General features: G+C 32.8%; 1 protein-coding gene and 2 long non-coding RNA genes across 4 annotated transcripts; 2 read left to right on the plus strand and 1 right to left on the minus strand.

Annotated features, from left to right (window-relative positions):
• Window positions 1-10,495: 10,495 nt before the first annotated feature.
• LOC134694541 (uncharacterized) lies at window positions 10,496-12,937 on the plus strand. Its single transcript, XM_063555554.1, has 5 exons — window positions 10,496-11,163; window positions 11,436-11,704; window positions 11,965-12,082; window positions 12,280-12,403; window positions 12,637-12,937. Exons 1-5 carry the CDS (start codon window positions 11,043-11,045, stop codon window positions 12,935-12,937), a joined length of 933 nt encoding a protein of 310 aa, XP_063411624.1. The 5' UTR covers window positions 10,496-11,042.
• A 299-nt stretch (window positions 12,938-13,236) lies between these two features.
• On the plus strand, window positions 13,237-22,356 carry LOC134695100 (uncharacterized). Of its 2 annotated transcripts, XR_010102692.1 has the most exons (4): window positions 13,237-13,370; window positions 15,722-15,886; window positions 21,083-21,231; window positions 22,188-22,356. It is a non-coding gene; the product is annotated as an uncharacterized LOC134695100 (long non-coding RNA). The 2 variants fall into 2 exon arrangements; XR_010102693.1 differs by lacking the exon at window positions 13,237-13,370 and having other exon boundaries at window positions 15,301-15,886.
• Window positions 22,357-26,213: 3,857 nt separating this feature from the next.
• Window positions 26,214-30,381, minus strand: LOC134694698 (uncharacterized). The gene is made up of 4 exons (XR_010102587.1): window positions 30,340-30,381; window positions 28,520-28,626; window positions 28,039-28,063; window positions 26,214-26,683 (listed from the first exon to the last, which is right to left on the minus strand). It is a non-coding gene; the product is annotated as an uncharacterized LOC134694698 (long non-coding RNA).
• Window positions 30,382-72,089: the final 41,708 nt, after the last annotated feature.

The raw sequence follows: 72,089 nt of genomic DNA on the forward strand, positions 1-72,089 counted from the left end.
TGATACATTCCCCATTTCCATTCTCACTTTAACAATGAACACTACACCCTTTCCTGGATCATGATATCTTTAACGGGAAGCTCAGTCATACCAAAATTTATGATAAAAGAGATGATTTTTCATTTCCCATTGTTAATTGTCCATTGTTACCATTGTACCTTTGTCACCATCTTTGTTCGATTCGCTCGTGTAGCGTATTTAATTTCAACGAAAGAAATCTCTGTATTACTGAAAAGTTATTACACCAAGGATTTTCGATATCACAAACTAGTCTACATTAGTGTAGAGTAGTATGCTGATCGGAACTGGAACCGCATGGCCTCTGGCCTTCGATAGTCTTGTATATTTTTAATTTTACTACATTTACATATTTTGGAGTTTAGTGTGACGTCCATTTTCACTGAACTAGTACACAATTGTATTAAGGGCCAGTCGAGGACCACCTCCGGGTGCACCGGGAATTTTCTCGCTGACGGTTGAAGACCCATTGGTGGCCTTCGGCTGTTCTCTGCTTGTTGTCTCTTCGAAATATTCCCTAATTTCCATTCTCAATTTTATCATAATATTAGAAGAGTTATCTGTTTATTTATGATTAAATTAAAATTTAAAAAAAAATCTAGTTTATACCCTCAACATATTCCTGTGACAGTCCTTACCTCGTCAGTTTTTGTCTTAATAAGATATTTAATCCGGAGAATATGGTAATGATGATAGATATTTGATGTTAAATTATGTTTAATTATAACCTTCATATACTTAAGGTAATTTGCATGTGTATGATTGTTTAAAATCCTACATTGATAAAAGCTGACTGACGACCTATGTCGTGTATTCTTTTAAATAAAATTGAGAATGGAAATGGGGAATGTATCAAAGAGACAACGACCCGACCATAGAAAAAACAACAGCAGAAGGTCACCAACCTTCAATGTAACGAGAAATTATTAAAGTATTTTGTTGAAACACTATAAATCAAACACGGCTTATCATATTTTCCGAAATCAAACCATTATGTTATGCATTTATCTTTTTTAAATCGTGAACAACAGAAGTCTTTTTTTTTAAATCTCTGATAACCAATTTCTCTTACACCCCATTTACACTGGCAACGAAATTGGAGCGATCTTTATTTGAATTGATCTTAAAATGACCAGTTCGCGTTTACATTGCACAAGCAAGATCGTCTTAGGCCGTGTTCACACCAAAATCCATGTACAGTAAACATGTTTACATTTAGTTTACCGTAATGCACACTGGTTTCACATTACATTTGTTCACATCCATACACCTTGTTTAGCTACCTGTGCATGAGATTGTTCCTTGCTTAATATTTTGATCCTCAAATTTGATAGAAAAAATTATTTTGGTCATTTAGATGATTAAAAAAAAATCGGAATCTCGAACTTCACCATACATTATAGTGTTAAATATTGTAAAATAAATAAAATTTGATTGCTAGCATCGTAAAAACTAAATAAAAAACGTTAGCGCGAAAAAAAGATCTGACTCACACCCCTTTTTTAAGACAAGTGGTTGCTCCTTTATGAAAGCCATTATGATGATTTGCAGTAGTTTAAAGATTTCTCGATTACGCATAAGAAAACGTAGGCTGCATCAGCATGCTACAGACGACGAAAAAGGATTGGGATGTTAAGGAGCACTACATTTTCTTTCTCTTCTGGTAGTTGTTTTTTTTTCCTTTGTTGGTATTTATTCTTCAAGGAGTATTTTGCAAAAGTAGGGGGTAATGTTTTTTTTTATAATTTTAACGGATCTGAGATACTAAAAAAACAAATTAATTTACCTCACACTTTTTCATGATATAAAGATCAAGTTGGTCAGGTCAAGTTTTCTAACATTTAAAAAATTAACAAAATTTTGTTTTCATAAACTTTTATTATGAATATTATAATTTCCCTTGGTAAGGAACTTTAATTAAGTCAATTCTTTCAATAACAAAAAGTTATTAACATTTTCTACATTGATCAGGACATGCAGAGTCGACGTTGGTCAGGTCAAGTTTTCTAACACTTAAAATTAGTTTTTTTAATTCTTTAGAGAGGTAATACGACCTTTTAAGTACAGGTCCGTGTAACCCAGCCAACAGACTAACAGTGGGCCAACGTTGGCAAATGGTCGGCCCGTTGGTCGACCGTTGGTGTTGGCTTCACAACATTGGCCCAACGTTGGCAAATTGTCGGTCCGTTGGTCGCAAGTTTATGTTGGCTGCACAACAATGGCCCAACGTTGGCAAATTGTCGGTACATTGGTCGCACGTTGGTGTTGGCTGCACAACATTGGCCCAACGTTGGTCTGTTGTTGTAAATTCATATTATTATTTCATGTTGGTTATAAATAATCGGGCAACTGTCGGCATTATGTTAGTAGCAACATAGGGCCGATATGAAATTTTGTTAATAGAATTGATTATATAATATGTTACGCTTTATTTCTCTTGGGAGGCGGATAATTTAGATTGCAGCAGGCTTTATGAAAAGTTAATGTTATACCAAAAGTGTTTATCAACTGAAATTACATTTACAACTCTATGTTGGGCCAATGCTGGGCCAACGTTGATTATATATTATACTCTATATATAAGTCAGGTAAAATCTATACTGGAATATCATTACTGTAATAAAAAAATGTATATCGTAAAAAATAGCCTGGTTAAAAATTAAAATTTATTGCAATCATTATTTATAATAACTTTATTCATAAAAGTTTGTGAAACATAATAATAGCAATTATATGCAGAGTGATATTTGATACAGCCAATCTGTTAATCAAGCCCATTCTGATAAGGTTGAACATATGTTCGACAAATTTCAAAGATAGTTGCTATGGTAATTAAGTTTATAGGAAATCTGAATGTAATGTGATGGTCACTTTTGTGATTATTTCCTGTTGTGTATTTGTAAGAAAGCAGTGATACGAAGAAAACAAAAAGAGAAAATCATGTCATCTGAGATTCAAAGAGAAAGAAAGTAACATGTAAGTTGTACCTTTAAAAAATCTGATATATATATACGATTTAGAATGACAAATACAATATGATTTTTTAATCTGAGGGATGTTGTTAAAAATCAAAACATATATTAATTTCTATCATTTTATAATGCTGGTCTTGAAGTTTATACGTTTCGGGCGAAATATTTTCTAGATTTTAAATCATTTCAATCCTATTAATTATCATGAAATATTTGCCACTGAACATTAGTATCTTCAAACAAATTGTAAAATTACCAATATTTTAATATTTTTTTCTAAAATCTATAACGACAAAATGTATGAGCATTACTGAAGTTAATGGAATAAAATTGTCTTAAGATGTACCTTATTTCGTAATGTTTCAAAAATGTGGTATAATGATTTCTATTTCATTAAAATATAAATGAATTTGTTAGTTTTATTGTTCTATTGTGAAACCTGATCATATACACACTTGCATGTGTAACAGTGTTTAATATATCAAATATAATACTGTTCATTAATACACATCTAAATATTACTTATATATCATGTATATTACTAATATATAAAGTATGATACTGAATTCTGAAATAATAAAAATAAGAGTTTGTTATACCCACAAATCCTTCTAATACTAATGAATTTCTGACCATTAGACAAATAACCAATATTAAAAAAAAATTAAAAAAAAGTTTTTTTAAGATTTTATTTTGTATTAAATAGAATGTTTAAAATATTTAGAATATACATTAATTTATATTACATATATCTAGAAGGGAGATTACGCACGCATGCATTAGGCAAATACACAATTCAAGTTTACTTACATTGTATAACTTTATTACAGAGTCGGTCAGAAAAAAACATAACTGTAAAGAGTCATCGGATAAGGAGATAGATGATGCAGCTAAAGATTGGCTGCGCTTAAGCCTTGACAGAGAAGGTGGCAGGAAACAGAGAAGGGAAAACAGAATAACATATATAAATAATAATGACACTGTTGAAGTTCTAATTGAGGAGTACACTCCTCGTGGTGACGACCAATGATATCAAATTTAAAATAAATAAAGTTTCATCTTCTGAATTATTTAATTTTCATTCTTGATCTGGAACCAATACAACTAAAATTACATCTCCGAAAAAACTATTTGTATGATCGCCTAACCATAAGCCATACGTCATTTGTTCTGTTAAAGGAATAAATGAAATTGATATGAAAAAAAAGAAGATGTGGTATGATTGCTAATGAGACAACTCTTTACAAGACACCAAATGACACAGAGTTTATCTGGTCGATCCATCAAACATTGCCAAAAAAATATCTTAGCGTCACACAATAAATAAAATTAAAGAGGCAAAGTTCAAGAAAAAAACAAGGACAGTATCAACAATGGGTAATACAAAAATACAGAATTGTTACCTTAAACTTTGGCAGTTTCGAACACATAAAAAAATCAAATGTGCTCCGGAGTATTTATCATATCCAGCTCCTCATGCAGCATCCATTGTAATTGTGTTGATACAATAGACCAACGTATTGCCAACACAAAAATGAGAAATATCTACCTTGGACCAACATAGTGCCAACATAAGAAACGATATCTCTACGTTGGTCCAACGTTGTGCCAACATGGATTTCGTTTTTCATACAATGGGCCAACGTTGGCCCTATGTATTGCATATAACCGTACAATGTTGGGCCAACATGAAGCCATCATGTTGGGCCAACGTAGGCCCACTTTGCACTTATACGTTGGGCCAACGTTAAAATACAACGATGGGCCAATGCAATGATATACGTTGTTCCAATGTTGGGCCAACATACTCATGTTGTCTGGGAAGAGGCAAATCAAATAAAAACTGATAAGTCCATAAACACGGAATATGGTGAAATTTGGGGAACTTTGTAATCATTTATAAAAGTGACAAAACCATAGTATTACATCGATGTATGCCATATTTGTCTTGAAAAAAATAGGTTGAATGCATTCGCCGTCCGCATATATACAACAGTGTAATGGCATTGAAAGTACATGAAGTAGGTCAACATCGATATATTTGATTTTCTGTAAACAGCAGATGCCTAGCACACATTTTTTTTTATATTTGTAATCAGTTGATACATATCTTCTCTTTCAATGAATAAAAAGTTTGGAAATTTTTATTTGAAAAATGTTATTCACTAAAGTAAAGTCATCGAAACGCGTTATTCACCGTATTGTTTATCTCCCTTGCTTGGTTACCTCTTTTTAAAAAAAGGCGCGTAGTCTGCACAACAACAATAACAAATGGCAGACGAGATGGTCCCTCCAGACATGAAGGGCAGTATAAGTCTGTCTTAACCCATTCATGTGGGATTTAATCCTGTATGTAATCAGGATAAAAGTGTTCGAAAGCTCGCTGAATGTAATGAAGACATAACGCCGCGGCATTGACAGACCTCAGACTGCATGGAGGTTGCCAGACTATCCACGAACCAGCCGTGGACACTGCCAATGAAGGAGAGTTGATTATGATATCACTGAGATGTGTTTTTTTCAGGTAAATCAATATGCTGTCTCTGTCCCCACAATCTGTTTGCACAATAAGTAATACCAACTGGAGTCTTCAACAAAGAGCCTTGGCTCACAACGAATAACAAGCTATGAAGGGCCCCAAAATTACTAGTGTAAAATCATTCAAACGGGAAAACCAAAATATGCTTATTTGTAAATCATGTATAAGGTTGTTCTGAGTTTGAAACTGTTTAGCAATTTTTTTATATATATAAAACATGATCAATTGGAACTTTATATTATTTTTCATTGTGTTCTTAAATGTACATGTATCACACTAACTATAAAAAACAAAAAATTCCTTGATTTAAGATTCTAATGGAATAGATTCTTATGAAATGAATATAAATAAATGTACATGTAGTCTTTTATTTGGAATGAATTCAGTATCAATTTACATCTATAAAAATTGTCTTGTGCATTTCTTTTTCAGCATACAATTTTCACCCATGTTTTAGAATCTGTGAAACAGGATTGGTCGTGTGTGGCTTCACTTCTTGAGAATATTATAATGACTATAAATATCAACTTCTTTAAAGTAAGACGTTGTTCTTCTATCAGATAATGCAGCATGCTACATGTACCACTGTGGACATATCTGGTTATGCTTACAAGAAGTAAGAGAAGTAAAAGAACAGGTAACATACAATGTATATTACAGAAAAAATTGTGCTAAGTAAATATATGATTTAAAATTTTAGTTTCTTGTGTATAATTCGAACATCCATTATCACTGTACTAGTATGCATATTTTTAGGGGCCAGCTGAAGGACACCTACGGGTGCGGGAATTCTCGCTACATTGAATACACATTGGTTACCTTCAGCTGTTGTCTGCTCTATGGTCGGGTGGTCGTCGCTTTGATATATTCACCATTTCCTTTCTCAATTTTATATGGTAAAAGCAGAAGACAACAATTGAGAATTAGCATGATTAGGTCGAAATCAAAAGTTCAATGTAGGATAAACACTGACCCCCTTACTCTCCTCTTAACTTAATTTGGGAAAAATAGATTGACCACAGGAAAGTATAAAATCATTTCAATTAAAGAAAAATTGCAGCAATTTTTACCCCCACCCCAAACTATTTGAATTAAGTTTATTATCCTTCATTGATTTTTTTTATGTTTTCCCTAAGCATGCTTAGTGACAGTAGTTTAATGTTCATCTTACAGCTAATTTCTTGTAGAGTAGAATTTTGATTTTGAAACGTTTACCCAAGCTTTGTACAACGTAAGACTGACATCTTCATACAATAAATATAGGCAAACCTAAACCTGTAAATATAATGGTTAAAAGCAATTGGATGTTATCTAAATTACTATTGTACAATATACAAACAAAGTAAAAAAAGTCTTGCCCTTCATGCATTAGGAAATTAGCTATAATCTTTATTTTTATTAAAGCACATATGTTTCTTGAGACATTGCTTTGGAAAAAACAACCTAGAGATAGTGTTGGATAATCGGTTGAAATTACCAACCGATTATCTATTACAATCGGTTGACAGCAACCAACCGACTATCGGTTATAATCGGATCATAATACCTTGCCCTTTTTTTTTTTAAAGGAAATCATGTATTTAGTCTCATTGTACATGTCTTATGTGTACATTCAATATCATTGCAGAGTTTATATATTCATATTTGATCTTTTGTTTCCTTTTCATATTCTTGTGTACTTAATTATAATCCTGGTACCTTTGATAAGAATCAAGATTCATATTGAACATATTTTATCTCATAATTACAACATTTATTACCAACAGTGACACTAACATTTCTAAATTTCAATTGTGTAACTCACAAAACAATTTCAATAACATAGCTGTATGAACATTTGAATGCTTCTAATTAGGAAAAGATATATAAAGTTTTTAATTTTTAGAAATTTAAAATTAACACAAAAAAATAAAATAATGCATTTGCATTATAAGATATACAGTATACAAAGGGTATTAAGCCATTGTCTGTTAATTCGTGAAGAACGCTTTTTTTCACTCTTGTGATCATTAATTTCTGTCAATTGTGCCATTCGTACGTCTGAACTTATAATTGTAAGAATGCGGAATTATTACATAGTTGAACCGTATCCGATTTGTGATTCTTATATTTTTATAAATGGCGGACAAATTTCGGAAAATTTACAACAATAAACGATGTTTGGCAAACAATTTGGAAAGGAATATGACGTTTTTGATGCAACACATGGATAAACATTTCTAAAAGGCAATTTGCAACACGTTCTAATGAAGCAACGAAATTATTTTGTCTAAAATCAGAATGATTTGTACCGCTCTCAAGTAACAAGTACCGGTAATGAAAGAAAGTATTTCATACAAAGTTATTAATGTTAAATAACCTTCCATCAATCTGCAAATGCTTTTGTCACGTTTATAAAGAATGAAATTGGTTTATTCTTTAATTATTGGATGTTTGACATTGTTACTGTCATCGACTGGTTAATATTGTTTGACTGCGCATATAAAATGCAAACCGTAAAACAGACCGGAAATTGACAAGCTAAAGGTCAGGAAACTTAAAACGACAATCGATTGAACAAAATCCCAATCGATTATCGACATCCCAAGGCCCAACCAACTGATTTCCGACTTATTCCGATCATCGGAACAACACTACCTAGAGATATCATTTAAGTTATATCTATAAAATAATATAATTATAGTTTTGGGAAAACTAAAGTAGTAAAATTGTTCACCATGTCAAAAGCTTTCTAACAAGAAATTTAATCAGACAACATTTGAAGGGTTATTGCTCTTTCTCTAAAGAAAATTTGGGTGCATTTTGTTATAACCTTGATATAATTCTAGATGTACAAATGTACAAATGTTACGTACATGTATGTATACTCATAAACTTATTTTATGTCCCAGGCCATAGTGGAGGTGCTTTAAGTTTAACCCTTGTTTATAAAAAAAAGAAGATGTGGTATGATTGCCAATAAGACAACTCTCCACAAGGGACCAAATGACACATAAAGTAACAACTATAGGTCACAGTACAGCCTTCAAGAATGAGCAAAGTCCAAACCGCACAGTCAGCTATAAAAAGCCTGGAAATGGCAAGGTAAATCAATTCAAAAGAGAAAACTTACAGCCTGATAAATGAACCAATAATGAGAGAAAAACAAATATGTAACACATAAACACAGTCTGCGACGTTAAGCGGTAGCCCGAAGCCCGTGTCTACTTTAATTAAGCTCGGACTAGTAAAAAGTACACTGCCGATAGTCCGACCGGTCTAGTGCATATCTGTGTGCACTTTTTTAATCGTTACCGTAAGTTAACTGCCGAATGTGTCAATACAACGCCATCGAGATCAATAAACTGATACTCACTTCCTTGCAAAAGTAGCGTAAACCAGTTTTTACGGTCTCCCTAATAACCGATTGTTCAAAATAAATTAAAAAAAAGCGCAAAAACGGTCAGTACCACGTGTTTTCAAAATTTCAAATTTCGGTAGTTATTGATTAATTTGTGTTGCATAAACTAAATAAAATATAATCATAACAGAAAATAAAAAAAAAATGTTCATTTTTGCATTGGAAGACATTAATTCGTAACTGTCCGCTTGACATCTTGTGTATTTAGACGATTGGTTATTAGGACGACCTCGGTGACTGGTCACTGGTTACCGTTAATTTTATGAAGAAGTGGTGCCAGTTTTGTTTTCATATCGAAAGATAAAAGTACACACATAATTTTACATCGTTACATGGCTTCATTGTTGAGGTGGTCGGATAGTGCGAGACCTGGAAAGGCACCAAAAAGACTGTCTCGCACTTCCGACCAAGTTACAGAAGCAAAGAAAAAATAGGAGGACAAGCGCGTCAGAGAGTTCAAAACCCATTGGATGGACGGTCGTCCCTGGCTCAAGTATGATAATGAGAATTCCGTTATGTATTGTACATACTGTAAGGAGCAGGGAAAGGGATGGAAATTCTTATCTGGGTGTACGAATTTTAGGATTGACACCATCCAAAATCATGAAGTCAGTTCCCCTCACATCAGTGCAACATCTGTTGCCGAGAGGCCACTTCCTCAGAATTCACTGGCTGCAAAGGCCATTAACTCTATAAAACAAACTGAATATGACAGACTTAGCATTCTCTTTCGTAATGCCCATGCTGTTGCTAAACATCATCTTAGCTTTAAAACTTATAATGTTATACACTGTTATATGTAAACTGGATCAAGCTAAAGGTCTTGATGTTGGCAATAGCTACCTGAATGACAAAAAGGCCTGTGAATTTGTCAAAAATACAGCCAGTGTTTCCAGAAATGAGACCAGAGACCTTTTGAAAAAAACACCATTTCTGAGCCTCACCTGTGATGGGTCATCTGACTTCATGGGGGATGAATATGAGTCATTGTGGGTAAGAAGTGCCCAAAATGGAAAGATAATTGAAAAGTTTTTAGATTTGGGTACTGCTGAATCTGCAGGATCTCAGGACATATTTAATTACATGAAAGCTGTTTGCTTTGAAAATTCAGAGGACAATACCAACCAACTGTGGAGTAAACTTATTGGCTTTTGCTCAGACGGTGCATCAAACATGCAAGGTAAATTTATTTTTTAATTTATTTATTATGTAATATACAATGTGGATGGGGTTGGAATGGGCTTTGCTCATTGTTGAAGGCTGTACGGTGTCCTATAGTTGTTAATGACTGTCAGTGTCATTTTGGTCTTTTGTAGATAGTTGTCCTATTGGCTATCATACCGCATGTTCTTTTTTATATTTACAGTAGAAAAAATGGTATCCATGTTGTAGACTGTACTATGACTTATAATGGTTTACTTTTACAATTTGTGACTTGGATTGAGAGTTGTCTCATTGACACTCTGACTCATGCCACATTTTCTTATCCATATAGATAAAATAATGAGGTGTAGATACAGTTATTTATTTTCACATGTGCTTGGTGCGTAGCAAATGTGTATTTTACACTAGTAATTTTGGGGCCCTTTATAGCTTGTTGTTCGGTGTGAGCCAAGGCTCCGTGTTGAAGGCCGTACTTTAACCTATAATGGTTTAATTTTTAAATTGTTATTTGGATGGAGAGTTGTCTCATTGGCACTCACACCACATCTTCCTATATCTATATGTTCTCTGTAGCTATATGTGTGACAGTGTATGTACGTACTAGTTTATAAACATGAAATTCTTCATTCATCATGTTCATATAATATAAAGAATACAAAATAATGGGTATAAAGAAAAGACAAATGACCTAAAAAATTAAAAGAATATTATACTGAAACATGTGTAATGAAAGAACCTCAATCTAGACCTTCATATTGATTTAAAGTAAACATGGACCGTGGTAAACATATAGAATTTGAAAAAATTCTAAACATGATAAAGGAATTAAAACATTTTTACAGTATATGATTAAAATTAATTTAATGTACAGTGTCAATGTAATGTTACAAAAATAGTTTGTTTTAAAGACATATTTTTTTCAGGTATAAGAAATGGTGTGGCTGCTTTGATGAAAAGAGAAAACCCAGAAATAGTTGTTACTCATTGCTTGGCTCACAGAGTTGAGTTAAGCTTTAAGGATGCTATTAAGTCATCTAAATTGTATGATAAAACCATAACTCTTCTTCTTGGTAAGTTATTATGTTTGGCAATAAAACAATTAATAATTATCATGATTAAAAAGTCCTAGTTCATTCAATTCAAATGCATTTAGCTTATTATATTTTACATGTATGCATATGCAATGTATGTCATGCATTGATGTATAGCAATTTAATGTCAAAAATTTATACATATACACCATGGCATACATTGTACCCTTATTTATTAATCATGTAAATTTATTTACATAAAGTCTTACAGAAGATGTCTTAAGTCAAATTTTCAAATAACTATTTTACAGGTCTTTACTACTTGTACCGCAGAGGTCCCAAACAGAAGAAAGCCTTAAAACGAGCTTTCAGTGCACTTAACATGACGAAAATACTTCCAACCCGTGTAGGAGGAACTCGTTGGATGCCACACATGCTTAGAGCAATAAATGTTATTATCAAAGGTTACAGGGGATTTAAAGCTCACCTAGAAAGTGCTTCACATGAAAATCCAAAAGCTGAAGGACTTGCCAAAATTCGAACTGATGTAGCGGTTGTCACATTCATGTTAAATTTAAAGGTATACATGTAGAATACTAAATCATTATTAAAAACATACATTTAGAAGTCAAAATATTTTTAAGATTGCTTTATTGATTTTTGGTTTTCTTTATCTTGACATGTCTGTTTTGATTTTTGACAATTGTTACTACTCTTATATGTACAATGTAATTACTGCTTTACAAATAATGAATGTGAATATGAACTGCATATTTAAATTTCCATGTATATGACAAACTTATATATGTATTGAATTTTAATTAATTGCATTTCATTTAGGAAATCATATCACCTTTAAACAGACTATCCTTGATTCTGCAGAAACAGAACCTAACATTGTATAATGGACATGCACAGATCAAAGCAACTACAGAAGTTCTAAAAATATGCAAACCAAGTAAGTTATCTTGTAATTGCATATATGTCATAGCATAACTGTCTCTGATTGTACAGGTTATAATATTAAAGTAATTAAATAAATACCTGTAATCATCAATATCTCAGTCTATAAGCAAATTGTGTTTTATGGTGCAAGCAAAAATATGTTTCTCATTTTTTAACATGTTTAATGAATAAGTTTTTTTGTCATTTAAGAGTATGGGGACCATGAGATTCATCTTGTAAAGAAAAATCTCAAGTCCACCTTAATAAGGTCAGGCATGGATATAGAGGAAGTTAACACAGAGTGGGCCATTTTGAAATCTTTAATATATCAAAGGTAATTAATGTTTCTGCTCATTGTTTGGGTTGTTGTCTTTTTGGCACAATGTTTCCATTCTCTATTCTATAAAAACCTAATTTTAGCTTAATGTTACCTTTAGGGTAAACAACTCCTAACTCTGTATTCATTTACTCCAATTTTTTGCCTTGAACATCTTAATATTTTTAAAAATAAAATATCCATATATGTCTGATATTGAATATTTACAATTTTGTGTATTAATTTTTTAGGTACAGTAACAGACTTATAGATGGTGCCTTGACATGGGGATCTGTGTTTGAAACATTCAGGGATGGCCTTGACAATATAAAGCTTGTTATAGATGCTCTGCTCAGTCTACCACCAACAAGTGTCAATAAAGAAACTACATTCAGCAGAATCAAACTCAGCAAAGGCAAGAGGCGGGGTCATTTGAAGACGGACACATTGAAGGACTTGATCCAAGTTGAAATTGAGACTGATAATGTTGAGCAGTTTGACCCAAAGCTGGATGGTAATTGTTCATTCAAAATTATTTTTTTGTCTGCATGACAGAAAAAATTGGATAATATTCATGATATTAGCTCAAAGTTGAATTTATTCCTGTTTACTTATTTTCAATACTTACTGTCCTCAGTTCGCTGTATCATTGTATGCCTTTTAAAACACATACTTAATGTCTTATGTATTTTCTCCCATGCTGTTAAGCTCTTTCAAGACAAAGTTTTAATAAGTTTAAGCTCCACTTTGATTACATATTAGTCTGAATAATTGTAAACTTAATTAAAATTTCTGACAAACACTGTTTATTTTTTTTAAATAATTTGTACTGTTTCAGATTACCCCTTCAGACAGAAGAAGGAGAGTTGGCTATTCCAGACCATCACGATTAACCGAGACACTCCAAACAAACACAGTCGACCAAGAAACTGTTGTGGTTGGTCATGATGAGATTGATACACCAGCTGCTGGTCAAGACATCCAGGTATTTATTGTATTTAAAATACATCACATAGTTCATAAAAGCATTCAAATATTTGTAATTTAAAAAAAAAACATAAATACTTTTATGAATGAGAACCAGCAAAGATATAAATTTCTGCAATATCTTAATTCTAATACACAACACAGCATAAATTATTTTTCTTTGTAGAGAACTAATTACTATATATCATGCAAATTATTATAGTCCAAAGTTGTTGTAATTATTATACTCCCGCTTTAAATTATACCCCCGCTTTAAAAAAGGACCCCCGCTTTAAAAAAGGGGGGGGTATACTGTTTTACCGCTGTCTGTCCGTCCGTCAGTCCATCCATCAGTCCGTCCGTCCGTCCCACGAAACTTTCGTCACATTTTTCTCAGGAACTACAATACAAGGATTTCTGAAATTTGGTTTCAGGGTTTATCTAAGTCAGCTATACCGTGTGATGCATTTTCAGATTGATCACTTGACAACTTCCTGTTTACCGAACACTTGTATGATTTTACACATGATAGCCAAGTTGAAAATTTTCGTCACATTTTTCTCAGGAACTACAATACAAGGAATTCTGAAATTTGGCTTCAGGGTTTATCTAAGTCAGCTTTACCGTGTGATGCGTTTTCAGATTGATCACTTGACAACTTCCTGTTTACCAAACACTTGTATGATTTTACACATGATAGCCAAGTTGAAAATTTTCATCACATTTTTCTCAGGAACTACAATACAAGGATTTCTGTAATTTGGCTTCAGGGTTTATCTAAGTCAGCTATACTGTGTGATGCGTTTTCAGCTTGATCACTTGACAACTTCCTGTTTACCGAACACTTGTATGATTTTACACATGATAGCCAAGTTGAAAATTTTCGTCACTTTTTTCTCAGGAACTACAATACAAAGATTTCTGTAATTTGGCTTCAGGGTTTATCTAAGTCAGCTATACTGTGTGATGCGTTTTCAGATTGATCACTTGACAACTTCCTGTTAACCGAACACTTGTACGATTTTACACATGATAGCCAAGTTGAAAATTTTCGTCACATTTTTCTCAGGAAATACAATACAAGGATTTCTGAAATTTGGTTTCAGGATTAATATAAGTCAGCTATACCGTGTGATGCGTTTTCAGATTCATCACTCGACAACTTCCTGTTTACCGAACACTTGCATATTTTTACACTATTAATATTATCCACTTGCGGCGGGGTATCATCAGTGAGCAGTAGCTCGCAGTTTACTTGTATTCAACCATGATGTACATCCACATCAAATTGAAATGATTAATATTACAAGGTTTTAATATATATTTTTTTCTGATGATTGTTATCAACCAAGAAGAAGATTGCAGTACAGATGAGGATGAGGACAGTGGTGAAAAAAGTGAAGATGAAAATGAACTTGCTGAACAGGAGTTGTTCAGCAAATTGAAAAAAATCATGAAAAATCATGAAGAATAAATATATAATCAATTGATATAAGCTTTCTTCTATTTTTGGTCTGCATCAGAAAGGGTGATCTCTTTAACTTTCCAAAGTCAAATTTGAATAAACAATATGTGATGGCAAGGGGTTTATATCTACATGTATACATTTAATTTACATTTACATGTTTGTCTTCAATTCAAAGAATGGAGTCAGTTTTGTCAACAGTTTTGAGAAGGTTTTTATTGAAGGAAAGTAGAATTTTTCATATAATATGGAGAAAAAACTCTACATTTTTGACAAGATTTATACACAAAAATGTAACCTCAGAATGCAGGATTTTACATCTAATATTCCAAAATTTTCTTGGGGGGGGGGGGCATGCCCCCAAACCTCCCTAGCTGGTTCGGATCACTTCGTGATCCTCACCGGGGACACAGATTTTATCCGGTCCAGTACATATAAATTCAGGCTAGTATTTTTTTTGTTTACTACCCCATAGGGCTAGTTATTCAAATAGTTTTTGGCACAGACTGTAAACAAACAACAACCACTGTATGTCTGTACTCTAACTATTTATTCAGAAAAGAAGATGTGGTATGATTGCCAATGAGATAACTCGCCACAAGAGACCAAATTGACACAGAAATTAACAACTATAGTTAACTTTAGATTGCCTTAACCAAATGTTAGTAAACTGTTATACAATGCTTATTACCACTAAACACAATCAAGTTTGAATATTTGGGGGCGTCACTTTAGTCGTTCTAAAGTTATGCCCCTTTACAAATGGTAAAATTGCTATTTTTTTTAGTTTTCTTCCTATTTCTGTAGTTTGCCTTAATCTAATGTGATAAAACTTTTATACAATACTTTTTAGTTATTTTGTGTATATTTAAATTGCAGAGTAATGAATATCTTATATTTCATAGGGATCAATATACAGGGATATTGCTACTCTGAGGCCCATGCAGGAAAGTCATATTGTGATTCAAAGATGGCAAATAAGCGCAAAAAGATAAAAAGTTGGGTTGCAAGTTGAAAAAAAAACATTGTAACAGCAGCTGATATGAAAACTGTCCTTGACTCTAGAACAGGTAAATTAACAAAATGTACATTGTTCAATCAGAAAACATAATTACAACACAAACTCACCGTGATCTAAATGTGACCTGTTAAAATAAGCAAATCTGGTTCTATACACAATTTCAGAGACAGTCTGATTCTCTTTAGTACATTTCATTTCACAAATAAATCTGACATGATAATGACAAAATGTTAGACGAGTCACAGACTCAGGCTCACATACACATCAGGGGCGGATCCAGCCATTTTAAAAAGGGGGGTTTCAACTATATGTCCCCATTAAAATGCATTGATCGGCCAAAAAAAAAGGGGGGGTTGCAACCCCAAGACCCCCCCCCCCCCCCCCTGGATCCGCCAATGCACATGTTACATAACCCATATTTAACAGAAAAAATTAAAGCATTGGATAAAATGATCCATGGCATGTTGTTTGAAGCCCCATGTGTGATATTATATTAAGATAATTTTTCTGGTCTGTGTATCCATCTGCTTGACTGTTTGTCTGTCTGTTCCTTATTATACCTACCCCCACAACAGAATTTTATGATACTTGGTAGATAATAAGGACAAACTATGTAGATGTGCATATCAACAGGAAATTACGATTCAATTTTTTTCTAGGAGTTACTCCCCTTTGAACTTATTTGCTTTAACCCTTTCATGCCGAATGTATCCTTTTGGCACACCGGTGTAGATGCCGAATGTATCCTTTTGGCACACCGGTGTAGATGCCGAATATTTCTATTTTTAGACGGTCCCAGTGCAAACAGTAAAAATAATGTTTAAACATGTTTCTTGGCCCCGTTGCTTCATGGATGTTATGATAAACATCAAATGCATTCGATATTTTAGTATCGGGCGTAAAAACACTGTTGAAATATGTTTTTTTAAAGATTGTTGAGGGAAAAAAAAACTCGTGAAAAACAAAATGGCGGAATCATGGTCAAGAGTTTCATTTCGAGTTGAAACATTTAGAAAACTTGACCTGCGGTCATGAAAGTGGCTTAACTTGAACAAAAGTAGTTATTGTACGTATATTTTGGAGTTGTGAGAAGGATATTTGTAAAACAATCTGAAATCGAGACTTTGATTGTCGCCATCAGGTGCACGACTGTAAATTATTATTTCTCGTTGCCGTTTGACAGTCAACCTTTCATTACCGATTGAGTCAGAGTCATGAGTCTGTAGTGCTACGGGTTTTCTTTCTTTTTATTGAAAGGCTGTACTGCAGTATGTACTACGGTCGACAAAACGAAAGTCCAATTTCATTTAAAATAGAACCGGATATTGACAAAATTGACAGCTGAGTCTATAAATAGTGTGGTTCATAAAACACGTGTTGTTACATCTCAAAGCTTTATTATTTTACGTAAAAGTGGTTTCGAAAGATGAGACAATATTCTGCAATCTTATTCGTATTTTAATCGAATGTAAATTTATTTTCCATGATGTATCTCGTCTTGTGACAGAGGTTTTTAAAAGTCTTGTTCAGCATACAAAAATTTTAGATTTTGTTTTGTTTTGAAAAACAAATTATGTTGACCAGAGACATGTATACTATATATGTCTCTTTGTTGACAGAGAAAAAAAATACTGAAAAATGCCAAGATGATTATTTTATTTTAACAAATCGTTTTCTTTCTCATTTAAAAAAATATTGTAAAAGAAGGGAAGTGGAAATAGAAAAATTGTTTTGGAAGGGAAGGGAAAATTATTCTTTTAGAATTGGGAAGGGGGAAAAAAATTTGCTGAAGGGTAGTGATTTTTCCCCAAAGTGAAATAACATAATGTGTTGTCTGCTGCTTCTGATTAATCTTGAGATTGCATCATTTATTATTGTAAAATAATACTGTTCCTGTATGTTTCTGAAAACAATAGGGGTTCAATTTTTTGTTCTGGAAATTATGAGGAAGAACTCCCCCCTCATGTTGCACACACAAAAGATGAATGACCAGTGTAGCAGTGCCTAAAGTTTATTACAATTTGTAATGCCAATATAAGCAACCATTTTTAACACTAGGAAACATCTTTTTCGTGTTCAAAAAGTTACTTTAAATGGTATATAAATTGCTTCTTCTCTCAGATGCCAAGTCATATACATGTAGTAGTAAAAAGTAAGAGAAAAAAGTAATCAAATTTGAAATGGGATAATGTACCACATCAGGGTCTTGTAGCTGTCACCTTGTAAGTCAGCTTCTTTAAAAATTTACACTGTTAATGGGACTAGCACACATGATAAGCAGGGTATCTTCATACCACATTAATTTATAGGCTTATATTGTAAGTAACACTTGCTGCTGGATGCAATAGATTAATTAATAGACTGGTTTAATACAATGGTTATATTCTAATAACAACCTCACTCAAGTAATTTTTATTCACTTTTTGACAAATCATTCCATTAAATAACCCAACAATATTAACAGAAATAAAAAAAAAAACAGTTTCCATTGTCCTCACTCAATTTCAAAATCAAAATTTATGATATGAATCCTCCTTTTCAATGAGTACACAGCAATATAAACTAAAACAAATTTCATAGCTTCCAAATGTTATTACAAACTATATCCGCTCCCTGATGTAGCTTTCCATCAATGAATTTTAAAACTGAATTTTGCAGTAAAACATGTACATGATTTATTAATTTAATCTCTTTTGGCAATTGTTTTCAACGACTTGCATCTGTGTGTACATACCATGAGTTTAAATAAAACAGTACCCAGTAGTTGTCTGCATATTTTCTATCCTTTTCCTCTACTGCATGTGATTAATAAATTTAACTATGATGAAAATAAATTTATAAAATATTAGTTATCAGCTTTTGGTATTTATTTGTGCTGCTTTAACAAACATCAGTTGATGTATTTGTCAATTTCATGTTATCTTATACATCCTTAATTTTGACTACTTAGTTTCAACAATTTTCAAAAAAATAAATAATTCAGTAGGCTCTTTATCTTGAGATCTATACAGCTGAATATTTGCTTATTTCTTGTACATTTATTTATGCTTAAATATTTTTTATATATTATAAAACCACCATGACCCAAATCAATTTTTTTGGAAATTTCATGGATTTAGAACTTTGAAAAAAATCACTTAATGGGTTTATTTACTAACTTTTATTTATTGGAAAGCTTTATCTCATTCACATGTGGAAGAATTAAGGCATTACTGGGATTAAGTCATAAAGTAAAGAAGTCCCATCGATTATTATTGCAGTTAAACAATATTTTTAACTAGTTCAGTAATCGCACATCAACGCTGGGGGTATTATACAACTCGTCTGGAAGAGTTATTGTCCGTTATCGAACCCGAGTTATCTTTCTTCTTTCGAAACTGTAAACAAATGGCGGCCAAAAATCTACGTGAACGACAGTCTCGATTTACAAGTATTTTTGCCAAGAAAACGAAAACGGAAACAGGTTTTGAAAGAAAATAATTCAGTAGCTCATAGAATTAGAATTTCGAATCACACGTGTGCTTAAGAAATGTTGCTGAAGTGAAAGTGATATACGGTCATGACGGTAGGCAATGACAAAAATTATCTTCCGACTCAATCAATCTACGTTTTCAACACACGTTTTTAAGGTAAACTAATTTTCACTCTATGAAAAGGTTACGGACGATCAACCTATGATATTTATCTACATTTTATCAAAATTTGACCGCATAACTCGCTACGGTTGCCGAGTTTTCAATGACCCAAACTACCAGGTCGTTTTCGCTGAAGCACATGTCAAATTAATCCCGGTCAGGCAAATGGCTCGTGCAAATATATTTCCGCCAGGAAATCCCGCGAAAAAAATAAATTCAGTAGCGAAAGTGTTAATGTACTTCTGCAAAAGTGTCATTGCAACTCCTCTGTTACTACACAACAGAACTTCATGAAACTTTGTAGATAATAAGGACATACTATGCAGATGTGCATATCAACAGGAAATTATGATTCAATATTTTTTCTTGCACAATTTTTTTTTACTTACACTTACTATATTTCTTTAATGATAATTTGGGGATGTGGGGTATGTCCAGGATTTTGGCCAACCAACCAAGATGGCCGCCATGGCTAAAAATAGATGATAGGGGTAAAATGCAGTTTTTGGCTTGTAACTCAAAAACCAAAGCATTTAGAGCAAATCTGACATGGGGGTAAAATTGTTTATTAGGTCATGATTTATCTGCCCTGAAATTTTCAGATGAATCAGACAACCTGTTTTGAATTGGTACTTTTAAGGAAATTTTGCTGTTTTTTGGTTATTATCTTGAATATTATTATAGATAGAGATATTAATAACTGTAAACAGCAATCATGTTCGGCAAAGTAAGATTTACAAATAAGTCAACATGACTGTAATGGTCAATTGACCCCCTAAGGAGTTATTGTCCTTTATAGTCAATTTTTAACAATTTTCATAAAATTTGTAAATTTTTACTAACATTTTCCACTGAAACTACTGGTACAAGTTCATTATAGATAGAGATAATTGTAAGCAGCAAGAATTTTCGGTAAAGTTAGATGTACAAACACATCACCATCACCAAAACACAATTTTGTCATGAAACCATCTGCTTCCTTCACATAGACCAAGGTGAGCGACACTGGCTTTTTAGAGCCTCTAGTTTGAATAATGTTATAGATAGAGATAAACTGTAAACAGCAATAACGTTCAGCAAAGTGAGTTCTACAAATCAGTGAACAGGATCAAAATTGACAATTGACTTCATAAGGAGTTATTGCACTTTAAAGTCAAATTTTACAATTTTTCGTAAATTTTTGCAATCTTTTTCAAAAATCTTTCCTGAAACAACTGAGACAAATTTAAATGTACTTGGACCCAAATAAACATTATGGTATTTATTTTTTTTTTAAAATGTAAAATGTGTCCAGTGACCCTGTCTGCCTAAAACATGGCAGACATGGCTAAAAATAGAACATAGGTAAAAAATGCAGTTTTTGACTTTTCCATACATGTATCTCTGAAACTAGAGCAAAAGTATAAAGGTTGCATTATTCCATGCATCAATTGTAAATAAAAATATCATGTGAGCAACACAGGCTCCTTGGAGCCTCTAGTTTAAAATGTTTTTCTTTTCTTCAAAATATCATGTTGATCTATGCTGTAATGTACACACATTTTGTTGAAGTTGAAAACATGACCTTTGAAACGGTTTATAATTCCCCTCATTATTATTTCTGTTTACAGGTGTTGCTGGATGTCAAGTCTCTAAATGTGCTAACAACACCTCATAACACAAACTGATTACAAACAAGTTAGAAGGAATAAATGATTTTAATGAGTTGTGAGTTGAAAAAGATGGTATACTACTGAGGAAAGCCTACAACATCGGCAAGGTAAAATTTATTCCTAATAAATCCATTGACCAAATGGATTTTGGTAAACGACAGGAAAATAAACCAGAATAATGTGTGATAATATCAGGATTTGATTTACCTGTTAATGTAACTGGAAAAATCAAAATGCCTAAAACAGTTGGTGCAGTTAATCTCCATGAAGGACCAGAAATAAAAAACAGAAAATGGTGAAGACTCATCCAGTTAACCTCTCGTCACTCAGAAAGTTCTGATTATATGCTGTTCTTTTGCTCAAAAGTTGGCTGTGTCATTAGATTTGCTACCTTAAATTGACTTGAAAACCATCTATTGAGGCCTAAATTAAAATATTGTTTGTTTGCCCTTTTCAGACCCTAAGTTTTGAAACAGGGTAGGTAGGTAGGTAAAATATTTTAATAACCACTTGTTTGTATTTTACCAATAACCATGATAACCATGAGAAATTGTTCAGCATTTATTACTGTTTATGTCTGATCAGTCCATAGGTGGATTTTTGAAAGGTCAAATTTCTGATCATATGGGCTATCCAATTTACCAGCCAGTGATCATGGTGATAGTCCAAATTTCCTCCTCATCAAGTCCTAATACAGGACCTACCTGTTGTCTATTTATTTGTTCTTGTCTTGAAAGTGCATGAATTAGTTGCCACTGAACATTAAACAACCAACAATCAATTAAACTTAAGGTTAACGGGGTAATGCCATCTGTGGTGTTAAAATACATGTAACTACGCTAAAGTCTATTTTTCTTTGCAATATAATGTTTTTTCAAATGCTAAAATTTTATCTTTGTATACATGTTTGCTAAAATTTTATCAATTTTCTGCAAAGCTAAAATTTTATCTAAGTTGTGGATGCTAAAATTTTAGCTTTTGGTCTGAAAAAGAACCAGCTAAAATTTTAGCTCTCCTTTACATTACTTACTGATTTAAGCTAAAATTTTATTTTTTGCTTCAGGACTGATGAAGATTGCACAGCAGAATAAAAATGATTGCTCATTTGGGATTATCTCTTGTCCTTGATATATAGTTAAACAAGTGCAGAGATATTTTTGCCTGAGCTTTTGTTCTTTTTCATCAATGTTCAGAAAGAAGAAATATAGAAGAATAAAGAAAAAATTGGTAAGTTTTTGAATATTGATAAAGTTATAAAATTTTGAGGTAAAATTTTATTTTTTTGCAATTTTCTTTAAAAAATCTACTCTTGAGAAAATGAGACAGTCTCAAAATATAAAATCCTCCCTTTTTCGCAAATTCCAGCTGATCTTTAACTATACCATCTTCATGTCTTACATATCATGTACTGTATTACTACGCTAGAGTAAAACTGACGAGGAAAGGTAACACCCAGTCACCGAAAGCTTTATTTTTGTGAAGCCAAGGTGGTCCAGTGATCTAGCGCGCCGAATAAAGTACAGGCGGTTTGTTGTTACGATATCTCAGTGTCATGAGTACGAATCCCAGCGAGGGAAGAACATAACAGTTGCCAAAGCAAATTTACAGAACTTCAAAAAACAATGAACATCGAAAATAAGGTCAAAGTCAGATGAAAATTGTCTGACAGACATGTTAAATCTAGCAAGGATCCCATATATATATACAAAATGCAATCTTAATAAGTGAGCAAATTATATGGCATAGCTTGTTTTTCAAGACATATGACAGACAGAAATTCGTAAAATACGGTATCTGCATTAGTCCAGAGTTCAGGTATAAAGCATCCAGGGGTCTGTTGTTCAATTTGTCATTAGTGCTAACGCGTCGTTAATATCTTAATCATTCGATTAAAATTAATCATATGATTAGTGTGTTGTTCAACTTGTCGTTAATTTAAACGAGTTGTTAAAAAGGCTAAAACTGTCGTTAAACTTCATCCACCTCTTTGAGGCGTACTAAATTTTTTTTGAATGGTTTTAAGTTACAGTAATTTTTTAGAGCCTTTTATAACTTGATGTTTGCTGCGAGCCAAGGCTCCGTGTTGAAGGCCGTACTTTGATCTATAATTGATTACTTTTAAAAATGTTGACTGACTTGGATGGAGAGTTGTCTCATTGGCACTCTTACCACATCTTCCTATATCTATGTCGACCAAGGGATCATGTCTTTAAACATTTGTAAAATAAACATTCCATAATGGTCAACCAAAACATTTTGAAAATGATGGATTCATAGAATTTATTACAGACTTAAAGATTAAAATGCTGCGCCCAGTAAAAATAAACATTTGTTTAATATGTGCATGGTACCTGTTTAGCCTATTCATTACACCAACTAGTAAGTCCCTAATTAAACAAGAAGGCAGTTTTTTATATAAAATAAGACAAATAAAAATGAACAGTTTGAATGTTCACATAATTTTCTTTCATTGTTATTTCTGTTGTTTTACTTGATGACAATTTAAATCTAATTAGTGTCTGGTAATTTGATCCACTCATTATAAACCTAGCCAGCCGTAAAATATCTATTATAAATCATTTTCTAAAATATCCGGTACTGAAAACAGCGGTGTCCTCATTCTGTACATTTTGTCTTTCTTTTGGGAAGAAGGTCACATTTTCCTTTACAACATCCGCATATTGTTGTGCAGGGAAATACCTTCATTTGGAAAAAAATATATTGGTTCCCCCATCCTAATCGGCAACCACGATGTAACATGGCGGTATTTAATTGTGACGTTATGAAAAAAGATCTGCCATAGATTTGGAAAAAACAAAAACCTGCCATAGTTTTGATGTGTTTGACGTTTGTAACGTCACATTTGCCATATATTAGGAAGCTGCCAGAGATTTGAAACCCGCGATAGATTTGAATCCTACATATTTGCTAGGAGTTGAGTTGAAACATAAACTGGAAAGAGATTTGACAAGATAGGGCGAAGGATCGGACGAACTCATACAATGGTCATTTGATAACAGAAAGAAACTGCACATTTAGGCAGTTTTTCGTTTGTATTTTACCCCTCAGTGACAGAGTTGATCAGGTTGGGAACAAACTCTCTATATGGTGATTATACCTGAATAGAGGGATAATCCTTATAAAACATCTATTGAGGGGTATTTTTGTTTAGACTGGATTTTAATCAAAAGAGGGACGAAAAATACCAAAGGGACAGTCAAACTCATAAATCTAAAACAAACTGACAACGCCATGGCTACAAATGAAAAATGACAAACAGACAAACAATAGTACACATGACACAACATAGAAAACTAAAGAATAAACAACACGAACCCCACCAAAAACTAGGGGTGATCTCAGGTGCTCCGGAGGGATAAGCAGATCCTGCTTCACATGTGGCACCCGTCGTGTTGCTTATGTGATATCAAATCCGGTAAATATAGTCTAATTCGGTAGGTAACATTCATGAAAGGGAATGGGATTGTAGTTACGACGTAAGGAACAAATCCGATATCATTTGTGAAACGATTATTCCATAACGGTCAACCAACTCGTGATGGCGTCCGTAAAATTTACGAAGGGATGATTTAAACTTCACTATTTGGAACTCCTGGTTTAATAGCTTGTGAGCAGCAACCCTCTATCAAGGCAATCATGACAGGAAATGCAAGCACGGGAATATCCTATCAATTGGGAGATATATACCCCGTATGCAGGTGCTGCTGGAATTTTTTTACTTATAAATGGAATGTTCACAGTTGTAAAGCTGAAATCATTTTTTTTGTCGTAAAGTGTTGTTTTCAACCGACCCTCATTGTCAATTTCTAGATGTAGTCATGATATGAGGCCGACTTAACTGTATCTGTAGTATCCTTTATCTCTAGTTCAAATAGGGCGAAATAGCATTTTCTACTTATAATGGCAGTAGCCTGCAACGGTTGATGCACAAATTGAAGTACTTAATTTAATATACACAAGCCCAGTTTACTGCTTATCTGACTGAATATACAAACTTTTGTTCCACATAGTTGAAAGTTGTGATGATCAGGTAAATTACTCTTACTTATGCCTCACTGAACATAATTTCTATTGTTAGATTTAACATAAAATTTAAAGGTCATTTAATTTGCTTTGAATCCAGTCTTAACAAAAATACCCTTCTATAGGTTGCATTTCTATAAATATTGACAATGCAATTTCCCAAAAGAAATCCTTTTACGGCTAAAACTGTGTCCCTTTTACATGAGTTTTGAAAAGAATCTTATCCCAGAATTGAAATAAAATTGAGAATGGAAATGGGGAATGTGTCAAAGAGACAACAAGCCGACCAAATAAAAAAACAACAGCAGAAGGTCACCAACAGGTCTTCAATGCAGCGAGAAACTCCTGCACCCGTAGGCGTCCTTCAGCTGGCCCCTTAAAAAAATATGTATACTAGTACAGTGATAATGGACGTCATACTAAACTCCAAATTATACACAAGAAACTAAAATTAAAAATCATACAAGAATAGCAAAGGCAAGAGGCTCCTGACTTGGGACAGGCGTAAAAATGCGGCAGGGTTATGCTAGTTTATGAGATCTCAACCCTCTTCCTATACCTCTAGCCAATGTAGAAAAGCAATACGTACATTAAAATTCAGATAAAGAGAAGTCCGAAAATATATTGTGGTGTTTGAACACGAGTTTTGTTTGTTTTTTAAACAAATAAATAGATGTTGTTTGATTTTCAATAAGACACCTGATAACAACAGTTCAAATATTTGTTATGTTTATTTTTATTGAACTATTAGGTGTTCTAACTTAAGTGCATACAAACATGTACAGCGTTACTAGACATACGTTTATAAGTGATTAAGGAATAATAAGAATTTACAAGACTGTGAATGTCAATATACACTTTCGAAGCTATCTTACTGAATATATATACAATCGTTTTGAACATCAAGATTATTGAATGCATGAAAACAAAACAAGTTACGCAGCAAGTACACAGTGACATCGTGATTATTTAGATTTAAGCATTTTAAATGTCTGTGCAGCATATCTTATTATTCTGACGAATACTTATTGCTAGCTGTGCATAAATAAATTAAAAACTTTCTTCAGCAACTCTCTCAATTGTGAAAAGAGAAGAACGGTATTCTATTTTTATTTTGTGGCGATACATATTATAGTACAACGTGAAGATTCGTTTCTTGAATTTAACGCGGCAATCATTCAACATCAACGCGTTTTTAATAAATTTCCATATTTTATGATGTTGGTACAGGCAATTTTAGTTTGTTTGGCTTCCTCTTAGTTGTTCCTCTTTTTTTTCTCATGTATCGTAAGTATCTTTTGACAAAAGAGGGCCCGTTTAGAAATGTTATTGAATTTAATTTCCAGTTATACATGTACTATTTACATAAATCACATGTTATACAATTTAAACACTTTACAGTTAAGAATAATGTAAGGTAAATCTAAAATGCATAGGTATCTAACATCTCATCACAGCTACTATTTGTACAATAGTTTTACAGGAATGCCACATTAATCAGATATTTCAACAGCTCTGAAAGACAACATGGTGAGAAGAAAGCGTTTTATTACACAACCAAAGCACACATATTTGTTATATATATAAAAATTAGCGTATTTTATCGTTCAAGTTTTTTTTTAATCTGTTAATACGGCCATAATTTATTCGTTCATTGTGTAATCATACGTTTTTTGATTTAGTTAAGTTTGCCAATTGATATTTTATCGTATGTTTTTCTATGTTGTGATGTTATGCTATTGTTTCAGAAAAAGGGAGAAGGTTTGGATCCATTAAAACGTTTAATCCCGATGCAAATGTTTGCACCTGTCCTAAGTCAGGAATCTGATGTACAGTAGTTGTCGTTTGTTTATGTAATATTTACGTCTTTCTCGTTTCTTGTTTTGTTTATATAGATTAGACTGTTGGTTTTCCCGTTTGAATGGTTTTACATTAGTAATTTTGGGGCCCTTTATAGCTTGTTGTTCTGTGGGAGCCAAGGCTCCGTGTTGAAGGCCGTACTTTAACCTATAATGGTTTACTTTTTAAATTGTTATTTGGATGGAGAGTTGTCTCATTGGCACTCACACCACATCTTCCTATATATCTATTTATTGAATACTATCTGTTTTCTAATGTTTTTCTGCACAAAACGTGTTTCTTCGATAAACGTTAGTAGGTACCTCAGAATACTGCTATGTGTGGCCAGTTGTGCCATTGGCGGTATCTGCATACAGTATATAACTTTTAATGCGTTCACGTGATATTCTTCACTTTAAACGAGTTATGTTGACTTTTAACACGTTGATTGTAAAAACTTACATTTTTTCGTATTCCGAACGGTATGAAAATAAGTTAATTTTCACTTTCAATGGTCGAGTTTTTGTTTTACCTTATACAACAGTTTTGTATTTGTGTCAATCAATAACAATCATTATAACAAAGTTCTCTAAAACTTGTTTGTAAACCTAATGTGTTGATTTTTCAATACTTAAGAACAACGAACTCATATGAAAATGGCAAGATTGAACAAAGACTAGAAAACAACAATACATATCAAAACAGAAAGAATCGCATACGCGCCAATTCGTCTGTTAAGCTGTCGGACATGAATATTTTTACTCTGTTCTTTTTATTCAACTTAACATACATTTTAAATGTACTGTATCAAAAGAAAGGTTCAGGATAAAATACATGTCAAAAAGGCGAAGATTCTTTATATATTTAATCGACTTTCTATGATGGTCCAGTTCCGATAAAAAATATTCCGATAAAAGCATGCAGAACCAAAAAATAGTAAAATATAAAAAAAAAATATCGAACTGATGCAAAACGGTCGGCATTAAATCAAAAAACATTTATCATTATGTTGTAGCTGTAATATCACTTACATGTCTTTTGTATCAAGTGGTTCATCTATAAGTAAATATTCAAAATTTGTATTAACCATAAAAATGTGTTTATATACGTGTATGCCTGCATTATGGGTGTTTTTTTCACAATTGAAGCAGAAATGTGATAGTAAAATGTATAAAAAATATGCTTATAAAATGTTGATTTGATACGAAAATTGTATACAGTAACATGCTGAAATATTTGAATGTCTATGTGTGTAAGCATGCAACTACATGTAATATACAAATTGTGTATTTTTAAATCATTCCAGTACTTCACTTAAATATCTAAAACTAGTATGTCAACCAAATGAGAATGTTTCGAGTATGTTGCTAATTTGTCTACTTCAAATGTTTCGTATTGCCAAATATGTTTCTCTTTTGCTGTTGAAATATAGATACGTTTCAACGACAATGATTCAATGTAATATACACTCTGGTCTCTCCATAACATGCTTAATACACAATATTGTTATACCTGGTTTCGCAGCGTCTTCCTCACTAGTCTTTGTTTGACGTGATTTGCCTTTGGTGGCTTTCTTCGACTTATTTTTGTCTTCGATTTCGTCATCTTTGGGTTTTTTTCTTAAAAGAGAGCATTACACATAACTTCCTAAAATAAAGATATATTGTACCCACGTAAAAAATGGGTTGAATTTCAATTAAGAGAACGATATACCAACACGAATTATATGATAAGATATGCAAAAGGACGTAAATAGACAAACATATTAATTAAGAGAAAACTTTTGCTGATAAAATTCGCATTTTCTTTTTTAGTGCTGTGGCATAATATGAAAAAGGTCATATTAAAAGAGTTTAATTTCACGTCACAATGCAAGGCTTAAAATTCGAAAAGTTCTATCAATATAAAACAAATTATTTTACTTGAATTTAAGATAAGTCTTCAAAATCGTATGGTGAAGTTTTTTTTTACTTCAAATGCAGATCCTTTGGAGCTGTTTTACTTGTTAATCAAAGGCCGCCTTCAAATCTGTTCTGATTTTTTTTTTCATTCAAATATACAACATATATATACTGTTCGAACTCTCTCGGTTTTGTGTCTTAAAAATATGTCAATGTCGTACTGTATACATCATAACAAAAATACTTTTTAGATTATTTTGAATGTTGTACATTATCATAATAAGAATAACATCTTTACAAAGATTTAGATTACATTTCATTCACAAAACAGTTTAAACAGTATATTGACATCATTTTGTTTGAAGTAAAATGTATAGTACATAGAAATATTAATCATCATAAATCCTAGTTCGAACATTCCAACTAAAGAATGGTTTGAGTACTTCAAAAATTAAATGAATACTGCCCAATGGCATGACAAAAATTCTGATTTCAATTTCAAGTTGTACATCTATAAGTAAATATTCAAAATGTGTTCTAACCTTAAAAATATGTTTATATACGTGTGTGCCTGCATTATGGGTGGGTTTGTTCACAATTGAAGCAGACATGTGAAATACTAAGTTTACATCTGATAGTTATATGTATAAACTATATGCTTATAAACTGGTGATTTGATACGAAAATTGTATACAGTAACATGCTGAAATATTTGGATGTCTTGTTTAAAAACATGCAACTACATGTAATATACAAATTGTGTATTTTTAAATCATTCCAGTACTTAACTTAAATATCTAAAACTAGTATGTCAACCAAATGAGAATGTTTCGAGAATGTTGCTAGTTTGTCTACTTCAAATGTTTCTTATTGACAAATAAGTTTCTCTTTTGGTGTTGAAATATAGATACGTTTCAACGATATGATTTCAAATCATATTCTGATAATAATTTTTTTAATAATTGTAACAAAAATTTAAATGTTCGGATAACTGCAGAGGAAGTGCTTTTTGATATGAAAGCTTTGAAAAAAAAGAAATCATGTGGTTCTGATGAATTAACAAATTAAATGTACTATGAACGTCAACATGTATGTAAAATTATTTGACTTAATTCTTTTAACTGGTATATATATTCTAAATGGAGAGAAAATTACATTAAACCAGTATTCAAAGGAGGGTGTTTAAATAACACTTCAAACTACAGAGGTATAGCTGCTTTGGAACAAAATTTTCAAGAGTTTTATAGAACGTTTAGAAAAGTATTCAGAAACTTATAATATTATTTGTCAGATTGGATTAAAAAAGGATGCAGAACTCATGATCACATTCATACTTTAAAAGCTATTATTAATAAAGATGTATAATCAATAAATAATTTTTACTATTGTAGGCTTGAATTTAAGTGACTCATTATTTACAATTAAACTTACGTTTCTTTTTTGGCAGTTGTCTCTGATGAATCTGGCGTTGTATCTACTTTAAAAGAAACTTATGAAGAATGAATGAGTTTCAGTTACAATAACAATTGTATCTTCTTATTGTATTGTCGTCGTAATTGTAAACAGTCATACTTCTATTTGAATAAACAACCGTATTTCCAGTGCACTATAAGAACTTGCATGTATTTAGTAGAAACGTCTGTCCAATCGAACGCATATAAATTGTTCTGCATTTATCTTAGTTTTAATGCATCCCGACATTTGAAAGTGTTTTGCGATCTACCTTGTGATTAAAGAATGATCAACAGATAGGGCAACGTATTTTTTTTTTGTATAAACAACATAGCTTACATACAAGTACAATATTATATTTAACAAGTTGTAGATTCTAAGTTCTTTGGTGAAAATATCTATGTCAAGGAATTACCTACGAACTTTTCTTAACGTTTCACAGAAGGACTACGTGCTTTGCGTTTTGAATTCTCTTCGGAATTCATTATTTTTGTGATTTAACTTTATCTTAAAATCGACGTCAAACTCTGGCGTCAAATTATCAAATCAGTATCCAATATTCTACAAATGTCACAATGTTTAAAACGTAATCAATCATACGTCAAGACACGTGTACACAAAACCAGAGTATTAAACGCTATGAGGATGTATTCTTCTGACGTTTCAGCCTCGTTGAAATCTTGATCTGGAATTATTTTCAACACATGTGAAATAAGGGTGAAAAAGCAATAAATTAAGAATTAATATATTCGGTTTTAACCCAGTCAAAACAAATGTGTATTTACAAAAAGTATTTTTTTAGTATATTTTTCTTCAAATTTTCAAATTATCTAACCTATCCAGAGTCAGTCTCATTAGCCAAAATGTAGCAAAAATTGGTAAGGGTTAACTAATGTATCATTGTTATCTTATTAATTTTCTTTTGTAACCTTTTCTCACATCGGACTCGAACATCTTTTGAATTGAGTTTTAATGTGTGTGTTGTTGTGTGTGTGTTTTTTTTTACATTGACTAGAGGTATAGGAGAAGGTTGAGATCTGAAAAACCACGTTTAACCCAGGCGCATTTTTGCGCTTGTTCTAAGTCAGAAGCATCTTGCCTTTGTTAGTCATGTATGATTTTTAATTTTAGTTTCTTTTATATAATTCGGAGTTTAGTATGACGTCCATTATCACTGAACTAGTTTACAACTTTGTTGAGGGGCCATCTGAGGCACGCCTACAGGTGGTGGGATTTTCTCGCTACATTAAAGACCCAATGGTGGACTTCGGCTGTTATCTGCTCTTTTTCGGGTTGTTGTCTCTTTGACACATTCCCCATTTCCATTCTCATTTTTATTTGACCAATGATTGTCAACTTTTATAAATTGTGACTGTGCTTTCTCATTGGCGTTCATACAACATCTTCTTATATATATCTTCACCATGTACATCCCATCAGTGATGGCTTTCTTTTCTATTTAAATTTCGTAAATTTGTATATTTGCAATCATTTATAATTGCAATGAAGGTGACATAATATGCTTTTTGTTCAAAAGAGAAAATCACAAATTTACAAATTTACAATATAAACATCATGGTTAATATGACAAGAAAAAGCAACAAAACTTTATAAAATTTTCTTGTGTTTACACTAACCTATAGTTTCGTTTTAAATTACATTTATTCAGGTTGGTCTACTTCATCTTTTTTGAAAGAAGAACCACAGTGTAATGGTAAATCTGTCATTTTTTTTCATGATAACAGCCAATAAATAGGTAAACATTGATGTAAAGTGTAAAAAATATTCAGAATCGGGTACTTTAATAGCTGTTACAATAGCAAACTAGAGGCTCTAAAGAGCCTGTGTCGCTCACATTGGTCTATGTGAATATTAAACAAAGGATGCAGATGGATTCTTGACAAAATTGTGTTTTGGTGATGGTGATGTGTTTTTACATCTTACTGTACTGAACATTCTTACTGCTTACAATTATCTTTATCTATAATGATATTGGCCCAGTAGTTTCAGTGGAAAATGTTAGTAAAATTTTATGAAAATAGTTAAAAATTTACTCTAATGGATAATAATTCCATAGGGGATCATTGACAATTTTGGTCATAATCACTTATTTTTAGGTCTTAGTTTGCTGTACATTATTACTGTGTACAGTTTATCTCTATCTATAATAATATTCAAGATAATAACAAAAAACGGCAAAATTTCCTAAAATAAATACCAATTGGGCCAGTCGTTTCAGAGGAGATTTGCGTAAAAGATATCGACGCCAGACGCCAGACGACGAACGCAAAGTGATGGTATAAGCTCACTTGGCCATTCGGGCCAAGTGAGCTAAAAACGAACTGCACACCCGTATGATTTATTTTTCATCATGAAAATTAATGTTTAATCAGATACATGCATACATCGAGATTCAGAAATGTATTAGTGAAAGAGGAAGCTCCCAGGAAAATTCAAAACGGAAAGTCCCTTATCAATTGGCAAAATCAAAAGCTCAAACACATCAAACTGGTGGATAACAACTGTCATAGTCCTGAATTGATACACTCAGGTATTTTCTTATGTAGAAGATGGTGAATTGTACCTGGTTCTATAGCTAGATAAACATCTCACTTGTATGACAGTCGTATCAAATTCCATTATATTGACAACGATTGCGTGAACAGCACAAACAAAATAAAAAAGGTAAACATGTCACAAATAGGGGTACATCAATCAACATTGTCTTATAATCTTAATCACCACAAAAACAAACAAATATTTAACAAAGAAGCACAATAAATGTATGTATATCAAATTTAGCAATCCAATCAATTATTCTTATTTATGTATTTTATGCATGTATGTTTAGTCAACCTATAAAAAGGGAGTTGATTATTTCCTGTATTGCTTGATATTTCTAAAACCTTATTAAAAAATGGTGATCAAGAGATATGTATGTCCTACCTTCAAAACTCAATAATACTGTACCGCTTATGTTCTCTCGTCTTAAAATATTTCTTGCTTTACATGAGTACTTCCCTAGGTCTTCTTTCTTTACACAATCTATAGTTGCTTTAAATCCATTATCAATCTTTTCTTCGCGTATGGTCGTGTGATCGTCAACATGTTGATAACTTCCTTCCTTGCATTTTTTTAAGCATATACAGCTGTTTCCCTTTTTGTCATCGGTTTTGATTTTCTTAAGTTTAGCTTTGTATGAACACGATTTCTTTTCTACATACCAAGTACAATGATTGATTTTAAGCAGCCCCTTATTTGTACATGTTAATTCTATAGTATCATTCTCTCTTATATCAGAAGGGTGATCAGCATTATTCCGTGATGTTATTTGTAGAACCACATTTGGTTTAACTGCAACGAAATATATAGTTTATACTCTTGTGATATAGTCGTAATGACTAAACATATGAATATACATGAATTTACAGATTACACATACGTATATGTTCACCCCTTCTACTCAATTGAACACTAGTTAAAGTTTGTTGTTTTGACAGACTGATACATCGGCAATTGCGTTCAATAAAGATCATTCTCCTTTTACTACCGATCTTAAATCTATTCTGATTACCTTTATCACTATAACTGGCTGAAATGTATGTTTGACTGATACCAAAAATTATGTTTTCACTGTAACAGTTGTAACAACTAACACGTGTTATAACAGAATTTGTACTTACACAAAAGCAAAGGCTACCAATTCAGAAACAAGATCTCTCTACACTTAAGTAAATATTCCTTGTAGCATTCAACTTGAATTTTCTTATTCCCCTTATATATTCATTTTTTACCTAGCGTGTGTGTTCCATAGCAAGCTACCGATTTCATTTTACTCTCAAAACAAAAAGTCCTAAGAATTGACATTGGTGTTTTTTAAAACAACGAGGAAGTTTATCATTAAGGTTCTATGGTTTGCCTCAACTTCCGACAACCCATTTTCCTATTTAAGCGATCAATCAGCAGTCATCGATTAGTCAGCGATCAGTCAAGTTAGCATCACACTGTCGTCACCACTCCCTTAGACTTATAGTAAAGTTTGATTGATCTTAAGAGTCCGACAGATTGACCTTTCTGACGGATTGATCTCTTCTACGTCACATTTTGAACTCATACATAAAACACAATCTTGTTTTCATTTCATTTAAATATATGGCACTATAGAAATATAAAAATCACCAATAACATGGAAGTTTTAACGACCTTGACTGGCTATACAGCCCTTGCACGGTCGGCCCTGGCTTGTGCCTTTTTGGGCATTAAATAATTTATATTTTATCATGTGGTAATTGAAATAATTTAGAATGATAAAGAAAGTTTAATAAAAACAAAATTTTAAAAAGCAAATGTTTGAATAAATAAATGAATAAAAAAATTTAAGATTAAGTAAATAATATAATAATAAAAAATAAATAAAAATAAAAGAATATAAAAATAAATATAATTAAATAGTATAGAAATAATTTTGTATAAAAATAAAAATAAAATAAAATAAAATAAACATATACTTGTGCATGTAAAACAAATTTCGTTGTAGAAGGATCTAAAAACAGCACAAACAACATTTTCCAAAAGACCAAAAAAGTGAAAAAGTATATTTAAACAAAACGCATTTGATTAAAAGGTCGAACAACTGATGTTCTTTAACCCTTCTGACTGCCATTGGCGATTGCCAAATACAATTGATCACAAGATGTATTAAAATGGATCTTAATATAAATTTAATACTAAACAGAAAACAATTTTAACTTGTGGTCACGTTGTTATGCAACAAACCTACGGTGACAATATTTTTTTGTACACCAGGTCCGGATTTCGACAATAAATGTCTCTTCATTGATGTTAAGGATCGAAACGGTTATTGGGAGGCCATATAAAAAGTACCCTCATTTTTAGAAAAAGTACCATCATTTTTAGATAGACTCGACCCTTGAATTTTATGAGTAAATATAGGATGAATGGATCATATAAACCGGAGGTAAAACATGATAAAATCCCAAACGAAAAAATATAAACGAGTATAAATTGAAAACTACGTTCAAACCTATGATTGCGTTGGATAAAAACCGCAATTTTTATACGTGTGCATGTAAAACAAATTTCGTTGTAGAAGGGTAAAAAAACAGCACAAACAACATTTTCCAAAAGACCATAAAAGTGAAAAAGTATATTTAAACAAAACGCATTTGGCTAACAGGTCGAACATCTGATGTTCTTTAACCCTGCTGACTGCCATTGGCGATAAGCAAATAAAATTGATCACAAGATGTAACAAAATGGATCTTAATATAAATTTAATACTAAACAGAAAACATTTTTTACTTGTGGCCACGATGTTATGCCACAAACATACGGTGTCAATATTTTTTAGTACACCAGATCCGGATTTCGACAATAAATGTCTCTTCAGTGATGTTAAGGATCGAAACGGTTATTGGAAGGCCATATAAAAAGTACCCTCATTTTTAGAAAAATATATATACAACTCGTCTAAACATCAACCCATCAATGTTAGATCTGTAAGTTTGCTTTTGCAAATTTGTGTTTTTCCCTCGCCGGGATTCGAACCCATGCTACTGTGATATCGTGACACAAAACCACCTGCACTGCATTATTTTATATGCATTTATGAGACTCCAAAACAATGCAAACACATAATTATACAGTATTTTTTCTTTCACAATTCGTGGTATTTTTGCGGAAAAAAACAATAAAAAAACCCATACATAATGATCTGTTTGTTCAATATAATTTTAATGAAATGGAAAAAAAACTAACTTGACTCTTATTCAACACAAGAAACAGTTAAAATATCTTGAGATCTATGTTATTTATTACTTTTTAAATTAACGTATCCAAATAAAATCAAAATAACTGATTGCAAACAAGAGTGCTTTATATTTGATAAAAAGAAGAAATATTAGCGTTTTAAAACAAGGAAGCCATTGAAATAAAGAAATAATTGCACTCTTATTCACCAAAGCATTGTCTTATTTTTGAAAAAAATAATAAATATGTTAATTTTAAACAATGCTAACAACAGTTTTGTATCGTTTCTCTGGTATCTATTTTTTGTTGTTGTGAAAAACAATCCATCCTGATCAACAGAGAGTAAACAATTCAAATTGTTGTCCATGTTTATTATTAACATAAAAAAATGCAATGCATCGACATAAGAAAATGTCTGTTCCGAGGCAGGATTATGACAGTTGTTACCAATCGTTTGTTGTGAATGTGCGAAAGATTTTGCCATTGTTGTTATGTTATATAGCATACTACGACATAAGCATGCATAATTGCTTAATAGAGTACTTTTTGTGTCAAAATTTAAAATTTCATCTCTTTTTAGTGATACAAATAAATTCTGAGCATGACATTTTTCTGCACTTATGTAATTCGTTTGGCAGATTTAGAAGACCTACATATGAATCCATACTAATAATACTTGAAAAGTAATTTATATACTTTTTAGATTTCAAATAAACGAGTAAATGGAAATTCGTACAGATGTGGGATTTTCGCATGTAAAATATTAGGGCGTTTGTTTCACATAAGAATTTAAATTATCCGTCCGAGCCGTGAATATAATTAGTTTACTGACCGATTTCTGAGCGTTTCTCACGGTAACTCTCATATAGGTTATCTGACTTATCTGAAGAGTTTTATGGGTTGTAGATCACCGATTCTAACATGACGTCCTTCAAACGCTTTGAGTACACACCCGTGGTAAAATATGAATATATTCTATGGGCTGTTCCCATTGTACCCCCACGTCATATGTTTTTTAATGAATGAGCGACTCGACGTCGTAGAACAATGACGTCAGAATATAAGCAATTTACGGGGAAATACACGCTTGTGAAACGGAAAATCATCACAAGGAAACGTTAACAAATGATGCTAAAATGAGTTATATTAGCCGTTTTTGTATACATATGAGACATATAAGTACAATAATAATTAGATTAATCTAAAATTATCTAAATATGTTATTATAAATAGTTTAAGCATCATCATTTATTCAGTTTGCTCCATTATTTTACGTCAATTTAATAATGCCATCACCTAGAGCGCTTCGATCCAAAATAATTGCCGTATTTGTCCTATTAGAATCGAAATAATTCATGGGGGCTTGAATATATCTAGATTTTACCACGGGTTGTCCCTTTATGCCGATATTTTACCCCTCGCTATCGCTCAGGGTAAACTATTTGTCATAAAGGGCCAACCCGTGGTAAAATCACGATATATTCAAGCCCCCATGAATTATTTCTTAATCATTGATCGATCAGTCTAACATCCGTCACCGATCATTCATCGATCAGTCAAGTTCCCGTTAAATATTTGCGTCTTATGTAACATGTATTGTAATTGCATACTAATAATACGTACAAATACCCAAGCATTTGAATAACGCCGCTCCCAATGCACCGAAAATCGTTGTCAGAACAGGAGCTAATATCTTCACCAGCAAGTTGGTATCTGACACTGAAAAATAAACATGTCAGTAAGTTCTGTCATTTCTGTTTAAGATTTTCATAATCAGCAAGCACATACACATTTGATTTGTTATTTAATATCAAGAACAAATGTATCTAGAAATGTCAACAAGTAAATTAAATATTTGAATTGTGACAGTGAACGTATTTTATATTTGTCACCAAACAACAGTGATACATAAACTGATTATAAGAAGAAGTATTTTTTGTCAATATCGAATTAGATTTCTTCGTTATCAACTTGATTTAACCACTGCACCTTATAACAAAATTATCTCCAGATACATACAATATGGTGTTGTATTTAAAGAAGGACAACTTTCTAATAAGAAAACAATTCGTACCTAATTTGCTACTAGATGGAGCATCGTTATCTTCCGTCAATACTATAATATAAATGGAAAATCATAAAGTTACAAATTTTGCGATCATCACGAGAGTGCTATAAACAGTTAAATTGTAACCAGCATAATTTTAATGGAAAAATGTAGAAATTGAAATATTATAACTTACACGTTTTGCGCGTGATTATCACCATGATGACTTGTGCAAACGCATAACATATGTATATATCAATTACTGTATCAGTCTATGGAAGAAGCGAATCGATAAAACATCTTCTTATTCACATAGCGATATTGTCTAATTCAAATTGTAAATATGCAGACATTCCACGCGGAAAATGTTGTTTTCGGCAACAAAAAAGTAAGAAAATACTAACTTATAAACGTATTGATCAAATAAAAACAACAATCGAGTCTGAATAAACATTCAGAAGTTAGTTAGAAGCAAACGTTTATGTCCGTGTAAAATTTGAAGTGCTGTGTTTTTCTTATATACATAAAAATACAAATGCTATATTTTCTAATATCAATGCGCTACTTTTAAAATATCATAGCGGTGCTTTTTTTATATCAATATTAGTACTTAATAGTATTAATATTTGACTGTTGTACCTATATTTTGACAATTTTACCTAGTATGTCTGTTTCATTCACGCATCGTTGTAAATATGACAGAACTTGATGAGACTGTCATACACGTGAGAGGTTTAGCGCTATAAAACCAGGTTCAATCCACCATTTTCGAAATTTGAAAATGCTAGTACCGATTGGGTTTAATAAACAAGGTCGTAATCAAATAGATAAGTATCAAACGTATTGTTCACATACATAACATTTAGCAAATGGTATAATGAACGCACCAAAATATAATATATCTGATATTATCGCTATTTTGTGCATTTTTCCTTTGATCTTTTTTTGTGATAATTTTCATATCGTGCTTCTCGCTTGAGATGGAAAAATTATCGCTAGAAACTAAGGATGTCACGTAGCGTTGCTAACGAAATTGACATGAAATTTACAACGTCGTCATAGGTAAAATACCGATAAATAGATTATCATTGGTCATCTCAACTCGATTGCTTTTCTCACTTTCGCTGTACCAGCTCAAGCGAGAATATCAATCTCGTTGAGATGATCAACGATAATCTAAAATGATCGCAACGCACGCAGAGAAGAGTTTCTTTATTGATAACAATGAAACTAACTTGTGACAAAGATGAATCAGACTGTCCTCGTTCAGATTCATTTGGCAAAATCTGACCTGTACTTTTGAATCTCCTTTTTTTAGACAAATTAGACCGTTGGTTTCCCTGTTTGGATGGGTTAACACTAGTAATTTTATTGTACCTATATAGCGTGGTGTTGGCTGTGAGCCAAGGCTCCGTGTTTAAGGCCCTACTTTGATATATTATGGTTTACATGAAACACTTTATTACTTTGATGAAAAGTTGTATCATTCGAACTCATGCATCATCTTCTTATATCCATAAATCTTTAAAATTTTCCCTCTATAAATAACTGCTTTCCAGTCTTCCAAAAACGTCATTTGTTTTCAATTCATTCATCTAGAAGGGCTCCAACCATATGTCCCACTTCAAATTTATTGATCGGTGACAAAAGAGAGTTTCCAACCCCTGACCCCCCCCCCCCTTTTGAATTCACCACTATATTTGAATCTAACAGGTCGGTAGACTATTCACAACCGCATTTAAATTCCGACATTGCATCATCACTTTTAATAGAATTAGTCGGTAATACCATGTGATTGAAAACAGTAGACTGAACAGGTTGTCAACATTTTCAACTATCAATAGGGTCAAGCAAAAGAAAAATAGTATATAGTTATTTAAGACATTAAGTCCTTATGCCTGTCAATACATCAGATATGGCTACCACGAAGTTGTGACACGCTGAATATAAAAAAGAAGATGTGGTATGATTGCCAATGAGTCGACTCTTCACAATAGACCAAAATAAAATAAAAAAACTATAGGTCACAATACGGCCTTCAACAACGAGCAAAGCCCATACATCAAAGTTAGCTATAAACTGACCCGAACTAACGGCTTAATGTTTTGTCTTTGTAACATCTTACATTCTATGCAATTCAAATTAGTTCTGAGTCATGATATTTCTTCATGTTATTTTTACATTTCGTTTTGTGTAATATTTCTCATCTCTAGAAAAATTATTACTGCCGGCAAATCATTGGTCAAAATTCAATTATGACATCAGATTTTTACATATTATGTTTTTTTGAGCGATAAACCTCAAATAACCTGGGACAGTGGTGTAACAGTACAAACTATTCAAATCAATTTAAAGACGCTCACCAGATAGATACAAATAGAAAAACATCTAACAAAAAAACAAAGAGGACGTAGACGGGTATTTGTAAATAAATTTAAAATCAAACACATTTAGTGCAGATCTCACATTTTTTTACAGCTAGTTCAAAGCCAATAACGATTAATAAAACAAAAAAAGTTAAACTATATTTTCAATTATTACACATCCAACATCCAATAAGTTACGTGGAAAGTATCCAAGATTAAAATTAACTTGTGCAATTTATTTTCAACTTTTGAGTTTGAAAGTCCTTTTGGTAACTTTCCACTATCTTATACTACCTAATTCTGAAAAGGAAACACTAAAAGTTTTTCTATTTTTCTTTTTTTTTTATTATTTAACTGTTGCGTACGGCTACGTTTTTGAATATCGTACACGCACATATATTGCATTTGATATACTGAACCATCCATATTATCTTGATTAAGCGTTGTTTGAAGGAAGCTTTGTCAACGTTTTTAACACATACACACGAAAGGATTTATTGTTAACATGGATTCGTGCTCTCTGATCTGGAGGACAAACGACTCCTCAAATCTTTGAAGAAGTAAATGTATTGGAAATGTTAGTTTATGTAAACTGTACATCTTTACATCTTGTTTATAATATTCCAACAAGTTAACGATTGATAAATATAGATATCATTTTAAACAAGCATATGTAGTGTATTCGTTGGTTTTTCTTATTTTACAGTCAGTATATTTCATTTTTTAATCTGTAAAACGCAGCAAGATAAACAATGATTATGTCAAATGTGTTCATAGATATTAATTTAAGATACAGAAACCTTGTTATGCTTTTTGTCTTTCCTTAGTTTTTTAAATTGAACTGTCTCGATTTGCTTAAGGCTTGCAGTAACAAAGCTTATGTTTTCTGCTCCTTAAGTGCTTTAATGCTTATTTTTGGAACAGAAATTGATGAGAAAATGTTAACAACTCATGAATATGAATTAGTGCACCGGCAGTGAACTGTACATATTACAACACGTGCTTGGGAGATGAAAAAGCAAAGGTAAAGTCTTCTGATTCGGAGCATGACCTAACACTGATCACGCAGAAAAGAAATATTCTTGATTTAGAAAACGAATTAAATCAATTCCGCACTGTTCTACAGACTTTTAAAGATCACATTAAACACCAAAGTGACTCGGCTAAAAATAATACTTGACATGAACACTCAAACCAATATTTTAGGAATGATACTAATCCTTATTTCGACCCAAGGCATAAAAACGACACAAATTCTGATATTTTTCTGTGCGGTCTTTATTTCGAGTTAGTTTTTCAAGATAAAAGAAAAAAAATGGAGACAGAAAAATGGATAAACCGTCTTTAAGGGTAATAAATCGTGTTTCGGCAATGTTGATTTACTTTCATTCTTGTTTTTCGCTTATCATGTAAAGTGATATGTGGGTCACTATTATCATTATATACAGCACAATCTGCAACAATCGCATTATCCTCCTCAGCAACCGGTATATCTCTCACCTCAGTGGAACACACATACAGCGAACAGTCAAACTCATTTCTCAAACCATCCAAGCTTTACGCAACATGAACCTTAATTTCCATTTCAGAACCGCTCTCATCTCTTTTCGTTCCAGAGGGTATCACCAGCCCAGAAGTCGGTGTTGACATGGATATCAATAATGTGGTCATTTTTATAAATTTCCTGTTTACAAAAAAAAATGATTTTTCGAAAAACTAAGATCTTTCTTTCCCAGGCATAGAATACCTTAGCCGTATTTGGCACAATTTTTTGGAATTTTAGCTCCTCAATCATGTCAATGCGCTTCATATTTGTGCTTGTTTGGCTTAATAATTTTTTTGAAATGAACGTCACTGATGAGTCTAATGTAGACGAAACGCGCGTCTGACGTACTAAATTATTATCCTGGTACCTTTGATAAATATTTACACCACTACGTCAATGCCACTGCTGGTGGACGTTTCGTCCCCGAGGGTATCACCGTCCCAGTAGTCAACACTTCGGTGTTGACATGAATATCAAGAATGTGGTAAATTTTTATAAATGTCCTGCTTACAAAATTTGAATTTCTCGAAAAACAAAGAATTTTCTAATCCCAGGCATAGAAAACCTTAACCGTATTTGGTACAACTTTTTGGAATTCAGGAACCTCAATGCTCTCCAACTTTGCACTTGTTTGGCTTCATAAATATTTTGATATGAGCGTCACTGATGAGTCTTATGTAGACGAAACGCGCGTCTGGCGTACTAAATTATAATCCTGGTACCTTTGATAACTATCTTCTACCAACAGGATACCGATATTTCCTACTATAAACTTCGTTGCCACCATCGTATGCCTACTCATCCTAACAAGTATCGGACATTCATCGGAGCAGGGCACCTCACATGCCAACACCATTTATCCCTCCGCCACATATATACCACACGAACACATTTAGAACAGATACAGGCTCTTAACAACAGGTTCCTCATCTTCATCGAAGTTCAAGTCGACACAACATTAATGTTTTCAACCAGAATTCATCTAGACCTGCATCTAACTCAAACCTACAGACAAGAACGTCTAAAACATACCACAGGCGGTATCAATAGAAACTAGTCAAAGGAGGTTGACAAACAGGAGATACCATTAAAACAACTAGCAACGCTTTTAACCCTCTTAAATAAAAAAAAAATTGGAAAATGCCAAAGGCACAAAATGTGACTCTCACTACTATCTTTTCTTCAGCTCCAATCGATTCAGAAATAATCAACAAATTTAGATATAGAAATACACAAAGAATACGTTGACATCATTTCCGATCCCAATCAGAGCAACCAATTTGTAACCTCAGCAGAAACACATTCTACTCCAGTAAAACATACACAATTATCTCAAGTGTATTTTGCCATCAAACAACGTTAACTAAAAAAAAGTGCAACCACAGACAATATTCAATTTCCAAATAGAACAGGAACCATCAAATCAGATTCCCCTTTTCGGATCAACTGCCTCCAGGAGAAATATCCAGACTAAGAGGAAAGTCTGTAATTATTAGAAGAACCGAGAATATCAGACTTACTACACGTAATATTGAAGGGAAAAAATTCAATATATCCTTTCTATATTCGCTTCTCGACAACTCTCATATCATTTGCCTCAAAGAACACTTCCTCTGGGACTGTCAGTCAAACTACCTAAATAATCTCTTACCTGAATGGGAAAACCATACCAGATGTCATGACTCTAACGAACCACTAGATGGATTCAAACTTCCTAGAGGTCAAGCAAGAGTATCCGTTCTCTGGCCAAAAATTTGGATCAATCAGATGAACAAACTTGCAGACGGAAACAAAAGAATTGTCGCTACTTTATTAACTTTAAATTAGAATATCTGCTGTATAGACACTTACAAGCCAGCAAGGGCAACTAATTAACAGTATGAATATATAGAAATATCAATCCACACACCAAGTAATTTTATGTGGAGATATAAATGGTTCACTTGCTACTAGTAGAAATATCAAACATAATCAGCATTTGACACAATTTGCTATGAAAATGAAATTCTCTACTGTGAACCAACCACTTTCTTCCACCACTCAGGGCAATGTTCTTCTCAAATTTACTACATACTGACCAACAATAAGGATATTTATAGTAATGATAAGATCTAGGAAAATACACCATTTAATGTCTGCTCGCATGTCACTGCCTCAAAGGTCACCAATATTGGTGTCTCACTGCTTTTCTAATAAGAAAATAAATGAAACTGTTCAAATACTGAAATGGAACGAGATTTATGAATAATTGTACCGTGATACCATCTCAGAAAAATTAACTGAAATCAGGGGGAGACAAAGCAGCTTCATAGAACATTAAAACTCTGGTATTTCCAACAAAAATGACCAAGTAAAAAGGTCCAAAATGGAAAGTCTCACCGAATGTCCGGAAACATCTCTAAACCTGCAAAAAAGACAGAAAATAGTTGAAGAAACTTTCCTTCAGAATATGCCAACAATTGACCCATACACAGAAAGGAAGTAAAACAAGCGATTGAGTACTTAAACACAGAAAATCAGCAGACGAACTTGCAATATGTGCAGAATATCTAATATATGCTCAACACACTTTTGTACCAGCGCTGACAAAAAATTTCAATAAGATCATGCAGGAAAGAAAAGTTCCAGTTCACTTCAAAATTCTGAATCTTGACGACAGTCTTAAAGAAGGAAAAAAATCCCATTTCTGGGTTATAGTTACCGTGGCATTTCCGTGACTCCAGTACTTTCTAAACTATACACAAATTCTGCATTCTTAGCAAACTCTTTATTAACTCTGGTACTGACTTAAAATTTGGATTTACTGCAGGTATTTGGCCACTATTCGCAGGTCTCATAGTCTCAGCGTGTAAATGTGAAATAGTCAATGCATTATCTTTATATCGTGCTACTGTCGACGTTCAATCAGCTTTTGATGTTGTTAAACATACCAGTCTTCTTGACAAGCTTCTTGATCGTGCAACCCACCCAGATATATGGTTACTAATCAAAGACTTCTACAGCGGATTTACCTCCAAAGTTAAATGGCAGGGAGAATTAAATGCCAGCTTTAATATCCAACAAGGAGTTAGACAAATGGGTAGTATATCAACCCATCTATATAAAATATTTGTTGAAGATCTTCTCAAATAGCTGGAAGAAAACTCACTAGGCTTTATACCAGGTACAAATTACTGTGGTGAACTAACGTGTGCTGATGATGTAGCACTACTGAGCTTAAATCCAGAACTACAGGCGATGCTTAACAGTTTACAACTAAAGGCTCTGAAGAGCCTGTGTCGCTCAACTTGGTATATGTGCATATTAATCAAAGGACACAGATGTATTTATGACAAAGTTGTGTCTTGGTGATGGTGATGTGTTTGTAGATGTTACTTTACTGAACATTCTTGCTACTTACAATGTTCTCTATGACAAATGAACTTGGCCATTAAGTCACATACAAATATTTTGTAATAATTTACAAAATTAATGAAAATTTACTATAAAGGGCAATAACTCCTTCAGATATCAACTGACAACTTTGGCCATATTAACTTATTTGTAAATTTTACTTTGTTCAACATTATTCCTGTTCACAGTTTATCTCTATCTATAATAGTATTCAAGATAATAACTAAAAACGGCAACATGTTCTAAAAAATGACAATTTGGGGGCAGCAACCAAACAATCAGCTGTCCAATTCATATGAAATTCAGGGCAGATATATATTGACTTGATATACGACTTAACCCCTTGTCAGATTTGCTCTAAGTTCATTGGTTTTAAAGTTATAAGCCAAAATTTACATTTTACCCCTATGTTCTATTTTTAGCCATTGATGCTTTCTTTGTTAATTATGTGGGTCACCGCACACATTTTCAAAACAAGCTACCATAATAATGATTTTGGCTCATTTTGGTTAAATTTGGCTAAAGTGTTTCAGAAGAGAAGATTTTTGTAAAAGATTACAAAAATTATGAAAAAATGGTAAGAAATGACTATCAAGAGCAATAACTTCTTCAGGGGTCAATTGACCATTTTGGTCATGCTGACTTACTTAGATCTAACTTTGCTAAACATTATTAATTGCTGTTTACAGTTTATCTCTATCTATAACAATATTCAAGATAATTACCAACGAATCCAAAATTGTCTCAAAATTACTATTTCGGGGGCGGCTACCCAACAACGGGTTGTCTGATATTGACCTGATAAACAGTTTTATCCCTTTGTCAGATTTGCCTGAATGCTTCGGTTTCAGAGATATAAGCCAAAATCTACATTTTCGATTTACATTTAAAGCCATGACGGCCATCTTGGTGGGATTGTCGGGTCATTTGACACATTTTTTAAACTAGATACTCTAGTGATGATTGTGGCCAAGTTTGATAAATTTGGGCTAGTAGTTTCAGTGGAGAAGATTTTTCTAAAAGTTAACGACGACGGACGACGGACGACAAGTTATGAAAAATCTCTTGGGTCAGGTGAGCTAAAAGAATGCAAATCAACATCAGTATACTATTCATTAAACTTAATCCAAAATTATCCACTATAAAGCATAAAAAAAATCCCGAGCCATACTCCTGGAAAATGTCCGGAAAGGTTATCTTTGATAACTGTTATCTCTGCTTCGGCAGAAACTGTACATCTGGGTATAAAACTAACGGCTATAAAAGAATGTGATATCAACAAAAAGGAACGCATCAAATCTGCAAGTATGCTCTAATGAACTCAAGTCTACATGGAACCAACTGCTGTGATATCAAAATATCCGTTACAATATACAAAAGCTATATATTGCTTAGACTCTTATATGGCTTGGAAGTCCTCTTTCTTGCCAAAGCTCAAATGGAACTATTGGAAAAGTTTAATAAATAAAACTCTCAGATCCATACTCTTAAAGAACCGCTATTCCTACCATTTTGCTACTACCGGGCGTCCTACCTAGAAGAAGAAATCCACATAAAGAAACTGACTCTCTTACATGCAATTCTGTCATGTGACAACTCTTAATTAAATGAAATTCTTTAAAGACACATATCCGTCAATTTCAAAAACCCTTAAAGCTTGTTTCATCAATCAATTGTACTGCTACAACAATACAACCTGCCAAACATTCTTGATTCCAGTATAAAACTGCCTTCAAAAGTTGTATGGAAAAAAATCCTGAGATCCACCCTCAACAAATACTGGACCTATGAACTACAAGACACGGCAGATACAAAATCCTCATTGAGATTCCCAAACACAACAACTTTAGAGATAGGAATTGTTCATCCCGTCTGGGAATTTGCATCACAAAGCTTATTAGTCGTACGGAAAAGCATGAGCAAAGCTCATATGCTCACCGTTCATACTTGGTACAGGCCGACAAATACCAGTTTAGCCAATACAAGATAAATGCAACATGTCTGCTGTGTAATTGGGAGGACGAAGATTTAACGCACGTCTTAACATTTTGTCCAGCTTTAAGGGAAACTCGTATGAAGTATTTCCTTCCTCACAAACTCTTCAATTTCAACCAAAACATTATGACACTTTTGCTTAATTTTTCAGTTTTCTGCAATCTGCAAATCCTCAGGAAACCTCAGAAAATGAATATTGAGTCACGGATGAGAGACCTCTGTTATGAAATAAAACATCTGCCGTATACAGATTCTAAAGAATTTAGAAATCAGGTGAAAGTCAAATAGAATTATGTGAATTGTAGGAATGGACCTCATAGACAATAAACTTGTAATGACATACGTTTGATAAGATGGTTTTTAGATGTGTAGTCTCTAAACATGTGCATTTTCTAATCCCCTCTAAATATATTACCATGCCCAATTTTTTGGTTATTTTTAATTCTTATCCTTTTCACTATATGTACAGAGCACGTCTACTTGACAATTTTATTCTATCTTATTGTTTATTTTACTTCCGTTTTTTTTAATTAAAACCCATATCTTAATTAACTTTAAAAAATCTTGACATAAATCTACGATTTACCCACTTAGGTTAATATCCCCTATTACCCAGTAAGCGGTGTTCTTTAGATAGGACGCTTAAACATAAGAACAAAAAGAAAGATGGTCGTAAATTGCCTTTAGAAAACAGTACTAACATTATCTTAAGCATAAGGAATTTTTTTTTCATATTTTACCTGATTGTTATGCGGGTCACACATTTGCTTGGTACGCTTGACAAATTCTTGGCCGCAACGATTCTTCAAAAGTTGAAATGATATGGCTGACGAAATTCTTACGGAAGTGACGTTCACGGAAGAAAGGGAACAGAGTTACCGAACGGGAGAATGTACCGGACACGCTTTTATGAATCTACATTAGGAGAGTATCCTCAATCATAAAAGTTTGAAATATAGTATGAACATGATAAGGTTATACATACAACTATACTAAAGAAGTAGAATGATTGCTAACACTTTTAGTTTAAACTACCAGCAGTTCGCCGATAGTTATGATAATAAAAGCGAAGATCACAATTGGCATACGAAATAAGTAGTGTACTTATTGTATGCAAATAAAAAATGTATATGTAGCTTTCATTTAAGGAATAACAGTACTGTAGTTGAAGAGTTGCCACCGTCAATTGTAGATTTGACGGTCGCAAATGCAGTTTTACTGGCGACGCGTAGCGGAGACAGTAAAACGGAGATTTGCGACCGTCAAATCAAAATTGACGGTGGCAACTCTTCAACTACAGTACTGTTATTCCGATTCTAATGCATTACAAAAAGAAATAATACGATAAAACTTTGAAAAATGTCTAAATTTGACAAATTAAAAAAAATCCGCGTAACGTCATGAACGATTTTGGCGCAAAGCCGTCATTGGTAAACGTGACGTCATACAAATGAAAACTTACAAACTGGATGATATTACGTTACCTGTACGCTTCAAATTCGGATAAAATTACATTAAAACGGCGAATTCGAGGTAGGTGTTGTTTTATTTTCGTTTATATAGTAGTAGTCGAACATTTGTTGATTCAATCATTTCAAAATGGTTGTCCCTCCTTAGTAACGCCTGGTCAACTGTGGATTTGACGGCAACTTTTAGCCAATGAAAATAATTGTTACATACAAATTGCATTAGAATTGAAGATTTATACACAAAGATATTATAATATTTTTCTATACTCATCATACAATGATATACATGAGATTCTTTAATGTTAAATACGTAAGTGTGCGATAGTTGATGGTTATGTACGATTCGATTTACCTTTCGCGGTGATGTCGTTCAATGAGTCTTTAAAAATCGTAACGATGTTTTCCTAGACCTGAATTGTTTGTATAGTTTACTTCCAAAATGTGGTATGAAAACTTGAAAATCATTGTAGAAAGGCTTTGGGAAAACAAATAATTGTACATTTCTTAATTTCTGTGAACATAATTTAAGTTCTTCGATAATCCAGAAATGTCAAAGTTTTTATTTCACTGCTATTTACAAAAATGTTCAAGTTTACATACGACATTATGGAAGTATGCATTTTGCCAAAATTTTCAAAGCTTGTTTGTGAAATAATTTTTGTGATTTACAACATTTTAGAAGCCAAGCGAGATTATGTCTTTTGTTATTCATTATTTTGTTTGTAAATGTATAATTCAGACTGGTTTTTTCTCGTTTGAACTGCTTTTAATTTTGAAGTTTCGAGTACATTTGAGCTTAAGAGTATAGATGTTGCTTATTACTGAAGGGCGTATGGTGACCTATAATTGCTGACGCAATACAATACTTATAATTGGTTTCTAGTATAAGTGAACTAATTAGCTAGTTAACTACTTTTTTTTAAGAAACAAAAATAAACATATTTTCTATAAATAAAACAAGTTACCAATTAATGAAACAGGACGACTAAATCCAGTTCCGATTATATTTGTAGCTGCACAGATATACAATCCAGAATCGATGTGAGATGCATATTTAAAAGACAAAGACGGGTTTCTTACACTTATACCAATTAATCCTGTTGTACCATGATTTAAAATAACGTCTCCCCTTTCTGTTTCTTTAATCCAGTACACATTCGTGTGAAGAGGTATTGAATTAACAGTACACAATAAAGCTACGTCATTGCCATATTTGATGGTATATCTAGTTAATGGTACTTCCACATCCGGTTTGCCTGAAAAATTAAACAACCTGTATTTCATGTTTTTGTATAACAGCTTTAATACCAGACATTAACGTGAATTACTATTAATAGTGTTTGAGAAATGACAATGCCTTCGTTGCGCCAGCGACGCACAATTTCAACAAAATAAATACATTATTAAATAAATCTGATCTCATTGCAAAATCACCGCTCCTCGTGTGTTATTGCATTATCAGCACAGATTGAAGTAAGAACCAAGCTTAAAGTGGTTTTTTTCTTCATTTTAACATTTGTAACATTGGTGCACAAATCTTGGTTGTATAATAAATCCTCTGTGTAAAGCAATAATGCAATGAAATATGTACTTAAGTGGCTATTTGATTGTTTTGTTGAAACAGTAGAGTATAATTTTAACTTGCAGATGATTGGTGTTGTGAATGAAGCAAGTGTATAGAAAACACTGTCATTATTTAGTAAATAGATAAATAACAGGTAGTCGGTCGTATTTCTTGAACTTCTTTACAAATTGTATGAGTCCCTTTTGATATCTAAATATATCGAAAGGTGTAATGTTTACAGCTCTGTTATATATATTTGTGTTTAAATTCAACGTACATTTGTACTTTTAAAAAATCGATTTAAGATTTACATTTTTTTACATTTTACTACATTTATAAGAAAAACTCTTTTTGGTGGATATAGCAATTAAAACAAACGTTTAAGAACACACTTAACGTAATTAATAAATTACAGAGCACAAATTTCATCCGTCATCTGCTATGCGTATTTCTTACCTCAATCTGTTAAAACCATAGTTGTGCACACATGTGATTACGGTCTGCTAGGTCCACTTTACTAAAGAAAGACTAATGTGTATACGATACCAAACAATGAACTAACTGTAGCCGATATATTTTGATTTAAATTATTACCTGCATCTACGTAGAAACTCACACTTTTACTATTTGAACTTCCGACAATGTTTTCGGCGAAACACGTATACGATCCAGAATCCGATGTGGTAGCCCTATCAATGGTTAACGATGGATCCTCCAATGTCACTCCACTTACACCACGAGTAACATTTTTAATTCTTCGTTTGAGTCCAGAATAATCATGCTCCCAGTATACATCTTTGTGAAGAGGAACGGCATCAACATAGCAGTGTATTGTGTAACTCTCTCCATACATTGCTGAATGGTGTGCGTGTTCTATCGACACAACTGGTAGCCCTTAATGTAATAAGTTTCCTTTAAAGTCACAGTGCAATGTGTGATCCTTTTTTAGTAATGCAAATCGATAAAACAGTTTTCTTTTTTACAAAATATTATTCTGACACGTTCCCACGTGATATAATTTGTGCTAACTGTTTTGTTTGTATTTATTGAAGCCCATAACTTCACCAATGAGATAAGCCAATATTTTGGTTAATGATGTTTCAATATGACATGTACATAAAACAAAAATGCCGGACATATATTTACAATGCATTTATAGACTTTATTTTTGCTGAAATGTACAGGTCTGATATTTGAGTCAAATTGTGTCGACCTAGTGAAGATTAGGAGGAACATAATCTGACACTGCAATTCCTGATAAGAAGTTAATGACTTAATTACATGTAGCTTTTATGTTTGAATAACTTTTAGTAGTTGTAATCCGGTTTTTTTTATTAAATGGGGAAAAACAAAAGGAATTTAGTACATTGCATGAAGAGTTATCACTAATAATTGGTTCCTTAGGGCAGAATTATTTGAAGCGTGTTACATTTCCTTTTTAGATTTAGCATATTGTATACAGTTTGCAGTACTTAACAACAATACGTTCTTAAAGAACAAAAATGACAGAATAAAAAACGTGCATGATAAACAAAATGTAACCTTCTAAAATATGCATAATATTATTTTGAAAATTTTGTGATTGACCATGGACAAAACATGTTTTTTAACACCCTAAAAGCAAGTGTTTTCCCTAACTGCATATCATTTTAAATCACTAAGTCGAAATTAGTATCAGATCGTCATTAAATACAAATATCAATACTACATACCTCCGACAACATTTAAAACAGTAGGAGTACTTTCGGCCAGTCCTAAGTCGTTCATTGCACTACATGTATACTCCCCTGTGCTAGATTTTACTGGAGACATAATTGTCATGGAAGGATCTGTTGGTACTATTCCTAGAATTCCAACAGAACCATTGTATATGTGTGTCAAATGTCCATTGACATATTTGTTCCAACGCACATACATTGCAGGAGGGTCAGCAATTATATCACAATGCAGTGTAACTGGAATGCCGTATGTTGTATTGTAAAGAGTAGATCTGATGTTTACAATGGGTACACCTTTGAATGACGTAACAATTAAACGTTAATTTGTAATATTTAAGTACATAGTTATAATAATTTAATGAAGTACGGGTTAGAACTGCATATATTAGAAAAATTCGCAAAACTGTATTATCGTCTTTGGCATCTTCAGAATATGACGTCATATTTTTATTCCTGATGTCAAATAAAACACAAGAGGTATTTATACATATACTTTTGATACGCTTCTGAATGGTTTTCATGTATAAAAAAAAAAACGATTCAGGGGCGCAAAATGTTACTTTTTGGGGGTTTTGTTTTAGATTACCATACCAAACATTCAACACGGTGGAACTTGTAGAACGTTGTATTTATCCCATCAAAACATTTGTCAACGTGCACAGAAAATTATCGTTCGATGCACGTTGCATGAGAATATACTATCATTGCACCATATGCGCATTTCAACAATTGCTGTGTCGTGACATCGTATCGGCAGACCATCACCGGTGTCAACGTGATGATCGTAACTGCAGTTACGATCATCCCAATATGGCGGACACAAATATAGGAACATTTTATAAGGCTGATTTCTCCAATTTAGCAGCTTCTTTTCAGATTTGTATTATGTCAAGGAACATCTTTATAAGCATTACATTGAAATATTTTTTCGGACTGGAGGGAAAAGCAAAAAGAAAAATGAAATTCGACATACCAAAAATCACGATGATGATCGTAACTTTTATTATTTTTTATCAACGATGATCGTAACTTCTACTTAAGATGGTCGTAACTGTCTGTTCCAAAGAAGCATTTTCTGATAAATAAGAACAAATAAAGCTATCTAGTATGCGAAAACATGTAAGTTATCAGCTGATATTCTGAGGAACGATAACAGAGTTATCTAGTTCAATATTGTGGCAGTGTCATAATTGATTGATATATCAAATATGATATTGATGATATTAATTTTATTGGAGTGTTTGCTAGTTTGGTTACTCATTGTTTCTATTTCTAGCACTATTGTTCTAGTATCATTCTCTTTTCCCTTTGGTGAACCTATTTTCTTTCATATCATTTTGGAGGGAAAATTCTAACCTTTTGATTGGTCAATCTTTAGGCCAAAGGTCTTACTATATGTTTTCATTGTTTCTGGTAGATTTAGACTGCAGACATATTGGAATGTAGTTAAAATTTCCTGCTTGATATATTCAATTCTGACATTGATGATATTTGTATTATAGTTTATATTATATATTGTTTAGTTTTCTGTAATTAGTTAATACTTCAGTTTAATTATGTATATCTCTTTCATATTCATTTGTTAAAATTTACAGTTTGCTATAGCATTAAGTGTTATATATAATAAGAAGGTTCTTATCCCGTGCATAAAAAAACAATGCCGTATTTGTCAAAACCTGTTCAACTTTTGATCTTCAATGCTGTACAAATTTGTACCTTTTTCACGTTCGATCTTTTATATCTGGGCGTTATGTATTCGGGTTTAGTTTTCTGTAATTAGTTAATACTTCAGTTTCCTTGTGTATATCTCTTTCATATTCATTTGATAAAATTTACTGTTTGCAATAGCATGAATTGTTCTATATAATAAGAATGTTCTTATCCCGGGCATAAAAACAATGCCGTATTTGGCGAAACCTTTTCAACTTTTGATCTTCAGTGCTGTACAACTTTGTACTTTTTTCACTTTCGATCTTTTATATCTGGGCGTTATGTATTCGGGTTTAGTTTTCTGTAATTAGTTAATACTTCAGTTTCCTTGTGTATATCTCTTTCATATTCATTTGATAAAATTTACTGTTTGCAATAGCATGAATTGTTCTATATAATAAGAATGTTCTTATCCCGGGCATAAACACAATGCCGTATTTGGCGAAACCTTTTCAACTTTTGAACTTCAGTGCTGTACAACTTTGTACTTTTTTTCACTTTCGATCTTTTATATCTGGGCGTGACTGGTAAGTCTTGTGTGGACAAGGCACGTTTTTGGCGTATTGAATTTTAAACCTGATGCTTTTTGTTATCTATTAATCATGTTTTTCTTTGTCTAATATGTTCTCCTATTTATTTGTATTGTAGTCCTGTCATATTATGTTGTCATTTCAATGTTATATTTAACTTTGCAATTGAAGTGCGAGGTTTGGCATGCCATAACACAAGGTTCAACCCACCACTTTTATTCCCCTTTAAAAGTGTCCTGTACCAAGTCAGGAAGATGGCCATTGTTATATTATTGTTCGTTTCTGTGTGTGTTGCATTTTAACGTTGAGTCGTTTGTGTTTTCTCTTATTTTTGAGATTTTGAGATATTGAGATAAGACGTGGCACGGTACTTGTCTATCCCAAATTCATGTATTTGTTTTTCATGTTATATTTGTTATCCCCGTGGTGTTTTGTCTGATGCTTGGTCCGTTTCTGTGTGTGTTGCGTTTCGGTGTTGTGTCGTTGTTCTCCTCTGATATTTAGTGCGTTCTCATCGGCTTTGGTTTGTTACCCCGAATTTGTTTTTTGTCCATGGATTTATGAGTTTTGAACAGCGGTATACTACTGGTGCCTTTATTTATACTTCTTGGATTTCCAATATTCTTATATTCAGGTCAGTTGATTAAGTTTTTTTCTAATTAACAAACTAATAGTATGTCATTGTAATACCTTGTGAAAGGATTGATTGTATGTATTGAATGGAGGAATATTTGGAGTATGGAAGAGTAACAGATTAAATCATTTTATAAAACCAAAGAGTCATATTAAACATTTTGATATAAAACATTCTAGTACTTTAAATATTATAAAGTTACAATAAAAGTGAAAGACAGATAACTTTGGTATTTGAATAATACAGAACAACTCTGAAACTACATATTTATTTATTTGGTTACATATTCCTGCCACTGGACTAATGAATGTTATATTTGTATTTATTCCGGATATGGATTAATACCTTGTCAAGTTGTCAAATGAGTAGTGTTCAGATTTTAATATACACAGCACTGTGATATTCCAGCTAGTACACTGACCGTTGTACCATATACATGGTAAGCATTGTGTTCTATGTTGTCTATGTGTAATGTCTGTACTGTCTATGTTTTATTCAAGTAATTGTCTGTTTATGTGAAGTGTAGTGTATGTAATATATTGATGTTGTTCAGAATTTGTATACTTTGTATACAAATATATTTATTAAATGGACAACTCATTAATATATTTGAGATGTATATAATTATTGATTATTATGAGATACATATGAATATTGTGTTGGAAAGTTAACCAAAGAGTTAGATTTGAGTGCTTTTGGGACTTTTTTCAGTATATAGATATCTAAAGGAATAAATATGAATTGTAGTTATTCCCCTTTGCCCATATGTTATATGTACTGTCTTGTCATGTGAATATTTATTATGTGTTATTATATATTGTAGGGTTGTGTATTAAAAGAACAGAAACCCTAAATTAGTTTTCGTTGTATTTGACCAGAAAATACCCCGTTACATTTGGCGCCCAACGTGATTTACGATTTGGAGCCTCACAGAAGCTCTGACCTGGAATGAACCGTGAACCGGAAGTGATTGCTTCACACATGGAAAGATGACAAAAACAAGACAGTTTCATAATATTGTTGTGAACTTTTATGTTTTTGCATTGTGTATGTAGTATTTGTGATTGAAAGACATACTTAATTTGTTAGAATATATATCCCCCTACATATTTGTGTTTACATAGAACACATTGAGTGAAAGTACATGTAGTAAAAACTTGAATCATAATCAGCTGTTGAAATCCAAAATAGCATTTGCTTGTTTACTGTATTACACCAGTATAGTTGGTTGACTTGATATTCATTGAGTAATATATAGTAAGATAATTGGACTTATACAGTAAGCTCACAGAATTTCATGTGTTTGTTTGCATGTTTATTGTTATTTGACTTGTTGATATTCAACATAGTATCAGGCAGTGAAATAGAAAGCTGATACATACTTTGTTGTCGTTTACAGTCAAGCAACACATTTCATAGTATATTGTGTGTGTATCTTGTATTTGTATTGCATGTTTGTATTTGTGTTTAACATTGTGTTGTCCATGTGTTGTGTACATTAATTTAGTTTATCATATTATTCTACTTTTATATTATTGTGTGACCTTGACATTAGTGTACTTTGTGTCTCAGTACAAGTGTACTAGAATATAGGTTGACTGTTTACATAGATTTTTTTTTTCTTTTATTTAAACTTAAATTTTGTTTGATAAATAGGGATTTGATTAGGTTAGGCACTTAGTATAACTGTGTATATGTGTCTGCGATTGGTTGTTTGTACTTTGAGAATGTGATACCTACTTATTACGTTACTTACAGTTTAAATACTAATCCCTTTTCATACTTTACTAATATGTACTACCTGACACTTAGTTGATTTATTGTGATTGAACAGTTGTAATTTTCGTACTTGAGTTGACACTTTACTTGGAACTTTAGTCTTTACTGACTTGTGCTTTTGTAAGCTATTTGAGCAGTTACTTGGAGTTGCTAAAGTTCAGTGTGATTTATTTGAAGTTATAGTATTACATCATATGTGTTGAGTGTTTAATAAAAGTACCGAAGCCCTTTCCAGGTGCAGCAGTATAAGTATAGTATTTATTTTATGTGTATGAACAGGTAAGTGAGACATATTGTATTGTGAGTCACACATTATATTTGCGACACATAGGTTATATGTGAGATATAACATTGAGCGATACATACATGGTATATTGAGTGAGACATATAGGTTAGGTATATAGAACTTTAGTATACATGCTTTAGTTATATATTATTTACTACACTACATTATCTATACATTTGTAGATACTTACTAGGTATATATATATATATATATATTTATTTTTTTCTCTTATGTTTATTGGTAATTGTAAGGGGAGATAATTAATATATTACATTTATTTCTTTTGTAGATTGGTTTGATTTGATATCAAGGGAGATAATTCTAATACACTTTACATTTTTTTTGTAGATTGTTACAGTTAGTTTCATATTCACGGCAGGTAGTTCATTGTATACATTCATTTACTCAGGTATAAGTTTAGTATGTCAACTTAATAAAGGGAAATAACTCATCCTAATTTGCTATTTTACGTTACATCTACTGATTTGTAGTAAGTTTACTTGATAGTTGTTGACTTCATTTGAGTTTTTCATTTCTCATTTTCTTATTTATACATTTTCATTTTTTTTTATTTGATATTGATTACATATTAGATTTCATTTGATATTCTGTATTTATAAGCTTATTACTATTCTTTTTGTGTATTTTGTACTTACATTTTCTATTGATTAGCATTTATGATTGTAATTTATTTCAGATTATTTCTTTCATTTTTGAGATTTGATATATTACTTTCAGATATATTTTTTGTACATTACATTAATTTTCATTAGCATAATTTCTCATTTAGTTGAAACTGTATGTATATGTATTTGTCTATTCAGTACTTAGTACATTTTTTTTTCTTCTCTTCTCTCTATTTCTTTATTTACACCTGTTGGTGTTTTCATATTTATACTTAGTGGTTGTTTACTTGAATTATAGGTATTTGTAGTTTCAACTTACATTTTCTTGAACAACATTAGGAATTATTTATAGAACATGATATATATACATACACCTTCATCATGAGCGGATTTGAGGACCTTGCTAAAGCATTGCAATCCTTAGGAGAAAAACTTGAAGATATACCACAGAACATAAAGGATTTAATGTCATCATTAGTTAAGGAGGATAAATCTGACGTAAAAGCAGGAATAAAACCAACATCTACCTACGTCAACCCACCAAGATTACCATTCTTTTCAGGAAAAGATAAGTTAGGAGGTGAAGAAGTAACATATGATTTGTGGAGATACGAACTAGTATGTCTTATCAGCGACAACACCCACAGAAATAAGTTAATAACTCAGTCAGTACGGAGATCATTGAAGGATCCAGCAGGAAAAGTAGTGATGCGTATTGGTCCACATGCAGAATTATCAGCAATATTAAAGAAGTTGGACCGCGTATTTGGTGAAGTAGAGGAGAAGGAATCTGTCATGCGAGAATTCTACAATGCCACTCAACATGAAGATGAAGATATATCTGCATGAAGTTTTAGATTAGAAGATATATTGGAGAAAGCTATACAGACGGAGAAAGAAAAAAGATCCGAAGCAGTTGAAATGCTGCATGACATATTATGGAAAGGAATGCGCCAGAATTTGAAAGCTATCAGCCATTACGAGAAAGAGAAGTATACGACATTTGATTCTTTGCGTGTTGCGATGATGATGATGATGATGATGATGATGATGATGATGATGATGATGATGATGATGATGATGATGATGATGATGATGATGATGATGATATGATGATGATGATGATGATGATGATGATGATGATGATGATGATGATGATGATGATGATGATGATGATGATGATGATGATGATGATGATGATGATGATGATGATGATGATGATGATGATGATGATGATGATGATGATGATGATGATGATGATGATGATGATGATGATGATGATGATGATGATGATGATGATGATGATGATGATGATGATGATGATGATGATGATGATGATGATGATGATGATGATGATGATGATGATGATGATGATGATGATGATGATGATGATGATGATGATGATGATGATGATGATGATGATGATGATGATGATGATGATGATTACGATGATGATGATGATGATGATGATGAGGAGGAGGAGGATAACAATGAACAAGAGGAAGTTTTTACAGGATTATGGAATGTAATAACAACTAGATTAGACAGAATTAAACTGGTATGCAGCAACATCAAAATCAGAACTTGTACCAAGAACAAAGTAGAGGAAACTATAGAGGCAGTAATTATAGAGGAAACTATAGAGGCAATAGTTATAGAGGAAACTATAGAGGAAATAATTATAGAGGAAATCAAAGAGGTAATTACCAAGGTAATTATACAACAGGTAGAGAGTATGGTCCAGGATATGAGAAACAGCAACCCACATATGACAGGCAGAGACCTATATACTGTAGGAAATGTGGTCAAGAGGGACATGTTGCGAGAGGATGTGCCAATAAGTCAGCTCAGTTCCAGAATTTAAACTCCAGGGAGTCTACGCCATGGGGCGGGATGTAGACAGTTTTGATAGCAGCCCCATACAGCAGAATTGTAGAAGTACAGCAGCTAATAAGATACCACCTGGACTTTGTGGTTCACCGACTGAAACAAAAGTTACCTTGGAAGGAATAGAATCAACTTCCTTATTAGACACTGGATCAACCGTTTCTACAGTAAGTAAGTCATTCTACAACCAGCATCTACAACATATACCGATAAAGACCTTCAGTCAACTACTAAAGATTGAATGTGCATATGGTGAATCGTTACCTTATATTGGAAATATAGAAATGGATTTATATATTAAACAGCTAGATCAACACCACACTTGTATATTTTTGGCTGTTCCTGACAGTGAAAACAATTCAGCTGTACCACTCCTACTGGGTACCAACTTACTTACACACATCATGGATAGTTGCCGTCAACAACATGGAATTACATTGGTACAGTCTGCTAATTTAACCACAACATGGTATACGTCATTCCGCTTTATAAATTTGAGAGAGAAAGAGCTACAAAGGGACAAGAATTATTTGGCAGTCATTAAGAATGCAGAACAGAAACCGATAACCATACCACCTAATTCCAACATATGTATAGCTGGTTACATTGATAAAGCGTTACCATATTATTCAACATCAGCCATATTACATCAAACATTACAGTCAGTCATGCCACATGATTTAGATATTGAACCATCTTTAATTAGTTACAAATATGGAATCAGCCAACGAATATATGTGAACATCAGCAACATAACAACTAGAAATGTTACTGTTCAACCTAAGTCAGTGATTGCTGAATAACAACCAGGAGATATTCAAGACCAGCCTGATTTATCTAATACAGATTTCCCCACACCACTTTTGGAACAAGTAAAGATTGATGTAAAGAATTTGTCATCCGATGAACTTGAGAGAGGAAAGAAGTTCATAACATCATACAGCGACATCTTTTCGAAGTGCGATATTGATGTTGGACATAAACATCAGGTACAACATGAGATTGAACTTGACGATACCCATCCTTTTAAACAGAGATATAGAATTATACCACCAGCTATGTATGAGGAAGTAAAGGCTCACATTCACCAGTTGTTGAGAGCAGGGATTATAAGGAAGTCTCACAGTCCTTATTCATCAAATGTAGTACTCGTCAAGAAGAAAGATGGCTCTCCACGGATTTTCGTCAGCTGAACAACCATACGAAAAAAGATTAATTTGCTTTGCCACGTATAGAGGACATTCTAGAACGATTAGCAGGTAATAAATACATTACTATCATCGATATGAAAAATGGATACCATCAGGTCGAGATATTGGAAGCATATAAATAAAGAACAGCATTTACTGTAGGACCACTTGGATTGTATGAGTGCAACCGCATGCCATTTGCTTTGAAAAATTCACCAGTTACTTACCAACGTCTCATGCAGGAATGCCTCAGAGATTACCATATGAACATCTGTTGTATTTTTATTGATGACGTCATCATTTTTGCAGACTCCTATGAAGAACATCTTAAGCGATTGAAGTTAGTATTTGATAGAATCCGGGAAGCAAACCTGAAGTTATCACCTGGGAAATGCTCAATCTTCATGCCACGAGTTAAGTATGTTGACCACATAGTATCCAAAGATGGTGTAGAAACAAACCCAGAGAAAATAGATAAAGTGATGTATTGGCCTACACCAACTACACCAGAGGAAGTTCGACGGTTTATAGGATTCGCTGGTTATTACCGTAAATTCATTATGAACATCAGCCAGATAGCAAGACCATTGACTGATCTTATGCAAGCACCAAAGCCAAAATCAGGAAAGAAGAAAAAAAGAGAACAACACTCTTGGACTTGGGGAGACAAAGAAGAATCATCGTTTAATCAGCTTAAGCAGAGTTTAGCGACCGCACCTATATTGGCTTATCCAGATTATCACAGACCATTTGAGTTATACACGGAGGCCAGTGGTTTAGGTTTAGGAGCTGTGCTGTATCAAGATCAAGGAACCAAACTCAGAGTAGTTGCATATGCCAGTAGAGGATTGACCAAGCCTCAGAAAAACTATCCTGCTCATAAGATGGAATTTCTCGCTCTAAAATGGGCCATTACAGATAAGTTCCACGATCACTTGTATGGAAACCGATTTCATGCAGTAACAGATAACAACCCACAACTTACGTACTTACATCAGCGAAGATAGATGCAACAGGTCATAGATGGTTATCAGCACTTGCAGCATCTGCTTTTGACATAGCATACAGACCAGGAAAGATTAACAACGATGCTGATGCTCTTTCAAGATGACCACCAGCACAGGAAGCTATCTTATCTTCGGACAGTATCAATGCAATTTGTGGAACCATAGGAACACCATATGTTGACACTTTAGTTGTTGAACCTGATGTTATCAACACCATGAACATTGACCTAGATATGCAAGTGGAGCATAATATTGATTGGGTTGGAGTTCAACAGTCAGATACACATCTTAAGCCTTGGATTGACTTTGTGAAGTCAGGATCTAAACCCAAGATGGACAGTTACCATCCAGTTCTCTTAATCGACAATTTGATCAGTTGAAATTACATAACAACATACTATACAGGGAGATAACCATTGATGGAAGAAATGTTAGACATTTAGTTCTGCTATCTACACATGAACCTGTAGTATTGGAAGCATTGCACAATGAGATGGTTCATCCAGGAGGAGATAGGACAAACAGATAGTCAGAGATATATTTTACTGGCCAGCCATGCACAAGGATATTGATGAATGGATAAGTCACTGTGACAGATGTCTCAAAAGAATGAAAGACCCACACAGAGCTCCATTGATCAACATTCCATCATCACAGCCTATGGAGTTTGGACTTTTTAACATTGGAACCATCTTAAGGAGGCATATAGAATATCCTTGTAATTACTGACCATTATACACGATATGCTCAAACTGTACCAACAAAGAACCAGACCGCTCGAACAACAGCAGAAGCTCTGTTTAACAGGTTTATAGTGCATTATGAAATACCACAGAGAGTGCGCCTATACCAAGGACCCAATTTCGAAAGCAATGTGATAAAGGACAGAAATCAAGAACAACACCTTATCACCCCATGGGAAATGGCATGACTGAGAGGTTCACAAAACTTTACTTAGCATGATGGAAATCAAACAGCCACACCAGCAGATAACTCGGAAGACTCATGTTGCTCCACTTGTACATGCTTACAACTGTACCCGCCATCAAGCTACCAGCCATTTGCCTTGTTTTCTGATGTTTAGTCGAGAACCTAATTTGCCTATAGCTATAGCCTTTGGACTAAACACATATACAGTCAGATAGACACATTCCAAATACATTCAGGAACTAAGAGAGAGACTCGTTAAAGCTTATGAGTTGGCATCTAAGGCTGCAGATAGAGCTAGAGAGAAAAAGAAGACAGGTTTGAGTTAAAAGCCAGAGGAGCTACTTTAGAAATTGGAGATAAAGTATTGGTGAAAGTGGTAGCCTATGACGGACAACACAAGACAGTTGACCGTTGGGAAGATGATGTGTATGTTATCATTGGTCAACCTAATAGTGAAGTGCCAGTTTACACTGTACAGAAGGAGAACTGAGAGGGCCGTAGACGCACACTTCATAGAAATCTTCTTTTGCCTGTGGGTAACTTAACTCAGAGAAAGCCAAAAGCACCACCCAAACCAGTACCACCTCCAAGAACAAGATTAAGACAAATAATTGAACAGCCATGACCAGAGCCATCTGATTATGAAAGTAGCGATGAGGAGTTAGATGTTCTTGTTAGATTGGATTATGATATTCCACAGTATCATATGGACCCTATTCTACAAGATATGGACACTCCAGTACAGAATGACACAGAATTAGATGGGGACGCCCACTCTACTGCAACTTGTGCCAGTGGAGATTCTGATGTTCAAAGCACAGTAGGAAGCGATTTAGGAGATCAACAGGATGAGATACATGTAGTAACACATCCTGAACCAGTTGCGATACCATTACCTCCGATTCCTGTACCTAGACGTTCAACACATACCCGTCTAGAACCAGAATGGATGCGAATAGGTATGTTTGTTCACAAGGTTGCTGTTCCTGTACAGCAACAGTGGGAACAAAAGGCTAAGTTTATATCTGATTGTTTGAGACATGGTTTAAGCAGGTGAGGCACTACTCGCAGTGATTACTAATGATTAGTATTATATTAGTTTTCGTTGTATTGGACCAGAAAATACCACGTTACAATATGAACATGTTTTATATTGATTTCAAATGTTTTATATAAATAAGGTTTTGCACAGTTCATATTAATGACCAGATTGTTAAAATTGTATATTTTTTCCCATGTTTTTCCCTTACACTTTATAGGGACAATAGTACCTTTCGAGGATCTGGTATATTTTTGGAATTCAGCTTTTATAGTTTCTTTAATTAACATATTTACGATTTTAATAGGTAAGCAATGGTGTAAAAAATAAAGCATTAAGAAGTGTAATCATATATGTTCAATGACAACAAAAAAAACACAATGAAACCGTCAATAAAGGGAGCTTCTATTTGATTTTAATTTGGGGAGGGGCAAGGATGAATAATTTTTTCTTGCATATTTTATGTTGAGATCTCTATCCTGCTTTTTTCATCCTGGTTTTTTTTAACATAAATTGTCATACAGCCTTTTTGTTTGGTCAAGATGTTCATCCGGCCTTTTTTTACTGAAATCTCCTGTGCTGCTTTTTTCCAAATTGCATTCCCCTTATAAAAATCAAATGGTAGATCCCTGTTTGGCTCAAAACAACTTCTACGACTAACTTAATTAATACATGTTATATACCATATAAAAGTAAGAATTTGAAGCTTGAAAAATCTAATATGAACGTGTATACCATATATTTTAACTTTTCCTTCTTAACATAAATAGCCCACCGATGGCAAATATAGGCAACAGTAGTCCAGTGGCGTATACAGAGATTTTCATAAAGGGATGGGGGACTGGCTGCCTAAGAGTAGACCCGCTACAGTCATGCTTCATTTATTCCCTATACAATCAAATTTCCCCCACAAAAAGGTGACGCGACAACCTTGACCCTCCCTCTTGGTCCTCCTCTGTATTCTACCAATGTTTAATAGTCATAGTTTGATCTGGGAACAGTATTACTACATATGTTCCTGGTTTGATTAAGAAAAAAACAAGACCAGGCAACAATTTAAAACCGATAGAAAGTCATCAAAATAGTGTAACTTCATGCCTTCCTTTACTTTATTCCGTGCAAGTTTTAGCGTGTATTCTTTTTAGAATAGCGGTTTTCTTTTATTCTTTATTTAATTTTAAAATCATAATATTTATTTTATTGTGACCGCTAAATAGGGTGTTCATTTAGTAAAAAGAAAAACATTCGTAAATTTTGAGTTACAATCATCTTTTTTTATAAAAACAAGTCCAAGTTACGATCATCCATAGACGAAGTTACGATCATCATCGTGATTTTTTTAATCTCGATTTTCGTTCTTCTTGTTGTTTTTCTATAATTTATTAAAAACACATACAATAGCATGGCTTATAAAGATTTTTCTTGATATAAAAAAAATTGAAAATAAGCTGTTAAAGTGGAGAAATCTTCTAAAATATCTCTATATTTGTGTCCGCCATATTGGGATGATCATAATTGCAGTTACGATCATCACGTTGACGCCAGTGGACCATATCGGTATAGGGATATTTATATATTGCCGATCTGCATAGTTTTAAAATGAAGGAGCGTAAGATATATACTGATTGATATTCAGACAGCAATTACTTGGAAAATATTTCAAAATCAAATTTAACGATAATGTGTGTGTGTCGAATTTTACCTGCATTATTAATACAATATAGAAAGTCTTGATTTTCGTTAATCTTTCCGTTAATTTGTGTATTATATGTGTCCGTTTTCAAAACCTCAATAGTAAATCATTGTCTTGATATGATTATTATTAGACATGCTGGCAACCATATTGACTTACCAGCTTCCACTGTTAATTTTGCTGCCCTGCTCATGCCTAAACCAATAACATTTTCAGTATTACATGTATAGAAACCAGTATCTGTTGAAGTCACGAATAAAATAGTTAAAGCTGGCTTTTCAATAGTACTGCCACGTATTCCTTTGGTCTTGTTAGTCAGTGTTGTCACAATGTCACCTCTTCTTTTTTCCCAGTACACATTAGTGTAGTTCGGATAAGAAATTATTGTACAGTCTATGGTGATTGTATCTCCAAAGTGTGCTATGTGTTCTTCTTCCGTGACTTTAACCAGCGGTAAATCTAGAAAACGTAGTCATTGATATAGTATATCAATTTTACGAATACCAGACGACATTGATTAAAACAAAATGTATTACATGTCAGATGTAATCTTCAAATTGTTGTGATATTTTACAAAATATATTTGGTTAAAAACTCTTTTAAATCTTTGCAGCCTTTGATACTGTTTATGATGTTTTGTAATTCAAAAGCTCATATTTTTCTAATAGAGTGTGGCTAAATGAATTTTGAATGGAAATGGGGAATAGGTCAAAGAGAAAACAACCAAACCAAAGAGCAGATAACAGCCGAACTTTCGGACTTTTTTGCTCTTGGATCGCTGGTTGGTCTTGTGATTGCGAGTCGTGCGTATTGGATTGTAGACCTGGTACCTTTTGATACCTTTTATTTGTGTGTTTCTCTGTCCTGTATATTCTCACATTTATTTGTATTGTAGTCCTGACATGTAATGTTGTCATTTTAATGTTATATTTAACATTGTCATAAAGGCAGGAGGTTTGGCAAGTCATAAAAGCAGGTTTAACCCACCATTTTTTCTTGAAATGTCCTGTAACAAGTAAGGAAAAGGGCGATTGTTATATTATATATAGTTCGTTTCTGTGTTTGTTACATTTTGGTGTTGTGTTTATGTAGTGTCGTAGTTCTCCTCTTATATTTGATGTGTTTCCCTCAGTTTTAGTTTGTAACCCAGATCTGTTTTTTTCTCAATCGATTTTTGAATTTCGAATAGCGGTATACTACTATTGCCTTTATTTATACAAAACCTAAGCTGTATTTAACAAAACCCTGCGGAATTGTGTGGTACTCAATGCTCTTCCGCTATTGTATTTTGCTTCTTAATCTTGTTTGATTTGAGCGTGAAAAGTGAATCTTTTATATGTTTTTATGATTTGTTTATGACAAAAAAAAACGAAATGTGAGATCTCAATCTTTCTATACATTAAGCGAATGTAGAATAACGAAACACACATCAATACGCACAGTAATCATCAGTTTAAAAGAAGTCCAAGTCCAATGTCAGAATAAGCAACAAAAGAATCTAAGCGAAACAACAATGATACACTTATTAACAAAGGACAACTAGCAGTTACTGACATGCCAGCTACTGACAGCAATTAAACTGAAATATGATGTCTTCATCGTATGAAAATTAAGTACAGTCCCTCCCCTTAGAGGTTTAGTATCATACCATCATAAAATATATAAGAACAAAAACCGAATAATGCAAGTAACAGGTTTGAAAATAAATGTGTTTTTTTCGACGCAAACCCTAATGGTTAAATCAATAGTAATACCAAAATTTGCAATCCTTTATGACCTGACAACAGTATTTTAACTATATCTCTTTTAAATAAGTCATTTTAAAGATTTGGTCAGCTTTTGAGGTAAATTCCATTATTTTTGGTGCTTTGTAAAGAATATTACCATAAAAGATTGGATGTAAATGTCTAAGATGGCTGCATTAACCTTATATTATAATATGGCATAAGTAAAAGTCATTACATTTCATAAATTGATGAACAAACATTCCATTGTATGTAAAATTGAATTTATGACATATTTTCAGTAAAAAAAGTATTAACGAATACGATCCATTAATATCCCTTAGACCAATGTGGCTACATAAAAACAGCCATTAAGATATAGACAAATCTATCAAATTACTTAACTCATCAACATTTTAAGCAAGGTTTGTTATAAATAATGTCAGAACCAAAGTACTCACTTTGGAAGTGTTGATACTAGACTAGATACCACAAGGTCACACTTCCGATACTCATACACATAATTCTGACTCTCGGCCTACCTGTCTTTTGATTTTATTTTTTAAAGCCGCGTGCCTAGCAGAAAGTCTTAATCTGTTTGGCTTAACCCAGCAGTGTATTGGTTCTTAGATATCTTGCAGTCGAAGAGAGCATGTTACCACTAGACCACCGATGTGGTAACGAATTATTAAGATACTCCAACATGTGTATTCAAAATATTTAAAACCAATAATATGTGTTTAAAAGACATATAATAGTGTCACATTCTTTTATTCATTAAACCCCTTAAATCGGCTCAAACTCAAATATATTTGTTAACTTTTTGTTTATCATAAAATTGAGAATGGAAATGGAAAATCAGTTTACAATTACATATTAGACGGAAGAATATACGGATGAACAGACAAGCAGCTATAATAACATTCGTCTAGCTTAAATCAGTCATTCCACTAAAAGAAGCCTGCTTCACAAATCTGCAAAATTCTATGCAAAAAAAAAATTGGATATGCAAGTTCTCTTTTCGAAAAAAACAAAATGAGAATGTCACGTTAAAAAATCAAGTAATGATCACTGCATGTGAATAAATGAAAATTAGTTGTCTTAAACATGTTGTCAATAAAATCATCCAGTATTTAACAATCTTTTTCATCTTATATTTAATGTGTTTCCATCGGATTGAGTTTGTTACCGGATTTGTTTTTGTCTCAATTGATTAATGACTTTCCAACAGCGGTATACTACTTTTGCCTTTACTTGAAGATTTGTATTAACAGATTGAGTTAGTTTTCGATAAAATATTTTCCAACAATAAACTTTCGACCATTGCTTACTTTATTAACGAGGGATTCAGGAAAATAGTCTTGAATGATGCCCGTATCGAAGTTCTACTGAGATATAGTATGAGCATCCTTAAAATTAACATACGCAGATATTATTCAACTTAAGATCTTAATAAAGAATTAAGATTGTCAAAAATATCTACTAGGCATTGTTTGTCATCAAACCAAATGATTGCAAAACGCGAGGTGTATAAAGATTGCCAAGATCTTATATATTTTCCAAAAATGCTCTAAAAATCAAATATTGCCAATTTCGGTGCATACAGTGCATCAAATTTAAAAATTCAAAACGGAAAGTCCCTCACCAAATGGCAAAATCAAATGACAAATCACTTCAAATGAATTTACAACGACTGTCATATTCCTGACTTGGTACAGGCATTTTCAAATGTAGAAAATGGTGCATTAAATCTGGTTTTATAATGCTAGACCTCTACCTTGCACGACAGTCGCATCAAATGCATTATATTGACAACGATGCTCGACAAAAATGTCACAAATAGGGGAACAACAACAACCTCCGTATCAGGTGCATCTCGTGCACAAAACCCATAATAGTGCCTCTCGTGCAAGTTACTTCCGGTGTTTCCTGTATCGGTTGTTAACTTTTTCCGTTGTGACGTCATATATATTTTTTATGACGACGTCAAAATTAACGGGAACTTTTGTGGGGATAGTTTTGTACTTTCTTACAAATGCCATTATGAATCATTTAGTACAACAAACATGGAGTAATAATGTTCATAAAACTTCCAAATCGTTTCAATGTTTTAAAATGCCTCTATAGGAAATATTACCATACATACATGTATATATGGTGTTAGTGATGCTGTTGTTGGACAATTATTGTATATTTGATTCATAATTTAACTTCTTTATAAATTATTTAATGATTTAGTTATTTCATTTTTTTATTTGCCTTTAATAATACTGTGAAAGTACTTTAATTCGTGGGTATCAATTTTCGTGGTTTTAGCAAAATTTACATGTTCGTGGGTTTTTAAATTCGTGGATTTTAGTTTTCTTGAGAAAAAAAAATTGAAAAATTTAGAAAAGAAGGTTACAAATAGTCTGGATTGAAGGAAATTGCAAAGTGAACATTGACCGTGTAAATCGTAGTGATAACACTAATCAACCCATGATAAAGTGATCAACGGACTAAAGACCATCAAAGGTGTAAATGAGGCCATAAACATGTCACCTTAAGAAAACAGTAACATAAACAAATGCCATAAACGTAAATTGAATTGTCAAATAATTCTTATCAAAATCAAGCCATGCATGAAATTATTATTTCCCATATGTACGAGAACAGTGATGATATAAAATGAACACTTTATCATACTAGCATATCAATACCGGAAATCTGACTTTTATCGATCAAAATATTTTTTTTGAGAATTTAAAGATCAAAAGTTGTACATTTTAGGTTATTAAAGATGAAATGGGTATAATCTTGCATGCAGTTGTAGTTCTGTTACTGCCATTAAAGTATTCTTAGATTTTACGTCATTCAATATATTCTCTAGATCATATCAGTATTCAAACCTTCCGATGGGGATCTGTCCGTGTCTTGATTTGGAAAATGGTTGTTTTATTTCGTTGGACACTTAAATTCGTGGATAAGGTCATCCACGAAAACCACGAAAATTGGTACCCCACGAACAAAAGTACTTTCACAGTACATAAAACTATTGTCGGAAGTATATGATAAAGCGATTATTACATGGCCTTTTCCATATCAGCCTGGGTATCCTCCCGAGACCCCCACATCAGCCCGAGACGGAGTCGAGCTGCTGATATGGGTCGAGGGATGATACCCAGGCTGATATGGAAAAGACCATGTATTAATCTCTATATAATAAGTTGTTATGTTATCTGTTTTATTTCCTATATTAAATATGATATATATACCTCCTTCCACTGATAAAGAAATATTTTCACTATATCCAATCCCAAGCGCATTTCCTGCAAAGCATTGATAGATCCCAACATCTGATTGAGTGAGTAGTCTTATGATCAATGAGGGATTTAAAAGGCTTCCACCACTTGTTCCAGTAGTTCCGTTATGTATAATACTACTCGCACTTTTCCCATACTTTATCCAGTAAATTTGAAAATGTGCAGGTGTAGAATTTATTGAGACATGCAGGGTAACATTCATACCAATTGTTGCGTTTATTAATGTCCCATGAACCCTTACTGCTGGTTCACCTGTAATTTAAAAAGATAATCAAATATTGTTTTTCACTAGTTTTATAACAACACCTATGTTTATCCATTTGGTTTACATGTATATAATGTCAATGTTGCTTAGTTGTACCAAATAAAATTAATATTGTAATGACATTTAAACATCTCACTTGCATGACAGTCGAATACAATTCCATTAAATTAATAACAATATGTGAATAAAATAACAAGACATCTGATGAAATGATCAATGGTCTTCCAAATTATAAATGTTCTTCTAAGTCATGCAAGAGCTAGTGAGAATTTAACACAATTTTGTCATGTAACTTATTTGAATAACAACAATGCATCGTGTTTTAGAAAGTCGTTCCGAAATGTTATTTAAATAAATAAAAAATGTGTTTATACGTGAGAGTATATCTGTTTAACTTCGTCATAAAATATAGTAAAAACAAAAAACAATACAAATGGCAAAAACAAACTCAGTGCCTGCAAGTGATGGTTGATCATGCACATGTACCCTATCCAAATTATATCATTATAGAATCACAACCAAAGTGTTGAAGAGACGCTGATATTGCAATTAATTAAAAGGTTACGTTACATGTATGTTTTGCTGTTACATGTGATATGCAGTTCAATTTTTGTAATTCGATCATGATGAATAAAAACTCGCATGTATACAATGATATTTCCAAATCAGCCTTAACGGATGATTAATTTACTAACCATACTTTACACGTAGTAAATCGGAAATTGTCTTGTGAGTGATAAGTAGTTGGAATTAGTCATATTATCAATTAAACCGCTTTTTTTTTGTTATCTCACATTCGATTATGGCCCATTGTATAAGGCCTGTGTCGGCTGTAAAAAAGTACACGAACATTTTGAAAAAAGTATACATTTTACTGGTATGGTCGTTATAGATATAGTTTAAAAGAAATAAATCGAGATATGTTAATGATTACCTCCATAAATGTGTAGGAGTGAAGGTTTACTTTTCCCTATTCCATAAATATTTTCAGCTACACAGGTATATAAACCCGAGTCAGAAGAAGTTGCCACATTGATCGTAAGTCCTGGATTTTCAATCGACACACCATTTATTCCAGCCGTTTCAGAAAAAATATTTATGATATTTCCATTAGAATTTCGTTCCCAGTAAACTTTATTTAAAGTGGTTTTTGATGATGCTTTACATTCTAAAGTAACTGAATGTCCATATGAAGCATTATAAGACTCCGAACCAATATAAACCTTTGGGATATCTATGAAGAAAACAAAATAAATTACA

The sequence above is a fragment of the Mytilus trossulus genome, chromosome 13 (assembly GCF_036588685.1).
Source record: "Mytilus trossulus isolate FHL-02 chromosome 13, PNRI_Mtr1.1.1.hap1, whole genome shotgun sequence".
Lineage (NCBI taxonomy): Eukaryota > Metazoa > Mollusca > Bivalvia > Mytilida > Mytilidae > Mytilus > Mytilus trossulus.

What these genes read in the sequence shown, in the direction of transcription:
- LOC134694541 (XM_063555554.1), top strand. Translation starts at nt 11,043, where the DNA reads ATGAAAAGAGAAAACCCAGAAATAGTTGTTACTCATTGCTTGGCTCAC. An exon ending in AACCATAACTCTTCTTCTTG is followed by an intron (nt 11,164 to 11,435) that starts GTAAGTTATTAT and finishes ACTATTTTACAG; the next exon opens with GTCTTTACTACTTGTACCGC. An exon ending in CATTCATGTTAAATTTAAAG is followed by an intron (nt 11,705 to 11,964) that starts GTATACATGTAG and finishes CATTTCATTTAG; the next exon opens with GAAATCATATCACCTTTAAA.